The sequence below is a fragment of the Glycine max genome, chromosome 1, assembly GCF_000004515.6.
Source record: "Glycine max cultivar Williams 82 chromosome 1, Glycine_max_v4.0, whole genome shotgun sequence".
Lineage (NCBI taxonomy): Eukaryota > Viridiplantae > Streptophyta > Magnoliopsida > Fabales > Fabaceae > Glycine > Glycine max.
This window is the reverse complement of record NC_016088.4, coordinates 17,973,154-18,045,242: the sequence shown is the minus strand read 5'-3', so window position 1 is coordinate 18,045,242 and position 72,089 is coordinate 17,973,154. Positions and strand designations below refer to the sequence as shown.

General features: G+C 43.0%; 1 non-coding gene across 1 annotated transcript; it reads left to right on the top strand.

Annotated features, from left to right (window-relative positions):
- The first annotated feature begins 66,346 nt into the window (after positions 1 to 66,346).
- Positions 66,347 to 66,454, top strand: LOC112998057 (small nucleolar RNA R71). Its single transcript, XR_003263079.1, has one exon. It is a non-coding gene; the product is annotated as a small nucleolar RNA R71 (small nucleolar RNA).
- The last annotated feature ends 5,635 nt before the right edge of the window (positions 66,455 to 72,089 follow it).

Genomic DNA, 72,089 nt, shown 5'->3' with positions numbered 1-72,089 from the left:
TATGACTTCCATTTTTGAAGATCTAGATACTTTAATCATGAAAAAGGTAACATCAAAACCATTCTTTTTTATAATTTTATTTTGGTTGAAATTTTCCTTTCAATTAATTTGATTATGATGACTAACAAAATTTTATTTGTTTGTCTTGATTGATTGAAATTGTGAGTATGTGTTTATATGTTTTTTGATTGAGTTAATTTTCTTTCTCAAAGCATGAAGTTTCCTTTTAAATATTTGATAATGTCTATGATCATTATTCTTTAATACTTGTGTTGATTATTTTGATATAATTGAATATATATATATATATATATATATATATATATATATATATATATATATATATATATATATATATATATATATATTTTTATGATTATGCATGATTTTGAATGTGATATGTGAATTACTTGATTAAGGTTCTTTCATAAAGTGTTTTCAAAATTTAATGTTAAATAAGTTTGTCTTGAAAAGGTATTTTGATTTTCATTCAAATCCTTTTTCCCTTAAAAGTCATTCAGCATTTAGTTTTGGCTGAAATGCTCTCTGGTAATCAATTACAACAATAGTGTAATCGATTACAGGCAGTTAAGAAGGGTGTAATCGATTACAATGCATCCCTGCTCCTATATATTCAGATTTCAAAATCTGAAAACTGCAACTCCTCATTTTCTCGCGAAACCGTCGTTCCCAATTCTTCTTTCTACCATATCTCACTCATTTCTTGTCCAAATCACTCCCCACAAAGCCCAAACTTCATCTTTTTTCATTCTCTTTCACTTGAACCAATTGAAATTTCAAATAACTCCCTCAAATGGCGGAACCATCAAAGAAGCGAAAGGGTTCTTCGTGTCGAAGCCAACGACAATCCGAGACTCAAGAAACACAGATTCCCTCCTCCATTTCCTCTTCCTCATTGTTCTCATCAGAAGAACAACGGATACGATACACAAATCTTTTCTCTTCTCATTCCATTATTGATCCAAAATTCATTGACATGGATTTCTTTTCCAATGAGAGTTTTGAATGCATTTAGGCATTTAAGAACTCCAATCTCATTCCTTTCATGTCTTTAAAATTGCCTGTTTATTCTGAATTAGTTAAAGCTTTCTATTCTAACCTCGAAATTCAAGGAAGCACTTTGATTTCTGAGGTTTATGGGATAAAAATGGTCATTGACCAATCCCTATTCTATGACTTGACCCAATTATCTAGTGAAGGTGTACCATTTGAAGGTGCACTGAATGATGATTGGAAATTTGATTTCTCTGTACATGATGCCCGCCGGTTGGTTTGCACCAACCAAGTGGATATGATCGGAAGGCTTCTTGCCGGTTCACTGGCTTTTTAAAGCCGCATCCTTCATTAGCTCATTGTGCATATTTTGCTTCCAAGATCTTCAAACCTTGCACAGGTTTCTAAGGAAGATCTTATTGTCATGTGGGCTTTTCATACAGGCGGACAAATTGATTGGGCACACTTAGTCCGATATCGCATGCATAAGGCATTGCGATTAAATGCTCCATTGCCATATCCACACCTAGTCACTCTCTTCCTTCAACACTTTAACATCCCTCTTGATTCTGAACCCTATGTTCCAATCAAGAGATCCTTCTTAATTGGTGCCGCTGTGATTGCATCTTTTGGTTACCGTAAAGAGCATGATGGCTCTTGGGTAAAAAAGGGTGCTCAACCCATTGATGAAGAAGGAAACTTATCAGTTGGAGAAGATTCCTCTCTTCTTTAAAAGATTTTGGACAGGTTCGATGGTCTTCAAACCTTTGTTGGTGAAAGGTTTGATGCTTTGGAGTTACAAGTGGTCATGCGATTCAATGAGATGGACTCAAGGATCACCAAGGTTGAAGGAGATGTCACTTACATCCGCACATGCTTTAATCTACCACCACCACCACCACCATCGTCTTAGACTTTATTAATCTTTAGTATTATTAGTACTTTGATTTTTAGTCGTGTATTTGGCTATATTATTATGACATTTGAACATTTAGTATTTCTTTTAATATTTGCTTAGTATGACTGAACATTTATGATTTATGTTATATGACTATGTGGTTTATATTTTAGTTTTGTTTATTCATGTCTTGCTTCATGATTAGTTTAGAATCTTTTATGATTGATTTACAATGGATGCTATGTGTATGATTTTTCTAAAATCATGTATGTTTTACGCACTTTGGCTTTTTGTTGATGCCAAAGGGGGAGAGAAAACAGGGATTAAATCAAGAACTCATATAATTAAGTAATTTAATTTCAAGTGAAGCTTAAACTCAAAAACAAAGGGGGAGAATATGGACAATTAAGTGAGTGATCGACTAGGAAAAAGAATGTGTATGTGTTTCTTGATTTCAGGTTTGTCATCATCAAAAAGAGGGAGATTGTAGAAGCAAGATTCATGATGATGAATCAAGTTGATTCAAGCAGTTTTGATGATGATAAAGATGATGACAAAAAGGCCAAAGAATGATTTCAAGATTGAGTCAACAAGTTCAAGATCAAGATTCAAGAATCAGGAGAAGTTTGATTTCAAGATTCAAGAGAAGATGAATTCAAGATTCAAGAGAAGAAGTCAAGAAGACTTCACAAGGGAAGTATTGAAAAGTTTTTTCAAAAAACAAACATAGCACAATTTTTTTTTCAAAAGAGTTTTTCTCAAAATTTTCTAAGTTACCATAGTTTTTACTCTCTGGTAATTGATCACCAATGACAAAGTTTGATTTCAAAAGCTTTTAACTGAATTTGCAACGTTCCAATTGATTTTTAAATGGTGTAATCGATTACAATATATTGGTAATCGATTACCAGTGTATCTGAACATTGGAATTCAAATTCAATTGTGAAGAGTCACATCTTTTCATAAAATGCTTTGTGTAATCGATTACATGGTTTTGGTAATCGATTACTAGTGACCAGTTTTGAATAAAAATCAAGAGATGTAACTCTTCCAATGGTTTTCTCAATATTTTCTCAAGGTTATAACTCTTCCAATGGTTTTCATGACCAGACATGAAGAGTCTATAAAAGCAAGACCTTGACTTGCATTTTATGATATTTCTTATAACTTTTTAGATATACTTTTACAACCATTGAATCTCTTTGAACATATTTTTGAACTTCTTCTTCTTCTTCCTTTGCCAAAAGCTTTCTGAGTTTTCTGGTTTTCAAACCTTGTTCCTTCACAGAAAACAAAAGTGTGTTATATCTTTTCATTCTCTTCTCCCTTTGCCAAAAAGAATTCGACAAGGACTAACCGCCTGAATTCTTTTTGTGTCTCTCTTCTCCCTTTTCCAAAAGAACAAAGGACTAACCGCCTGAATTTTTTTGTGTCTTCCTCCTCCCTTTTCAAAGAATTCAAAATGACACAGTCTGAATTCTTTTGATTCTTCCCTTTCCCTTAAACAAAAGATTTCAAAGGACTAACCGCCTGAGATATCTTTTGCTTCCCCTTCACAATGTTTCAAAGGACTAACCACATGAATTCTTTTATGTCTCCCTCCTACCTTTTCAAAGAATTCAAAACGACACAGTCTGAGAATTCTTTTGATTCTTCCCATTCCCTTAAACAAAAGATTTCAAAGGACTAACCGCCTGAGATATCTTTTGTTTCCCCTTCACAAAGTTTCAAAGGACTAACCGCCTGAGAACTTTGTCTTAGCACATTGGAGCGTACATCCTTTGTGGTACAAGTAGAGGGTACATCTACATGGGTTGTTGTAACTGAGAACAAGAGAGGGTATATCTCTTGTGGATCAGTTTAAGTGGAGGGTACATCCACTTGGTTGTTCAAAGAGAACAGCGGAGGGTACATCCCTTGTGGATCTTTGCTTGTAAAGGCTTTTACAAGGTTGAAAAGAAATCTCAAGGATCGCAGGTCGCTTGGGGACTTGATGTAGGCACGGGTTGTTGCCAAACCAGTATAAATTCTTGTGTTTGTTTTCTTCCCTACACTCTTTAATTTCCGCTGTGCACTTTAATTATCGCTTTTAGTTTTGGTTAAGTTTCTATTTTTGTTCTTTACTTTCTTCAACTTTGTAGTAAAAGCATAATTGAATCTAGTAACATTAAGAAGGATACGTTTTTTTTTTAATTAGTAAAGGTTCACTAATAATTAATTCAACCCCCCCCCCTTCTTAATTATTCTGAGGCCACTTAATCCAACAAGTGGTATCAGAACAGGTATCTTGTAGAAAGTTTAACCACTTCAAGATTCGTGGCCTCTTCAAATTCTTTATTTCCTGAAGGAAATTCCATCCATAGGCCACCTATCTTTAATGGTGAGGGTTACCACTATTGGAAAACCCGTATGCAGATTTTCATTGAAGCCATAGATTTTCATTGTCGCCTATCGACCATGTTTCTGGCCCCATTACTTTTTGTTAATATAGGTAATCAGTACTCAGTATCTCAATTTTGTGTATTTAATGATCATTCCATTTCAATTTCAGGTAAAATGGGCAAGATTGGTGAATTGCAGAATTTATTGATTCGCTAAGCCATTTCACGCGTTGAGCAAGCAATCCGCTAAGCGCAACATCTGCTGGGTGAGTGCATAGAAGACTCTCGAAGAAGGATGAGTTGTACAGAAGCGTTGAGCGAGTGTCAACTTGCTAAGCGCATTGCCTGCATCCTCCAAGCTGAGCGAGAAGACCGACGCTAAGCCAAAAACCAGTTATGCATGCTAAGCTAGTGATGATCTCGCAAAGCGTGTGGCCACCGACTGGATTTCCTATTTAAGCTGAAATCTAGAATTTGGAAGAAGAGAGTTTTTTAGGTTTTTTTTTTAGTTTTTAGTTTTGGATGTGGAGAGACTCAGAGATATCTGAGCTTGATGAGGAAGCCATCTTGTGGAGCTTTGGATGAGATTTTGAGTGATTTTGAGGTTTCTAGAGGTGGAGGAGACACCCCCACTACATGTACTTCTTCAGTCTTTCATTTTCTCTTTTCATTGTTGTAAAAGAAGCTTCGCTGCTATGGAGAGCTAAATCCTCAGCTGGTTCTTCCTACGGGGTACTTCATGTAAATACTTTCATATTTATCTAATGATGTTTTATGTGTTCATTTTGCTATCAGTACTTAATTCTCGTGTGCCCTTGCCTTGATCACTCAACATTGGGAAATGGTTTGATCCTTAGAACCTGATAGGACGGGGCTAGCTTATCGCATTTTTATGAGACATCGGGGTACGGTAACTTAGTTTTTGGTATGTTATGTCTTAATGCGATTCTGGTTAAGTTTAGTCAAACAAGAGACATCTGAGGACGATGAATGATTAAGATTAGGCTAAACATGTGTGAGACATCGAGGTTTAGTAGTCCAGGAGACAACATCGAACACAAGAACATTGTTAGGTAGAGAGCATCCTGAGTAACGTCATTCCACCCAGTAGGAAGACCAACAAGTTTTCTATCTGTCTTCACACACCACTACTCATCTATACTTGCTTTTGAATAGTTTAGTTTACATACTTGTCCATACCACACACCAAACTTTTATCACAAGACGCTCATTTTCTGAATCACAGCTTTACCAAGTAAAACAAGTTCCCCAAGAGTTCAACACTTGGTATTCACTTACCATTTTATACTACTTGAGCGATCCGGTACACTTGTCGGTTGTCATACCCTAATTTCATCCGGGGACCATTGTTTTTCTGCATGCGACCTTCTTTTGACCACCTCAAAATGTTTAACACCCATCGTTGTGGAATATGTAAAGTTCCGAGATGTTTCGGGAAGAAACCGGTCAAAAACACGATAAACTGTTACACTATAATTTCATCAGAGGACTATTGTTGATCACTTCGGAAGGCTTAACACTCATCGCAGTGGAATCCATAAAGTTTCGTGAGCTTTCGGAAAGCCAAAAACATAAAAATAGGGGGTGAACTTATCAAGATAGGGTTGTAAATAGAAATTCAAACCTAGGCCCTTTTTTGAAGTTGGGTTGCTTAAGGAAGAAGCAAATGGGCGGCAAGCTCCTCCACATTTTGTTGAAAAATGGTTTCCGGGGCTTCCGTGGCTTCCGTAATGGTTCCGTAAAATTTCCGAAAACTTTGGGAAAGCATATTTCACTTAATATTGGTGAAAGGGAAAAGAAAAAAAGATGAAAATCAAATCCGAAACACTTTCGTAAGGCTTTTGTAACTTTTTCGTAAAGTATGAAAATGGGGGTGAACTTAGTAATTGGGGTGCGCTTAGAAATCTTCCTCAAGAAGCCTCTGGGCGGCAAGCACCTCCCTTTTTCCCTATAAATAGGGGAGGGGGGCTGTTTCAAAAATGTTCATGACCCCTAGGCTATGGTTTTCGGCTATTTTGGGTAAAAAACACGTTTCCGTGAAGAAGAATCGAGTCGAAGTGCTTCTGAGATATTTTCGTGAGCAAATCTGTGAAGATTTTCCTCCGTTCTTCACCGTTCTTCATCCGTTCTTCATTCATTCTTCGTTCTTCAATTGGTAAGTGTTCGAATCCGAGACTTTCAATTCATTTCTTGTTTTGTTTGCTTTCATCTTCATCTCGTTCACTTTCAATTTTATTTTCTTCCATTTTTAACGTGCTTTAACAGTTTATTCAAGTCGTTATCTCGCCTAATAAATGATAAAATGAATTTCAACTGTTCATTTGTGTTGTAATATCGTTTAATCATTGTTAAAGCATAATCTAACCGATTGTTTATGCTGTAACCTCGATTAAAAAAAAAGCAAAATAATAATAAAATAATCAAAATATCTTGAAAAAATAATAATAAAATAATCAAAATATCTTTGAATAAAATAATCAAAAAAAAATCAATCGGACGTTTTTCTTTGGAAGTTTCCTTGAATGAATTGACTAATAACCAAAGTGAAACTAAGGCTAAAATCAACTCACAAATCAAGCTTTGTCCGCAAAAGTCACTTAAAACCATTTTAAGGTCCAACGCCTCAAACGGTCCTCCTTGCTTTTATTGGTTAACATGGACCGTTCAAATGCATAAAATCAACCCATAACTTTACCGCTTTTGCAAGAACTACGTAGGTCTGATTTCCTCATCGCAATTGAGGATACGTAGGAGCAAAAGCCTCGCTTTTGTCGACCACCCCAAGAGATCGTTAATGGTCCAACGCCTTAACGTTTCTCTACTTTCAAAAACAAGAGATCGTTAATGGTCCAACGCCTTAATGTTTCTAAAACAAGAGATCGTTAATGGTCCAACACCTTAACATTTTTCTCCTTTCAAAAGAATCAAAAGATCGTTTAATGGTCCAACGCCTTAACGTTTCTAAAACAAAAGATCGTTAATGGTCCAACACCTTAACGTTTCTATCCTTTCAAAAGAATCAAAAGATCGTTTAATGGTCCATTGCCTTAAACGATTTTTTGTGCGGTTAAAATCGATCTTGCGGAAAAAGATCAAAACAACTTAACCAACGTTTAGTTCTAAAAGAACTACGTAGGTCTGATTTCCTCATTGCAATTGAGGATATGTAGGAGCAAGGGAAACACCCTTGTCGACCACAAAAAGATAAAAAATACAAAAAACATAAAAAGCATAAAAACACAAAAAGACATAAAAAAGGGGAAATAAAACATTTTGAAGTCATATTTGCACACTTGATTAAAGGTTGTCGTCCCTTGTGATGGACGCGTGGGGTGCTAATACCTTCCTCGTGTGTAAAAACAACTCCCGAACCTTTCACACTTAAAGTTCATAGACCACACCTTTTCCGGTTTTTCTGACGTTTTCCTCAAATAAACGTTGGTGGTGACTCCATGCATTTTCCTTTCTTCGAAGACGCACCCGTGAGCCCCGCGTCGCCCTGCCGCCGAAGGGTAGATTGCGATAGTTGGCGACTCCACTGGGGACTGTTTTTAGAGAGTTAAGCTTTCTAATCTCGTGCAATATCATGACTTCCTCTTTTGCCAGTTTCCTTTTATTTCTCTTACGTTATTGTATATAACTCTTTGATGCCTTTTTGTGTGTTTTTGAAATGTATGCATGAGATAGATATTTATTCATTTGATGCACACACACACCAACACTATTTGTACGCACGATGAGTTCAAAAGGGGCCCTATACCCGGGTCCATGGGAACATAAGGAGTGGAGGTGAATCTATGGTCATGCTGGGTCTCTGACTTGCTTGATAACAGTGAACCCTCATCTAGAGTTTTTCTCTTTGATAACATATTGTTGCTGGTAGTCCCTACTGTTGCAATATGTTTTGTCGAAGGGGATGATACCTCGAAAAACCATCAAGAGAGATATGACCACCTTGGGAATTATCACTAAAAGCCTTTTAGTTTCTCCCATTTAGACCCCTAAAGTACGGGCATGGAGCAAACACGCCACGTGCCTTTTAAACACTGCCATGCATATAACCTAAATGTCATGTACGCCTTTGTTGTATGATTATTTCAATATTGCCATGTTGTGTACATCCCTCGGTTGCATTTTTGTGCATCTGCATCATGTCGTCATGCTCACGTTGTATGTTCATCCCCTCATTTGTCACGAGAAGTCGGAAGGTCCGTGTCACCTTTTTAAGTGCATGCATAGGGCGCTGTGCTCCCCAAATGTTGTATTTTAAAAAGGGGAGATAATCTTCCGGTCTCTTGTGTTCGTAAAATGCATCTGTGCCATAAGCATTCCTTCATACATTCATCCATTTCACCCATGGTAGATGTCGAAGTATTGATTCGCACAGGTTTTTGTTCACTTTAGTAAAACATGGGATCAAGTCAGGCGCCTTTGCTTAAAAAGAGGTTCTATCAAGTCAAGATCAAGAACCTCGGAGTCAGCAATCTGAAAGATTTAGGACAATTTATAGGTCAACTCCAACGACAAGCCTTTCGCAGGGCCTATGGTAAGATCTGGGACCTGACTATGGCAGAGGTCTCCACGAAGGCCATTGCCTCCCTCACCCAGTATTATGACCAGCCTTTGAGATGCTTCACTTTTGGGGACTTCCAGTTAACACCCACGATAGAAGAGTTTGAAGAGATCTTGGGATGCCCTCTAGGAGGAAGGAAACCGTATCTTTTCTCAGGGTTCTATCCCTCCTTGGCTAGGATTTTCAAAGTAATCAAAAATCTCGACACAGGAATTGGACCGGGGGAAGCAAGTTGAAAATGGGGTGGTTGGAATACCAAGGAAATGTTTGGAAGAAAAGGCGAGAACCTTGGCGAGCCAAGACGAATGGGCTCCATTCATTGATGTCCTGGCACTCTTGATCTTTAGAGTGGTCCTCTTTCCAAATATGGATGAGTTGGTGGACCTGACAGTAATTGACGCTTTTCTCGCCTTTTACGACTGCAAGGAAAGCCCGGTCGTCGCTATCTTAGCCGATCTATATGACATATTCGACCGAAGATGTGAGAAGAACCATGCAAGGATTTTTTGCTGTACACCGGCCCTCTATGTATGGTTGGTCTCACACCTTTTTCGCAAAGGGGAGAGACACATTTTCCAGCTAGAAGGTCACCGCTCGTGCGCCAAGAAGAAGGAGGCAAACTGGGACCAACTCTTAGCAAGCAAAGAAAGATCGTCCGTCAATTGGTTCCCTCGATGGAAGGAAGGAATAACCGACGTTCTCATCTCATGTGGGGAATTTCCAAATGTTCCTTTGATGGGGACGAGGGGTTGCATTAATTATAATCCCGTCCTCACCATAAGACAACTTGGCTACCCCATGAGGGGGGCACCTGTTGGATCAAGTGGCCTCAGAATAATTAAGAAGGGGGGGTTGAATTAATTATTCCTAAACCTTTACTAATTAAAAATTTACTCTTCTAAGGCTTTTACTATGTTGTTAAGTGAATAAGGAGTAGAAGAGAAACTTAACCAAAAGTAAAAGCGTAAATTAAAATGCACAGCGGAAAGTAAAAGAGTAGGGAAGAAGAAGACAAACACACAAGAGTTTTTATATTGGTTCGGCAACAACCCGTGCCTACATCCAGTCCCCAAGCGTCCTGCAGTCCTTGAGATTTCTTTTCCAACCTTGTAAAAATCCTTTTACAAGCAACGATCCACAAGGGATGTACCCTCCCTTGTTCTCTTTGAACCTAGTGGATGTACCCTCCACTAGAACTGATCCACAAGAGATGTACCCTCTCTTGTTCTCACTCAAACCCAAGTAGATGTACCCTCTACTTGTACCACAAAGGATGTACCCTCCAATGTGTTAAGACAAAGATCTTAGGCAGTTAAACCTTTGATACTTTGTGAATGGGGATACAAAAGAATTCTCAGGCGGTTAGTCCTTTGAAATCTTTTGTATAAGGGAAAGGGAAGAATCAAAAGAATTCTCAGACTGTGTCGTTTTGAATTCTTTGACATGGGAGAATGGAGACACAAAAGAATTCAGGCGGTTAGTCCTTTGTTCTTTTGGAAAAGGGAGAACAGAGACACAAAAAGAATTCAGGCGGTTAGTCCTTGGCGAATTCTTTTTGGCAAAGGGAGAAGGGATGAAAAGAATGAATAACACAAGTTTTCAAGGTTTAGAAAACCTGAAAACTTTGGAAAGCTTTTTGGCACAATGAAGAAGAAGAAGTTCAAAGAGATTCAAAGATTGGAAAGGATTGTATTGTAAAGGTTGTTCAAGATAATTGAAATGCAAAACAAAGCCTTGCTTTTATAGACTCTTCATGTCTGGTCAAGAGAACCATTTAGAAGAGTTATGACTTTTAGAAAAACTTAAAACCAATTTGAAAAAGTCAAAAACCATTTGAAGAGTTACATCTTTTGATTTATTCAGAAACAATCACTGGTAATCGATTACACAAAGCTTTTTTGTGAAAGAATGTGACTCTTCACATTTGAATTTGAATTTCAACGTTCAAGCACACTGTTAATCGATTACCAAAACATTGTAATCGATTACAGGTTTTTGAAATCAATTGGAACATTGTAAATTCAGTTGAAAGCTTTTTGAAAACCATTTTGCTTACTGGTAATCGATTACAACAATCTGGTAATCGATTACCAGAGAGTAAAAACTCGTTGGTAAACATTTTTTGAGAAAAATCCATGTGCTACTCAGTTTTTGAAAAAACTTTTTCATACTTATCTTGATTAAGTCTTCTCTTGATTCTTGAATCTTGAGTCTTGAATCTTGATCTTGATTCTTGGAAGTTTGAACCTTGAATCTTGATTCTTGATTATTGAAATCAAATTTCCTCTTGAACCTTGAAGTGTTCTTAATTCAATCTTGAACATCTTGAACATCTTGAACTCATTCTTTGATTATCATGAATTGACCTTTGAGCTTTTTGTCATCACCTTTGTTATCATCAAAACTTCTTTGAATCAATCTTGATTCATCATTAAGCTTGCTTCTACAGCACCATCAGAGGAAGGCCTCACACCTTTTATTGCACGAGGTTTAAATAGCCCCAACGCAGGGGTGCTTCAGGGGGTCCGCAAGGCATGGGAATTGGTGCAAAAGAAGGACAAGGAACTTAGAGGAAGTAGCAATGGGGCCGTCGGCGGCTACCGTAGGTGGTTGAAAGCCTACACACAAGGTTTGGATTGGCTCACGAGGTTGAGAGCCAATAAAGAGGTGGAGTTTGAAGCTCTGGAGGAAGGCGAAGAGGTACAAGTCCTCAGAATGGAGCTCAGGAAAGCCCAAGCGGTCAAGGAAATGTTCAAGTCAACAGCCAGCCTTTAGGATCCAAAAAGAGAACGCCGAACTGAGAGACGTCAACATAGCCACCACCAAGGCCTTGGAGCAAGAGACCAAAAGGGCCCGCAGGGTAGAACACGGCCAGGACAAGTTCCGAGGGGCCCTGTGGGGCAGTAATAGCAAACTTAAGCTCCGAAGAGAGGAAAGGGACCAGTCCCGAGTAGAGGGCATGATTCTGAAAGACGAATTGAATACTTGCCTAAGGTAAAAAAGGAGTCAGTCTCAATGACTAAGCGAGACCGAAACAAACATGTTGGCCATCATCAGCAAATACAAAGAAGAATTGGACTTGCCACCGCCCACGAGCACAAAGTGGCGGACGAATACGCCCGAGTGTACGCGGAAAAAGGAGGCTAGCGGAAGGGTGATTGACTCATTACATCAAGAAGCAACGATGTGGATGGACCGGTTTGATCTTACGTTGAACGGGAGTCATGATCTTCCCCGATTATTGGCAAAGGCCAAAGCAATGGCAGACGCATACTCTGCCTCCAAGGAAATCCACGGGCTCCTCGGCTATTGTCAGCATATGATAGACTTGATGACCCATATAATTAGGGTCCGTTAGGAAGTTTTGTGGAAGTAATGTCTTCCAAGGTTAGTTTCATGATGCCAAGAATCAAGAGTTAAGCAAATTCCAAAGATTCAAGAATCAAGTTCTCAAGAATCAAGATTCAAGGATAATCAAGATCAAGATTCAAGAATCAAGTGAAGACTCAATCAAGATAAGTACTAAAAAAGTTTTTCAAAACATTGAGTAGCACAAGAAGTTTTCACAAAATCATTACCAAAGAGTTTTACTCTCTCGTAATCAATTACCAGAAAGTAGTAATCGATTACCAGTGTTTTAAAACATTGAGATTTCAAATTTCAAGAGTTACAACTTGTGTTTACACAATACTTGTAATCGATTACCAGAACCTCTAAATGTTTTAATTTTCAAAATTCAAAATAAAGAGTCACATCAGTTGAAGTGTAATCGATTACACCTTAACGATAATCGATTACAAGTGACTGATTTCGAAAAATAAATTTCCAAATGTCACAATTCTTCAAGTGACTTGTTTCAGAAGATTTTTTTTTGAAAGTCACAACTTTTCAAGTGACTAGTTTTTTAAAGAGTCACAATTTTTTAAGGGTGACTAGTTTTAAAGAAATTGCCAAGAGTCACAAACTTTAACTTGAGTCATCAAGAGATTATAAATATGTGACCATGGCATGAATATTTCAATCTTTCTTTTATCATCATCTTTTTTCATCTCTTTCAACACTATCAATAGATCTTTCTGATTTATTTCTCTTCATCTTTCTAATTTTTTTTGTTCAACACTTTCTCTTCCAAGAAAAGTTCTTTGTTCAAAAACTTGTTCTATTCATCTCTTTCATTCTCTTCTCCCTTTGCCAAAAGAATGAAGGACTAACCGCCTGAATTCTTTTGTGTCTCTCTTCTCCCTTTGCCAAAAGAACAAAGGACTAACCGCAAGAATTCTTCTGTGTCTCTCTTCTCCCTTACAAAAGATTCAAAGGACTAATCGCCTGAGAATTCTTTTGATTCTTCCCTTCCCCTTAAGCAAAAGATTTCAAAGGACTAACCGCCTGAGAATTCTTTGTCCTAACACATTGGAGGGTACATCCTTTGTGGTACAAGTAGAGGGTACATCTACTTGGGGATTGTTATACTGAGAACAAGAGAGGGTACATTTCTTGTGGATCAGTTCAAGTGGAGGGTACATCCACTTAATTATTCAAAGAGAACAAGGGACGGTACATCCCTTGTGGATCTTTGGCTTGTAAAGGATTTTACAAGGTTGAAAGAAATCTCAAGAACCGCAGGTTGCTTGGGAACTGGATGTAGGCACGGTTTGTGGCCGAACCAGTATAAATCTTGTGTTTGTCTTCTTCTTCCCTACACTCTTTAATTTCCGCTGTGTACGTTTAATTATCACTTTTACTTTTGGTTAAGTTTCTATTTTTGTTCTTTACTTTCTTAACATAGTAGTAAAAGCCTAATTGAATCTAGTAACATTAAGAAAGATAGATTTTTTAATTAGTCAAGACACATTCATAATTAATTCAACCCCCTTTCTTAATTATTTCGAGGCCACTTGATCCAACAAGTTTGTATTGTCACTCAGATCTTGACTAGTTATAACTTTCTGAATAAAACGAGTTTATCCCATGAGTTTACTCCAAAAACCCAGTGTGAATCAAATGCTCTAACACTTTATCTCTAGCATGCATTCATGTTTACAAATCCTCGTTACATACTCCTCACATTTTGGTCTCTTTAGGAAAGACACCATAACTAAGCGCGCATTGGTGCATCCCTATCGCACCAGATCCAAGTCTAGGACGATGGGTGACCTAGAGGAAGTACATGAACATATGAAAGCCGACATGTCGGCTTCGAAAGAACAAATGGCTTCTATAATGGAAGCCATGCTGGGAATGAAACAACTAATGGAGAGTAACGCGGCTACCACTGCCGCTGCTAGCACAGTTGTTGAGGTAGACCCTATTCACCCGACTGTAGTGCACCATCCCATTTCAAGCATTGTGGGGCGAGGAAGAATCACACCGGGGCATGTCAATGACCCCCATCTGGGTTACAACCGAAGTGCTTACCCCTACGGTTTACCACCCAACTACACACCACTGACCAAGCATGAAGACGCGGGTCACATTACTCCCCTCATCCTCAAAGGGCAGCCTCCTCGACACCCTGAGAAGGTCCATGAGGACCCTGAAGAACGTGCTCAGGGGGACGTCGACTCCTACTTCCCGTTTCCTGTTGAGGGGCCGACACCCTACGCACTGCCTCAAACCCACCCAACACAGCAAATGCTTCTGAATGGGGGAGGGCCGCCCCTGGTGGCGGAAGGAAAGGAGAAACTCGATCTCATCGAAGAGAGGTTGAGGGCTATTGAAGGATTCGGCGATTATCCTTTCACAAACATGACTGACCTATGCCTAGTACCGGACGTCGTCATCCCTCCGAAGTTCAAGGTACTTGACTTTGATAGGTACAAGGGGACAACGTGTACTAAGAATCACTTAAAAACGTACTTTTGGAAAATGGGTGCATATTCCAGGGACGAGAAATTATTGATGCACTTCTTTCAATATAGTTTGGCTAGGGCAACAGTCATCTGGTACACTAACCTAGAAGCTTCCCGCATCCGCACTTGGAAGGATCTGATTACTGCCTTCCTGAGGCAGTACCAGTACAACTCTGACATGGCTCCAGACCGAACCCAGCTGCAAAACATGGGTAAGTGAGAACACTAGTCTTTCAAAGAATACACGCAGTGTTGGAGAGACCTAGCAGCACAAGTAGCCCCTCCCATGGTCGAGAGAAAGATGGTTACAATGATGGTGGATACCTTGCCGGTATTCTACCACGAGAAATTAGTGGGCTACATGCCCTCCAACTTTGCGGACTTGGTATTCGCCAAAGAAAGGATCGAGGTGGGCTTGAAGAGAGGAAAGTTCAATTACGTCTCCCCCACAGGTACCAGCGGTAGGAGGACCAAAACAGCTGGGCAAAGAGGAAGAAGGGAGATGCCCATGCCGTCACTTCAACGCCTGCGTGGGCCAAGCCGCCGCAAATCTCCCATGGTACCCACCAATATGCGCAACATCACCCGAGCTTCTCGACTCGCACCGTGGACTCTTCCAACTCAGCGCTCGCACAACCAAGGGCTCCCATGCCTATCCAGAGTGGGCCCCCCAGGTTCCGGCTCCAACCCCGCCTCGACCGGCCGATAATGCCCACCTTGGCGTCGACTCCAACACGGCGAGGAACTTTCCGCCAAGGCCGGCTCAGGAATTCGCCCCAATCCCAATGAAGTACGGGGACCTCTTGCCATCCCTCATTGCCAACCAAATGGTCGTGGTGTCTCCCGGAAGGATCTTCCAGCCTCCATTCCCGAAGTGGTATAACCTTAGCGCAACCTGCACATACCATGAGGGAACCCCGGGCCACTCAACCGAACAGTGCATGGCCCTCAAGCGCAAGGTCCAAATTTTGATAGAAGTTGGATGGTTGACATTTCAAGAGGATGGGCCCAATGTAAAGACAAACCCACTTGCCAATCATGGAGGGGGAGCTGTTAATGCCATCAAGGCGAGTAGGTCGCGGGCCCAAACCTTTGAAGGACGTAATGACCTCCAGAAGGTTTATCTATGAAGCCCTACAAAAGGCGGGCGTGATTCCCCGCGGTGGGCACAAGAAGGATTCCTGTTTGATGCATCCTGGCATGCTGCACAACATGGAAGCGTGCTCGGTGGTAAGGGACCTATTGCAACAAATGATAGACCAAGTGCGGCTTGAAGTCAATAGTGAGGGAGAAGAGGAACAACATATATGCATGCAATCCGCAGATAGGGAAGGTCCTAAAAAGCCTAAACCCTTGGTGATACACTTCACCAGGGACAAGGCTCCCCAAAGGCCCTGACAGCCCTCGGCGATATCAAGCGTTAGACCTATTCCTTTCCCTTAGAAGAATAGTCGCGCAGTCCCGTGGAAGTATGCCCCTCCGGACGACGAGAAGGAGGAAGCTACCAACATCGGCTCACCATCAGCCAAAATAAACAACATCACCGGTTTGAGCGGTGTAACCCGTAGCGGTTGCGTATTCACACCCCCCCCCCCCCATCTGCCAACATAGCCCACGAACGCTAAAGGGAAAGCAAAAGCGATCGAAGAATCGAACATCAAAGTGATCCCTACACCGGACGAGGATGTTCCGACAGGGAGGTTTACCGAGGGAAGAAAGGGCCTCGGCAAGAAGGAGGTATCATTGGAGGAGGCTAGTGAGTTCCTTCGCATTATCCAACAAAGCGAATTCAAAATCATTGAACAACTCGACAAAACCCCGGCCAGGGTCTCCCTTCTGGAATTGCTCATGAGCTCTGAGCTTCACCGAGCATTGTTGGTGAAAGTTTTGAATAAAGCTCACGTAGCCCAAGACATCTCTGTAGAAGGCTTTGAGGGGATTGTCAATAACATTACAGCCAACAACTACCTCACCTTCGTGGAGGAGGAAATCTCCATTGAGGGGAGAGGACATAATAGGGCTTTACATGTGTTGGTCAAATGCATGGAACACATTATGGCCAAAGTACTCATCGACAACGGCTCAAGCCTGAATGTGATGGCCAAAGTACGCTTAAACGATGGAGATCCGATGACGAGTCCCGTGAAGGTGCTGATACCGGGGACCCAGTCGTCAATTTCGAACAAGAAACGAGTCAGACGGAGGATGAAGAAGACGAAGACATAGGACTTCCCCCAGAGCTAGAGAGGATAATTGCTCAGGAGGATCGAGAGATGAGGCAGCATCAAGAAGAGACGGAGCTTGTAGACTTAGGTGCCGGCAGTGAAAGGAAGGAAGTGAAAGTAGGCACAGGTATGACCCCCTTATCTGTGAGGAATTAGTGGCCTTGCTAAGGGACTACCAAGACGTCTTTGCTTGGTCGTACCAAGACATGCCTGGTTTAAGTCACGACATCGTGCATCATAGATTGCCTTTGAACTCTGGTTATTCTCCAGTAAAGCAAAAGCTAAGGAGAATGAAACCCGAGATGTCGCTGAAGATCAAGGAGGAGGTGAAAAAGCAATTCGACGCCGGTTTCTTGGCGGTGGCTCAATACCCCGAGTGGGTGGCCAACATTGTGCCGATCCCTAAGAAAGATGGGAAGGTACAAATGTCTGTGGACTATCGGGACCTGAATCAGGCCAGTCCCAAAGATAATTTTCCTCTGCCACACATCGATGTCCTCGTGGACAACACCGCCAATTTCGCTTTGTTTTCCTTCATGGACAGTTTCTCAGGCTACAATCAAATAAAGATGGCGCCAGAGGATATGGAAAAGATCACGTTCGTTACCCTATGAGGAACGTTCTACTATAAGGTGATGTCCTTTGGGCTCAAGAACGCCGGGGTAACCTATCAACGGGCTATGGTGGCTTTGTTCCATGACATGATGCACCGAGAAATCGAAGTCTACGTAGAAGACATGATTTCGAAGTCCAAAACTGAGGAGGAACACCTCGTCAACTTGTGGAGGTTGTTCGAGAGGCTTAGGAGGTATCAATTGAGGTTAAACCCCGCTAAGTGCACCTTCGGGGTCAAGTCGGGAAAGTTGTTGGGTTTCATCGTAATTCAGAAGGGAATAGAGGTGGACCCCAAAAAGTAAAAGCCATCCTTGAGATGCCGGAACCTCGTATCGAGAAGCAGGTCCGAGGTTTCCTGGGGGGTTTAAACTACATTGCCAGATTCATATCACAGCTCACAGCTACCTGTGAGCCGCTTTTCAAACTCTTACGCAAGAACCAGTCCATCCATTGGGACAAGGACTGTCAAGAGGCATTTGAAAAGATGAAACAGCGCCTCATGAACCCTCCCGTACTTATGTCGCAGGTGCCCGGGAGACGTCTCATCCTGTACATGACAGTTTTGGACGTGTCGATAGAGTGCATGCTGGGGCAACATGATGAGTCGAGAAAAGGAGAGCGAGCCGTCTACTACTTAAGTAAGAAGTTCACGGCCTATGAGATGAACTACTCCTTGCTGGAAAATACATGTTACGCTTTGGTTTAGGCGTCCCACCAACTAAGACAGTACATGCTGAGCCATACCACCTGGCTAGTATCCAAGATGGACCCGGTCAAGTACATCTTTGAGAAGCCCGCTCTCACAGGGCAAATCGCTTGGTGGCAGGTTTTGCTATCCGAGTTCAACATAGTCTACATAACCCAAAAAGTGATAAAGGGAAGCGCCTTGGCGGACTATTTGGCTCAGCAGCCTCTCAATGATTATCAACCCATGCATCCCGAGTTCCCAGATGAGGACATCATGGACTTATTTTAAGAGAAGCTAGAAATGGACAGGGAAAAGTGGATCGTGTGGTTCGATGGAGCATCTAACAGTCTGGGCCATGGCGTTGGGGTGGCATTGGTCTCTCCAGACAATCAATGCATACCTTTCACTGCCAGACTTGGTTTCGACTGCACCAATAACATGGTTGAATATGAAGCATGTCCCCTGGGTGTCCAGGCAGCAATTGACTTCAACATCAAACTGCTCAAGGTGTACGGAGACTCGGCGCTGGTGATTCACCAGCTAAGAGGAGAGTGGGAAACTAGGGCTCACAAGCTAATACCCTACCAGACCTACATCAAGGATGTCATACCCTAATTTCGTCCAGGGACCATTTGTTTGGTGACATGCAACCTTCGCTTGACTGCTTCGGGGTACTTAACACCCATCGTTAGGCAATCTGTAAAGTTCCGCGACATGCCGAAAGTCGAAAGGAAGCATTGTTGCGCAATCTGTAAAGTTTCGCGACATGCCGGAAGTCGAAAGGAAGCATTGTTGCGCAATCCGTAAAGTTCAGTAACATTCCAAAAGTCAAAGAGGGGATGGTTGCGTAATCCGTAAAGTTTCGCGACATTACAGAAAGAAAACAAGTATCGTTACGTAATTCGTAAAGTTCCGTAATGTTATGGAAAAAGAATTAGCAAAAAAGCAAAAGGGGGTGTATTTAGTAAAAAGTGGTGTGCAAATAACAACTAGGCCCACTTGAACCTTCCAGGGTGTTCCAACAGAAGGCGGTGCCTTCTGGTGGAAGCAACCCAGCTCGCCTGGGCGAGTTGGGCGACAACCAACTCCCTCTTTTTCCCTATTTCCTATAAATAGGGGAAAGAGGGCATAGTAAATTCATTCAACCCTCCTGGTATTTAGGATTCACTTGATATTAGTGAGAAAAAAATTTTTTGTGAAGAAACTCCAAGCCGAGGCGCTTCCGTAACGCTTCCGAGACGTTTCCGTGAGTGATTTCGTGAAGATTTTCCACCGTTCCTCATCGTTCTTCATCGTTCTTCATTCGTTCTTTGTCGTTCTTCGGTTTTCAACCGGTAAGTTCCCGAAATCGAACCTTTCAATTCGTTCTATGTATCCTTAGTGGTCCCCACTTGTTTCACGTACTTTTATTTTTATTTTGTTTGCTTTCCGTACCCCCTTTTGACGTGCTTTAACCATTTTCACCTAATCAATAATAAAATGAATTTCCACCGATCATTTGAGTTGTAATATCGTTTAATCTTTGTTAGAATAAAATCCAACCGGTCTTCGTCGTTCTTCGTTCGTTCTTTGTCGTTCTTCGGTCTTCAACCGGTAAGTTCCCGAAATCGAACCTTTCAATTCGTTCTATGTATCCTTAGTGGTCCCCACTTGTTTCACGTACTTTTATTTTTATTTTGTTTGCTTTCCGTACCCCCTTTTGACGTGCTTTAACCATTCTCGCCTAATCAATAATAAAATGAATTTCCACCGATCATTTGAGTTGTAATATCGTTTAATCTCTGTTAGAATAATATCCAACCGGTCTTTCACGCCGTAACCACGTGTAAAACCAAAAGAGGAAAAATAATAATAAAATAATCAAAATATTTTTGAATAAAATAATAAAAAAAATCAATCCGACGCTTTTCTTTGGGATTTTTTCTTAATTGAATTGACAAATAACCAAAGTGAAACTAAGGCTAAAGTCCACTCACAAATCAAGCTTTGTCCATAAAAATCACCTAAAAACCATTTTGAGGTCCAATGCCTTAAATGGTCATCTTTGCTTTTATTGGTTAAATGTGGACTTTCGAAAGCCTAAAATCCACACATAACTTTGTCATTTCTTTCAAAAAACCAAGAGATCATTAATGCTCCAATGCCTTAATGTTTTCTCTCCTTTCAAAAAAGAGTCAAAAGATCGTTTAAATGGTCCAACGCCTTAAACGACTTTTTGTTTGGTCACAATATATCTTGCAAAAAAGAAAAAAACAACTTAACCAACGTTTAGTTCTCAAAGAACTACGTAGGTCTGATTTCCTTACCACAATTGAGGTTCGTGCGTAAATACAACTCCCGAACCTTTCACACTTAAAGTTCGTAGACCATGTCTTTTCCGGTTTTTCCGACGTTTTCCTCGAATAAACGTTGGTGGTGACTCCGCGCATTTTCCTTTCTTGGAAGACGCACTCGTGAGTCTCGCGTCGCCCTCACACCGAATGGTAGGTTGCGACAGTTGGCGACTCCATTGGGGAGTGTTTTTAGAGAGTTAGGCCAATCAATGAGTGTGCTTTCCTTACCATGACTTCTCCTTTGTTCTTTTTTTTTATCTTTTTCCTTATGTTCTTGTATATATAAACTCTTTGATGCTTTTAGTGTGTTTTTAAAATGTATGCAAGAGATAGATATTTATTCATTTGATGCACACAAACACCAACATTATTTGCACACACGGTGAGTTGAAAAGGGGGCCCTATACCCAGGTCCATGGGAACATAAGGAGTGGAGGTGAATCTGGGGTCATGCTAGGTCTCCGACTTTCTTGATAACAGTGAACCCTCATCTAGAGTTTTTCTCTTTGATAACATATTGTTGCTGGTAGTCCCTACTGTTGGACCTTGTGGCCTCAATAATCTTAAGAGGGATAGGCTTAGAATGCAGAAGAAGCAACAACAATCAATTTAACAATGTTCTTTAAACATGCAAGGCACAATTGATTGCAACAAAATAAATAAGATAAGGGAAGAGAGAATGCAAACACAATTTTATACTGGTTCGGGCACTTCCCATGCCTACGTCCAGTACTCAAGCAACCCACTTATTCTTGAGATTTCCACTATCTTTGTAAAATCCTTTACAAAGTCTGAACCACATAGGGACAACCCATCCCTTGTGTTCAGATGCTTTACAACAAGAGACTCACTATCTCTTAGCCAATCTCATTGAATAAGAAGAATGGAAGAAGAAATCTCTCTTCAAGAGAAGAATATTACAATGAAGATCATGTTAGAATCCATATAGATTTTGCAAGTGTTTGGTCAAGGATTTCTTTTGAGAGAGCGTTTGACAATGAAGTTCTTTTGGAATCTCTCTCATTGTCTTTTGAGAGGATAAGACATTTTTGTCAAGTAAAACTCTCATAAAACTCGTGCCCAAGTCACCTATTTATAGGCCTTTGATGGCCATTCACAAATCCAATGAAAAGATGTGACTATTGGCAGATTTTCTGAAAATTCTCCACTCGTAATCGATTACAATGTTTGTGTAATCGATTACACAGTTATAATTTGAAGGATCATGACTTTCAAATTTGAATTTTAGGAGTTTCGTTGCTGGTAATCGATTACAGACATATGGTAATCGATTACATGTTGAAAATTCAAATTCAAAACCTTTTTCAACAACTATTTCTCAACCCTGTCTTCTGGTAATCGATTACACTTCCTGGTAATCGATTACCAGAGCCTTGCATGTCTTGAAAGCACTTTGTTTTAAGGCAAGGCTTGGTCTTTAGTGAATCTTGAAACAAGGCTTTGTTTGTTAAAGCAATCTTGAATTATTCTTGAAGCAAATGCTTATCCTTTGAAGTAGCCTTGTTAGATTCTTCTTTGACATCATCAAAATCATGTATACATACATTCACACCTACTGCCGCAATATGTTCTTCGAAGGGGATGATACCTCTAGAAACCATCAAGAAAGATGTGACCACCTTGGGAATTATCACTAAAAAACCTTTTAGTTCCTCCCGTGTAGCTGCCTAACATAAGGGCACGAAGCAAACATGCTGCGTGCCATTTTAAACACTGCCATGCATGCAGTCCTAAATGTCATGTACGCCTTTGCTTATGATTATTTGTGGATATTGTCGTACTATGTGCATCCCCGTGTTATGCCTTTTTTCGCATCTGCATCATGCACGGATTGCGTCTTGATCCCCTCACTTTGTCAAACCGATGGAGGGTTCGTGTCGCCTTCTTAAATGCATACGTCGGGCGCCATGCTGCCCAAATGTTGTATCTAAGAAGGGGACAATTTCCCGAGCTCCCATATTCATAAAATGCATCTGTGTCATATGCATTTCTTCATGCATTCATCCATTCCATCCATGATAGATGTCGGAGTCAGGATTCGCACAGGGTTTAGTTTCACTTTAGTAAAACATGGGATCGAGTCAGGCGCCTTCGCTTAGAAGGGGGTTCTATCAAGTCAAGGTCAAGAGCCTAGGAGTCACCAGTCTAAAAGAGTTAGGGCAGTTGATGGGTCAGCTCCAACTACAAGCCTTTCGCAAAGCTTACGGTAAAATCTAGGACCTAGCCATGGCAGAGGTCCCCACAGAGGCCATTGCCTCCCTCGTCCAATATTATGACCAGCCGTTGAGGTGCTTCACCTTTGGGGACTTCTAGTTATCACCCATGCTGGAAGAGTTTGAAGAGATCCTGGGATGCCTTCTAGGGGGAAGGAAACCATACCTCTTCGCAGGATTCTATCCATCTTTAGCTAGAATTTCTAAGATAGTCCAAATCTCGGCGCAGGAATTAGACCATAGAAAGCAAGTCGAAAATGGGGTGGTTGGAGTACCGAGGAAATGTTTGGAAGCAAAAGCAAGAATCTTGGCAGGTAAAGGCGAACGGGCCCCGTTCATAGACATCCTCGCACTTTTGATCTTCGGAGGAGTCCTCTTTCCAAATGTGGATGGGTTGGTGGACCTAGCGGCGATCGATGCTTTTCTCGCTTTTCGTGACCGCAAGGAAAGCCTGGTTGTCACTATCCTAGCCTATTTATATGACACCTTCGACCGAAGATGTGAAAAGAGCAGTACAAGGATTGTTTGCTATACTCTGGCCCTCTACATATGGTTGGTTTTGCACCTTTTCCGCCAAGAGGTGAGACATGCTTGCCTGCTAGAAAGCCACCGTTCATGCACAGATAAAAAAGAGGCAAGTTGGGACCGACTCTTAGCAAGCAAAGAAGGAGTGTCTGTCAACTGGTTCCCCCGATGGAAAGAAGGAAGAACCGGGGTTCTTATTTCGTTCAGAGGATTTCCAAATGTTCCCTTTATGGGGACAAGGGGTTGCATTAATTACAATCTCGTCCTTGCTATAAGACAACTTGGCTACCCTATGAGAGGGGCACCACTAGAGGAAGAGCTCGCGCCTATTATTGCATGAGGTTTCAATAGCACCAACGCGGAGGCACTTCAGAAGGTCCGCAAGGCATGGGAGATGGTGCAAAAGAAGAACAAGGAACTCAGAGGCAGTAACAACGGGGCCATCGGCGGCCACCGTAGGTGGTTAAAAGCCCACATGCATGGTCTGGACTGGCTCCCAAGTTTGAGAACCACTAAGGGGGTGGAAGTTGAAGCTCCGAAGGAGGACGAAGAGATGTAGGCCCTCAGGGCAGAACTTGAGAAAGCCCAAACAGTCAAAGAAAAGTTCAAATCAGCAGCTCTTAAGATCTGAAAGGAGAATGCCGAACTGAGAGACATAAATATAGCCACCACAAAGGCCTTGGAACAAGAGACCAAAAGGGCCCATAGGGAAGAACATGGCCGGAACAAATTCCGAGGGGCTCTGTGGGGCAGTAACAGCGAGCTTAAGCTTCAGAGAGAGGAAAGGGACCAATCACGAGTACACAGTTTGATCTTGAAGGATGAGTTGAAGATTTTCCTAAGGTCCAAGAGAAGCTTGTCTCAGAGGTTATGCGAAACCGAGACCAACATGCTAGCCATCATCAGCAAGTACCAAGAAGAATTAAATCTAGCCATGGCCCACGAGCACAAAGTGGCGCACGAGTATGCCTGAGTGTACGCGGAAAATGAGGCTAGAGGGAGGGTGATTGACTCGTTACATTAAGAGGCAACAATGTGGATGGATCGATTTGCTCTTACTTTGAACGGGAGTCAAGAACTTCCCCAATTGCTGGCCAAGGCCAAAGCAATGGCGGACGCCTACTCCGCCTCCGAGGAGATCCATGGACTTCTCAGCTATTTTCAGCATATGATAGACTTAATGGCCCATATAATTTGGAACCTCTAGGAAGTTTGTATTGTCACTCAGATCTTGACTATTTATAACTTTCTGAATAAAAAGTTTATCCCACGTTTTTACTCCAATATCAGTGCGATTCAAATCAATCCCACATTTTATCTCTACATGCATTCATTTTTTTATGTACTCCTCACGTTTGGTTTTTTAGGAAAGACGTCACATCTAAACGCGCCCCAAGGCATCCCTATCGCACCAGATCCAAATCTAGGACAATGGGTGACAAATAGGAAGTACAGGAACAGATGGAAGTCGACATGTCGGCTTTGAAAGAGCAAATGGCTTCCATGATGGATGTCATACTATGAATGAGGCAACTAATGGAGAATAACGTGGCCACCGCTGCCGCTGTTAGTTCGGCAGCCGAAGCAGACCCAACTCTCCCAGCTACCGCGCAGCACCCTATCCCAAACGTGGTAGGACGAGAAAAAAGCACTCTGGGGCACATCAGCAAGCCCCATCTGGGATACAACCGAGTGGATTACCCTTATGGATTACCACCTAATTACAAACCACCAGTCATACGTGATGACGCAAGTCATGTCCCTCCCCCCATCCTTGAAGGTGAGCCTCCTCGACAGTCGGACAAGGTCCACGAGGATCGTTGAGGGCATGCCCAAGGAGACATTGATTCCTACTCCCCATTCCCTGCCGAGGGGCCGGCACCCAACGCACTACCTCAGCCCAACCTCATGGGAGAACCTCGAAACTCCCCAGCACAGCCAATATTTTTGTCCACAGGAGGGCTACGCACGGCAGCAGAAGAAAAGAGGAAACTCGATCTCATCGAAGAGAGATTGAGGGCTGTTGAAGGCTTTGGCGACTATCCGTTTGCGGACATGACTGATCTTTGCTTAGTACCGAACATCGTCATCCCCCCGAAATTCAAGGTACCTGATTTCGATAGGTACAAAGGGACAACTTGTCCAAAGAACCATCTCAAAATGTATTGTCGCAAGATGGGGGCACATTCCAGGGATGAGAAGTTGTTGATGCACTTCTTCCAAGATAGCTTGGCTGGGGCCACGATCATCTGGTACACCAATCTAGAAGCTTCCCGCATCCGTACTTGGAAGGATCTGATTACCGCCTTCCTCAAGCAGTATTAGTACAACTCTGATATGGCTCCCGACCGGACTCAGCTGCAAAACATGGTTAAAAGGGAAAGCGAGTCCCTTAAAGAGTACGCTCAGGGTTGGAGGGACCTAGCAGCACAAGTAGCCCCTCCCATGGTTGAAAGGGAAATGATTACCATGATGGTAGACACCTTGTCGGTGTTTTACTATGAGAAATTAGTGGGCTACATGCCCTCCAGCTTCGCAGACTTGGTATTCGTCGGGGAGAGGATCGAAGTGGGCTTGAAGAGAGGGAAGTTCAATTACATCTCCTCCACAGGTACCATCGCTAGGAGGAACGGAGCAATTGGGGCAAAGAGAAAGGAAGGAGATACTCGAGCTGTCACTTCAACGCTCGCATGGATCAAGCCGCTGCAGATCTCCCACGGCACCCATCAGTATGTGCAACATCACTCGAGCTTCTCAGCTCACGCCGGGGACTCCTCCAACTCAGCGCCTGTACAATCTAGGACGCCCACGCCCATCCAGAGGGAGGTCCCTCATGCTCCGGCTCCAATCCCGACTCGCCCGGTCGGCAATGCCCACTTTGGTGCCAGTTCCAACGCGATAAGGGATTTTCCCCCGAGGCCAACTCCAGAATTCACCCCGATCCCAATGACGTACGAAGACCTCTTGCCATCCCTCGTCCCCAACCAGATGGTTGTGATATCTCCCGGAAGGATCCACCAGCCTCCTTTCCCAAAGTGGTACAACCCTGAGGCAACCTGCGCATACCATAGGGGAATCTCGGGCCACTCAATCGAACGGTGCATGGCCTTCAAACACCAGGTCCAAAGTTTGATAGAAGTCGAATGGCTAACGTTTCAAGAGGACCGACCTAACATAAAGACAAACGCGCTTGCCAATCATGGAGGGGGAGCGGTTAATGTCGTCGAGTCGGGTAGGCCGCGCGGGTTCAAACGTTTGAAGGACATAACGACCCCCAGAAGGTTTATCTACGAGGCCCTACAAAAGGAGGGCATAATTCCCCGCGGCAGGCACGAGAAAGATTCCTATTTGATGCATCTCGGCACGTCACATAACATGGAAGCATGTTTAGCAGTAGGAGACCTGTTGCAACAATTGATAGATCTGGGCCGACTGGAAGTCAGCGATGAGGGGAGTGAAGTGCATCACATATGCATGCAGTCCGCAGATGAGGAAGGTCTTAGAAGGCCTAAGCCTTTGGTAATACATTTCTCCTGAGACGCAGCTCCCCTAACGCCCCGATACCCCTCGGTGGTTAGACCTATTCCATTTCCATACAAAAACAGCCACGCAGTTCGGTGGAGGTATGCGCCTCCAAGCAAAAGGAAGGAAGAAGCTACCGACACAGCCCGCAAATGCTAAAGGAAAGGCGAAGATAGCGGAAGGACAAAATGTCAAAGTGATCCCCGCTCCAGACGAGGATGTTCCAATGAAAGGTCTTTCTGAGAGAAGGGATGGCTACGACAAGAAAGAAGTATCGCTCGAGGAGGCAGGAGAGTTCCTCTGCATTATTCAACAAAGCGAGTTCAAGGTCATTGAGCAGCTCAACAAAACCCCGACTAGAGTCTCTCTTTTGGAATTGTTCATGAGCTTTGAGCCTCATCGAGCTTTGCTAGTAAAAGTCTTGAATGAAGCCCATGTAGCCCAAGACATCTCCGTAGAAGGCTTTGGGGGACTCGTCAATAACATCACCGCCAACAACTACCTCACCTTCGCTGAAGAGGAAATCCCTGCCGAGGGGAGAGGGCATAACAAGGCTTTGCATGTGTCAGTCAAATGCATGGACCACGTCATGGCCAAGGTACTCATCAATAACGGCTCTAGTTTGAACGTAATGCCCAAAAGCACGTTGGATAAATTGTTGTTTAACGCTTCCCATCTAAGGCCAAGTTCCATGGTGGTTCGTGCCTTCGACGGCAGCCGCCGAGAGTTAAGGGGAGAGATCGACCTCCCTGTACAGATAGGGCCTCATACCTGCTAGGTTACGTTCCAAGTGATGGATATTAACCCGGCTTACAGCTGTCTTTTGGGGCGCCCGTGGATCCACTCAGTGGGAGTCGTTCCCTCTACACTCCACCAAAAACTGAAGTTCGTAGTGGAAGGGCATTTGGTCATTGTATCGGGGGAGGAAGACGTCTTGGTAAGTTTCCCTTCTTCTATGCCATATGTGGAAGTCGCTGAGGAGTCACTGGAAACGGCCTTCCAATCTTTTGAGGTAGTTATCATTGCCTCCGTAGATTCCCTCTCTAGGCAGCCTTGCCTATCCGATATGGCAATGATGGTGGCCCGAGTGATGTTGGAGTATGGCTATGAGCCCGAAATAGGTTTGGGTAAGAACAACGGCGGCAGAACCAGCCTGGTAAGCACCAGAGGAAACCATGGGAAGTTTGAGTTAGGCTATAAACCTATGCAAGCTGACATAAGGAAAAGTGTCTCGGAAAGGAAGAACAGAGGCCAAGGCTCGCTGTTGGGGCAACAAGCCGATGGGGCCCCGCCCTGCCACATCAGTAGAAGCTTTATAAGTGCGGGTCTAAGACATGAAGGCCAAGTCGCCGTGATATGCGAGGATGACTCCCCGAGGAGGTCGGATTTGGTAGGGCCATGTCCTCCTGGTTTCCGACTAGGAAATTGGCGAGTGGAGGAGCGCCCAGACGTTTACACGACGAGCATAATGTAACCCTTTGTAGCTCTAAAACTCTACGGTTGGGCCTAGGCTTTAGAGTTTCCTTTTGTTAAGGCATTATGTCTTTTGTTCTTGAGTTTATAATATAAAGACTTTCTTCATCTGTTCCTGTGCCTCCATCCATTCTCATTCATTTGCATGTTTATTTCTTTACGCTTAAAACACCAGATCTGACGACGAGTCCCTCGAAGGTACTAATACCCAGGACTCGGCCGTCGATTTCGAGCAAGAAGCGGGACAGATGGAGAGTGAAGAGGACGAGGATGTGGGACTTCCCCCAGAGCTGGAGAGGATAATTGCTCAGGAAGACCGAGAGATGAGGCCTCATCAAGAAGAGACAAAACTAGTAGACTTAGGAACCGGTAGTGAGAAAAAGAAAGTAAAGGTAGGCACAGGTTTGACCGCACCCATCCGTGAAGAATTAATGGCCCAGCTAAAAAACTACCAAGACATCTTTGCCTGGTCATACCAAGATATGCCCGGTTTGAGTTCTGACATCGTACAACACAAATTACCTCTAAATCATGAGTGTTCCCCGGTAAAGTAAAAGCTGAGGAGGATGAAGCCTGAGACATCCTTGAAAATAAAAGAAGAGGTAAAGAAACAATTTGACGCTGGTTTTTTGGCTGTCGCTCGGTACCCGGAGTGGGTTGCCAACATTGTACCAGTCCCTAAGAAGGATAGGAAAGTACGAATGTGCATGGATTATCGGGACCTGAATCGAGCCAGTCCCAAGGACAATATCTCTCTGTCGCACATCGATATCCTCGTGGATAATACGACCAATTTCGTCTGTTTTCCTTCATGGATGGGTTCTCCGGCTACAATCAGATAAAAATGGTGTCAAAGGATATGGAAAAGACTACCTTCGTCACCCTGTGGGGGACATTCTGTTATAAAGTGATGTCCTTACGCCGAGGCAACCTATCAACGGGCTATGGTGGCTTTGTTCCATGACATGATGCACCGAGAAATTGAGGTCTATGTGGACGACATGATCACCAAGTCTAAAACCGAGGAGGAACACCTTGTCAACTTGCGGAAGTTGTTCGAAAGGCTTAGGAAGTATCGATTGAGGTTGAACCCCGCTAAGTGCACCTTCGGGGTCAAGTCAGGGAAATTACTGGGTTTCATCGTAAGCCAGAAAGGGATAGATGTGGACCCCGAAAAGGTGAAAGCCATCCTTGAAATGCCATAACCGCGTACCGAGAAGCAGGTCCGAGGTTTCCTAGGGCATTTGAACTACATTGCCAGATTCATATCACAGCTCACCGCTATTTGTGAGTCGTTGTTCAAGCTCTTACGCAAGAACCAATCCATTCGCTGGAATGAGGACTGTCAAGAGGCGTTTGGCAGGATCAAATAGTGCCTCATGAATCCTCCTGTGCTTATGCCGCCGGTGCCCAGAAGACCTCTCATCTTGTATATGACGATTTTGGACGAGTCAATGGGGTGTATGCTAGGGCAACATGACAAGTCCGAGAAAAGGAGCGCATCGTTTACTACTTGAGTAAAAAGTTCACGGCCTATGAGATGAACTACTCCCTGCTGGAAAGAACGTGTTGTGCTTTAGTCTGGGCATCCCACCATTTAAGACAATACATGTTGAGCCATACCACCTGGCTGATATCCAAAATGGACCCGGTCAAGTACATCTTTGAGAAGCCTGCTCTGACGGGGCGGATTGCCCGGTGGCAGGTTTTGCTATCTGAGTTTGATATAGTCTATGTCACCCAAAAGGCTATAAAGGGAAGCGCCTTGGCAAATTATTTGGCTCAGCAGCCTCTTAACGACTATCAACCCATGCATCCCGAGTTCCCGGGTGAGGACATGATGGCCGTGTTCAAGGAAAAACTAGACGAGGACAAGGACAAGTGGATCGTGTGGTTTGATGGAGCCTCAAACGTTCTAGGCCATGGCGTTGGGGCAGCATTGGTCTCTCCGGACAATCAATGTGTGCCTTTCATAGCCAGACTGGTGTTCGACTGCACCAATAACATGGCTGAATATGAAGCATGCACTCTAGGCGTCCAGGTAGCAATTGACTTCAACATCAAGCTACTCAAGGTGTACGGAGACTCAGTGCTGGTGATTCATCAGTTGAGAGGAGAATGGGAAACTAGAGATCACAAGCTGATACCCTACCAGGCCTATATCAAGGAATTGGCTGGTTTCTTTGACGAGATCTCCTTCCATCACGTTCCCCGAGAGGAAAATCAAATGGCGGATGTGCTTGCCACTTTAGCGTCCATGTTCCAGCTGACACCGCACGGAGACTTACCGTACATTGATTTCAGGTGCCGTGGCAGACCCGCACATTGTTGTCTAGTGGAAGAAGAGCAGGATGGTAAGGAATGGTTACCGAACCTCAGTACGCACATCAACCGGGGCAACACCATTCTCGTTGGTATATGGAATGGAGGTTGTGCTACCATTTGAGGTGGAAGTCCCGTCATTGAGAATCTTGGCGGAGTCCGGATTAAAGGAATCGGAGTGGGCCCAAGCACGTTTCGATCAGCTCAATCTCATAGAAGACAAGTGGTTGGCCACCACGAGCCACGGGTGTTTATATCAGAAGTGAGTGAAGAACGCTTTTGACAAGAAGGTACGCTCGCGCAGGTTCAGCGAAAGGGACTTGGTGCTGAAGAAAGTCTCCCCAACTCTAAAAGACAATAGAGGAAAGTGGGCCCCAAACTACGAAGGGCCTTTCGTTGTAAAAAGGGCTTTCTCCGGAGGGGCCTTGGTGCTAGCCAACATGGATGATGAGAAGTTACCTTCATCCGTGAAATCCGACGTTGTCAAGTGATACTACGCTTAAGATCTGGGGCAATGGAGGAAATCGCTGCATTTTTTATTTTTGTATGTTCTTCTTGGTTTCCCCTAGGGGCAATTGAGGTTCCGATCCTCGCTTTGTGCTTTAAAAGATGTGTAGTATTTGATAACCCGAGCCTTTTCGCTCAATCCATGGGATGCCCCAAGCGCTTAATTGAAACTGAACCCAACAAGCTTTTGCTAGAAGATTATTGCATTTTGAAAATGCTCATGCATACGCATACACATGCATATTTGTTATCTATGACAGGAGCAGGATCGTTTTAGGCAATAGTCAAATACCGGAGCCAAATCCAAAGACAGAGACGAATCGAGGTATGCGGTAACGCGACCACGATTTGCTGCACAATGTCATTGCCTGCTTTCAGGTACTTAGGGATGGGCACGAGTGGAGGCTAGGCCCATGATCAACGGATCGTCGTCCCACGTCCAGCTCTGGACAAGCAAGAAGCGCTACTGGGAAGCAGCCTACTATCCTTTAAATTCCTATTTATTATTGCTGATGTTTCTTTAAGGTGATGGTCGGATGCCTAATTTACCCTAGGGGGTTCGAGTAAGCGAACGCCGACCCATAGAGAGGGCGTACCTTTGTTTTAAAAAAATGCAGGGTTAACTCACTTGGGCGAGCTGAGCTTGCCTGGGTGAGCACCCCCTGCACGAAATGATTTAAAAAGAGAGGGGGAGTGCAGTTTTCACCCAAGCAACTTCTCCCCCTCACTTAAGAACACTTCACTCACGGGATTGCTAGCTTTTTCTGACCCTAGGCCACCATTGTGTATTTTTTGCTTCCATTTTAGTGTTCTCGCCACACCATACAAGAAATGGCTCCGAAGAAACTCTCCACGAAGAGGTCTAGAAGAGACGCCACAGGCGAAGGATCCAGTGCCGCCCCAGAGTTTGATAGTCATCGTTTCCGGAGTGTCAAGCACCAACAATGCTTCAAGGACATCAGGTGATGGTCGTTCCACAGGGAAAGGCGTGTCCAGCTCAGTGAGGATGAGTATACGAACCTTCAGGAGGAGATAGCTCGCAGACGTTGGACACCGCTAGTGACTCCCATGGCCAAGTTTGACCCTGAGATAGTCCTAGAGTTCTATGCTAATGCTTGGCCCACGGAGGAGAGAGTTCGGGACATGCGTTCGTGGGTAAGGGGTGATGCAATCCTATCCCGCAAGGGTATTGGATAGAAGACTCCAAGTAGATTGGGCCAGAGATGAAAGAGAAGGCCCTAGGGTTCTTATGAGTCTTAGGGTAGATTTTGGGCCCATGGGCTATGTACGAGGCCACTTATCTTTGTAAATATTAGATTAAGGTTTCATTATTTTTGGGCCTTGTATTTAGGGCTCCATAATGTAGGTAGGGTACCTTAGAAATATAGGATTTTTCAGCCCTTGTATTTTATGTCACTTAGACTAGTTTTTGTATTAGGGGTAGTTTTGTAATTTCACATGCACTAAGTGAATATTTGATGTGTGTGGTTGGAAATAAATTTAATTGAATTGGTAGAATCCCAATCCTATTAAATTTTAGAAGGGGAGGTGAGCATTTGCTTACTACACCCCATTGCCACATCATATAGTCACACTTTGTGCATGTCCTTCATGCTTTACATGCCTCATGACACCTAAGCACACTTAGTGGAGAATCTTGGAATTGATCATGGATTAGTGGGCTGAACCATAACTGAAATTCACTAATAATAATTAGTGAAATTTTGGCTCTAAAGTTTGGCTCCACAAATTCAATTTCAAATTCAAGTGAAATTTGAATTGAAATTCAAATTTCCCTCCAATTTTTGTGACACTTAGGCTATAAATAGAGGTCATGTGTGTGAATTTTTTTCAACTTTGATCATTTGAATATTAAACTTCAGATTTCAAAGCTCATTTGGAGCACAAAATTTGGTGCTCTTCTCTCCCTCTCCCTTCATTCATCTCCTTCTTCCTCCAAGCTCTTATCCATGGCCTCCTATGGTGGTGAGCTTCTTCTAGACTCATCTTCTCCTTGAAGTGGCATCTCCTCTCTCTCTTCCTTCTCCATTCTGCTTCCATTCATCTTCCAAGAAGCAAAGGAATCCATTGATGAAGAAGATCCTAGGCCTACAAGCTCCAATGGAGCTTACATAATGTGGTATCAAGAGCATCTTCATCTAGGTGATGTTTTTTTGCTTCCTCTATCTTTTTCTTCGGTGAATTCTCTTTAATTCCTTGTTCTTCATCTTATTCTCATTGTATATTCTCCATTGTCTTGTGGTTTGGTGCTGTTTAGAGTAGATTCAAAAAAAATAAACCGATTAAATCTTAGATCTACACTTGTTTTTGCATTTCTATGGTTCAAATTTTGTAGATCTACTCTTGAATCTTGTTTTTGTGTTTATTTTAGGTTCTATCATTTTTCTTTCATAATATTCTTGTGCTGAACCTTAGATCTAAATTTTCTTCCAAAATATTGATTAAAAAAAACACAAAAATCTAAGTGTAAATCACTTAATCCATGTTGTCTTAGAGTCATGTTTAGTCATAGTAATTGTCACATTATGTTCTAAGTTTGTGTTGAATTTTATTTTGTTGATTGAATTCTAGGTACATTTGTTCATGTATTCTTGTCATTCTTATCCTATCTTTTCAATTTTGAGTCTAATTCATGCATGTTATTTAGTTCATAACATGTTCTTAATCAATTCCTAGAAGTAGTCTTGTTCTTGAACTTTTTTTTTGTTTTCTAAGTTTCCTACATGATGCCTATGATGAAGTTGAGTTGTGGTGCTGAGTTGTGGCTGGATTTGTTAATCAAAATAAATCTTAAGCTCTCTTGAATTGTAACTATCCAAGTCTTAAGCAACATAAACACTTCTCTTGATTTCTAGGTTGAAATCGCTGGTGCTGGCAGCTTGAACATATGAACTTGTATAAATTACTGGGAATTGGTCACTACGTTTTTTGAGCTGAAAGTTTTACTAAATTTTCTAGACATCTGGAAAAAAATTATAAAAAGAGAATCAAGCGATTTGGATTAAAGGAAAAAATAAGAAAAATCGCAAAAGTTGGCAGAAAAATCAGTGTCCGGGAAAAAAAAAAGTGAAAGGAAAGTGTGCTTGTTGTTTTGGCTCAAAATTTGCTCTATAATTGGTGCCTATTTTATACCAATCCTAGTTCTGAAATTTCAATTGAAAATTATTGTGAAAACAAGTGCCAAAACTAGAGGTTTCTTGAGTCTTTTTTTTTAGTTTTTCTACTCTACTCTAGAGCCATTCTAGGTTTCTCTTTGAGTCCTAGCTTGCTTTTTTTGTGCTTTTCATTGCTATAATTGTTGAATAATCCTTAGAAATTTGTCTTGTTAAAACTCTATTGGTTTAGCTTTCATTTCATTTTTTTTTTGTCTTTGGTTATTGCTTGTCTCTTTGTTTCCTTGCTTATGAGTTGCCATTTAGGGAATTGGAAAGGAGTATTGGTGCCATATCTTAAAGAATTTGAGTAAAGAAGCAAGGGGCCAACCACCTTAAGAGCTATTGGACTAAGAAACACTGCAAATTGAGTGAAACACCAAAGAGAGAATAGCCACCACAATTGAGGACTTTTTTTGTAATTTTGTAATTGGCAATTTTCTTTGCTTTTAAATTTTGTAACAAAAAGGCCTTTCATTGGAAGTAAGTTGGGAGCCTCCAATAGGTCACGCTACTTCCATTTGTGTGTAATAATTTTAGGCAATTTTCCCTTAGGATAGTGAGTGTTTTGTTGGGAACCTTAAATGAGGTCATCCAAACACTCTTAGGATCCGCCTAGTTTGCATTTCTTGCACTTTAATTTCTTGCTTACTTTCATAGCTTATTTCCTTTACCCTCCATTGTCAAACCACCTAGATAGCTTTCCTTTCACCAATTAGTTTTTACCTTATCTTTCACACCTCTTTTAGTGTTTATTTTGGCTAGTTTCAACCATAGTTTCTTTTACCTTTTTTTTTTCATACCCCCAACAAGAAAGAACCATAACTTAGGAACCAACACGAGTCTTCATTCTTCATCTAGTGTTAATGGTGAGGGTTCTACTCCTAAGGACCCCTTCTATAAGATACTAGATGAGTTAAGATCCCTTAAGTTGTGGAAAGAAAAACAAGAGAGAAAAGAAAAAGGTAAAAAAAGAGTGGAAGAAATAAGTCAAGATGAAAGAGAGAAATTAAGAGAGGAAGAAAGAAGAAAAATAATGAAAGAAATGAAAAGAGAAAAACATGCCTCCTTTAGTAGTCATGACTCTTACAAGAGTTTAAGTGAAGAACTTAGTGACTATTATAGAGGACGCCATAGTTCACATACTAAACATCACTCCCAAAGAAGAGAAAATGAAAGAAAGCCTGAAGAGGCTAACATTAACCTCCCATACTTCCATGGGAAAGACAATGTTGAGGCTTACTTAGATTGGGAAATAAGGGTAGAGCAAAAACTTAAAAGAAAGTTTACTTTAAAATCTTATGGCTCTCATTCTTATTCGAAGAAAGACCAAGGTCTAGGCATCTTAGAGGCAGCACCTTCTAAGCCCAATGATGATAAGGGGAAGAAAATAGAAAAGCAACCCCCTAAGGCTAGTATGCAAGAAAAGACTAGCTCTATGGGTCAGTGGATTCCCTTTGACGCAGATGCCTTCAGCCAGTTCCGGGGCGACCCGCTAGTTTTGGAGGAAGGCCAGCAGTGTGAGTTCAACCAGAGGCGGAACCGGGCTGATGATTTTGATGAGGAAGCCATCGCCCAGCTATTGTGCATACCAGGGCAGGATTTCGCCCGGACCGCTGCAGGGAGGCGGGTGCGGATCATGCGCACCAGCATGACCACTTTGACACAAACATGGATGACACTGCTGCTCAGCAATGTCTTGCCTAGCGATCACAACTCCGACCTCCCTCTACCTAAGTGCTAGTTGGTGTATGTCATCCTGACACGGATGAGCGTCCATGTGGCCCAGGTGATTGCTGACGCCATTTTTTTTTTGTAGCGCCTACCAGACACCCTCTAGACCCAGATAAGTCCAACAGGGCCCTGGGGTTTTCGATGTTGATCATGGGCCTCTGCCAGTCTTACGAAGTTCCCGTCACCCCCAGTAAATTAATCCGACCGTCGATCACCTGAGCCTTCATCGAGAAGTACTACACGCCTAGGCAGGCGCAGGGTGATGCACATCAGGCTGGAGACGCACCGCCACCACCTCGGCAGGCCAATCCAGTTGGGTCACTAGGTGTGGAGCGTTATCTACAGCATTTGGTTCGCCAACAGGCGGCCAACCACCGTGGGCAGGTGCAGATACATGAGTGTCTCTACCGGTTCAGCCTCAATCAGCAGGAGCAGAGTTCCGCCTCTTTTGTATGACCTACTCCGGAGCAGTTTGGGGTTGAGGTCGCATGGCCCGGAGACTGGCCCGATGCCCAGGCAGGGGAGGAGCCTACAGGATCCCCCAGTGAGACAGATGAATCCCATATGGATGAAGATATGACTGACTTGCTCGGTTTCTTGGGAGGGAGCGGAGCCACGTGACCAAGGTCACTGCACTTTTGTTATTAACATTACTGCTTTCGGTTATTGTTTATGTTGTTATTAACATTACTGGTTTTAGTTACTGTTTTTGTTTCTGCTAGAATTTCGTCACTATTTTTATTGCGACTTACCATTGCTTGTTTTTTCCGTTTACCTTGTGGTTAGACGTGAGTAGGCAGTATGCACCCTCATCCACATGACCTTTTCAAAAAAAAGAGGAGAGAGAAAAAAGAAATAAACAAATGATAATAACTTAATAAAAAAGAAAAAAGAAGAAAAAAGAGAGAAAAAGAAAAATAAGTTGTCTAGCTAAAAAGTCAACATGCTTTTGAAAAGAAATAACTTCCAGCTTTTCTTTGAAAAAAATTCACTGATCATGTCCGGTTTTTGAAAAAAAATGTGTATACACCTGAAGGATGAATGCTGTGAAAATTTTCCCGAATGCCCAAAATGGACTCGGATGAATGCATGAAATGATAAAAGAACATATTTTGGAAACACTGGGTTGACTTAAATAGTGAAAATGAATCCTGAGCCTTAGTGTCACATGACCATAAACCTTGATGCTTGAGTGTCCACATGGGTGCATGCATGACCAGTTTTGCATAAAATTTCCTAATCATCATTGTTGCTTGTGTATCATGGAAATAATGTGGGACATCCCCTTTATCCACAAACCGCTGGCCAAACCCTGACATATACCATGTCCAGCCGTTCTACAAGCCTTGAGCCAGAATCCCAACTTACCATAAACCTTGACCAAGGGTGAGAATGTCAATCCTTGCCCTCGGAAGAAAAAAAAGAAGGAAAATTCTCGATCAAAGAGTGAGAGAAAGCAAAGAAGAAAGAAAATTCCCAATCAAAAGAGGGGGAGAAAGCAAAAAAATAAAAGAAAGAAAATTCCCGATCAAACATCGGAAGAAAAAGAAATGTGCAGAAAGGTCTTTCGACCAGACAATATCTGAACAATACAGAATTGTCACCAAGTAAACAAGAAAAGAAAGGAAACCACGACCTAAAGTGGTCCTCTCCCTTTGATTGCCAACCAAAATCTTATGCGTCAGTGACTTGTTCGTCTCACACTAAACAAAAACAGAAAAGGAAAAGGCCAAAAAACACTCAAAGCCAAATTTCCCACCAAAAAACCCCCATTCCCAAGAAGAAGTCCCATTGATCCATGATCACACATATAATCTTTGATTTGATAGGAAATGATTTGCAAAATCAAGTCATGACATATCTATGGTTCGGAATTAGGATGAAACACTTACTTGTGTGAGGTTGATACACTTTGAGTGATTTTCTTCTATTTTTGTTGGACCCAGGGTTTCCTCTAAATGGTCGTTTAGAAACGAAACGCTAACATCCAAAATCTCATTTATGGTTATGAGAAAATTTCATCAGCATACTCTCCTTCCCCAATAGACACATTGTTCTTCATAAAAAAAAAATAACATATGTTGCTCTGATCAGTTGGAAGTTTTGTTTCTTTACTAAAGCATGTTCGCATTTTAGTGAAAAAAATACCGAGACTATTTTAGTCTAACAGTTATCAAGAACTACGTAGGTTTGAGTTCCTCATCACAAATTGAGGATACGTAGGAGCAAGAGCCTCGCTTTTGTCGGCCGCCCACAATTTCTGTTACACTGACTCTGAAGTCAGGTGATGTGCGAAGATTTACGTCGTCTACCGTGCACCATCAATCTCTGTCAATACTAACCCATGAAGTTAGGGGGCAAGTGGAAATACCCAAGTGGTTATCCATATAAACTTTCTTTTGCTATCCATCAGACCCAGAGCACGATAGCACGCAGAGACTAACGTCGTCTTCTGCACCCTTTGTCAATCGCAGTCTGAGCCCGTTGACACGCAGAGACTTATATCGTCTTCTGCACCCTTTGTCAATAGCGGTCCGAGCCCGTTGACACGCAGAGACTAACGTTGTCTTCTACACCCTTTGTCAATTGTGGTCCGAGCCCGTTGACACGCAGAGACTAACGTCGTCTTCTGCACCCTTTGTCAATCGCTATCCGAGCCCGTTGATATGCGGAGACTTACATCGTCTACCACGCACCATCGATCTCAGTCAATACTAACCTGTGAAGTTAGGGGACAGGCAGAAATGCCCAAGTGGTTATCCATATATACATTCTTTCACTATCCGTCAGACCCAGAGCACGATAGCATGCAGAGACTAACATCATCTTCTGCACCTTTTGTCATCCTGACCCATGAAGTCAGGTGACGTGCGGGGTTACCTTATGGTTACTTGCACCTTTCATCAACCAGGGGCAAACGAGCCCGTTGACGTGAAGATACTGATATCGTCTTCTGCACCTTTTGCCATCTAGGGACAGCGAGTTAGGTGGCAGGCAGAGATACCTTATGGTCATCCGCGCCTTTCGTCCACCGAGGGGAACGGATTTGACGGTATCAGGATGATGTTAGTCGTTCGGTGCTGATCATTTTCAAAATTTTTGCAGGTTTTACTCTCGTTGTCCAGAAACATTCAAGCCCAACGACGCGCAAGATTCTTCTCTGCTGGGCAGGGACGATCGAGTGCAATGGCAAAGGGAATTGTCGTGGTTGTCCAACTTTGTCATTTTTGAGACACTGAAGTTTGTTGGCGCTTCTGATGCCTTTTCTTTTCTTTCTGAATGACAGGTTCTGCTGGCGGGGATATTGGCCGGCTGAATGATGTTCCGCTCAAACGAAATTAGTGTATTATCTTTACTTCGCTTTTATCTCCAATAAAAGATAAGTAAAGAGGGACAACTGCATACCCTAATTTCGTCCAAGGACCATTTGTTTGGTGGCATGCAACCTTCGCTTGACTGCTTTGGGGTACTTAACACCCATCGTTAGGCAATCCATGAAGTTCTGCGACATGCCAGAAGTCGAAAGGAAGCATTATTGCACAATCCGTAAAGTTCCGTAACATTCCAGAAGTCAAAGAGGGGATGGTTGCGTAATCCGTAAAGTTTTGCGACATTACGGAAAGAAAACAAGTATCGTTACGTAATTCATAAAGTTCCGCAATGTTACGGAAAAAAGAATCAGCAAAAAAAGCAAAAGGGGTGTATTTAGTAAAAAGGGGTGTGCAAATAGCAACGAGGCCCATTTGGACCTTCCAGGGTGTTCCAACAGAAGGCACTGCCTTCTGGTGGAAGCAACCCAGCTCGATTGGGCGAGCTAGGTGGCAACCACCTCCCTCTTTTCCCCTATAAATATGGGAAAGAAGGCAGAGTAAATTCGTTCAACCCTCCTGGTACTTAGGATTCACTTGAAATTAGTGAGAAAAATTGTTTCCGTGAAGAAAATCCAAGCCAAGGCACTTCCGTAACGCTTCCGAGACGTTTCCGTGAGCGATTTCGTGAAGATTTTCCACTGTTCTTCATCGTTCTTCGTTCATTCTTCGTCGTTCTTCTGTCTTCAACCGGTAAGTTCCTGAAATCGAACCTTTCAATTCCTTTTATGTACCCTTAGTGGTCCCCACTTGTTTCGCGTACTTTTATTTTTATTTCGTTTGTTTTCCGTACCCACTTTTGACGTGCTTTAACCATTTTATTTAAGCCATTTTCTCGCCTAATCAATAATAAAATGAATTTCCACCGATCGTTTGTGTTGTAATATCATTTAATCTCTATTAGAATAAAATCCAACCGGTCTTTCACGTCCTAACTACGTTTAAAACCAAAAGAGGCAAAATAATAATAAAATAATCAAAATATCTTTTAATAAAATAATAATAAAAAAATCAATCGGACGCTTTTCCTTGGGATTTTTTCTTAATTGAATTGACTAATAACCAAAGTGAAACTAAGGCTAAAATCAACTCACAAATCAAGCATTGTCCATAAAAATCACCTAAAAACCATTTTGAGGTCCAACGCTTTAAATGGTCCTCTTTGCTTTTATTGGTTAAACGTGGACTTTCGAAAGCCTAAAATCCACACATAACTTTGTCATTTTTTTCAAAAAACCAAGAGATCATTAATGGTCCAATTCCTTAATGTTTTCTCTCCTTTCAAAAGAGTCAAAAGATCGTTTAAATGGTCCAACGCCTTAAACAACTTTTTGTTTGGTCACAATATATCTTGCAAAAAAGATAAAAACAACTTAACCAATGTTTAGTTCTCGAAGAACTATGTAGGTCTGATTTCCTTACCACAATTGAGGAATACGTAGGAGAAAGGGAAACACCCTTGTCGACCACAAAAAGATAAAAAAATATAAAAAGCATAAAAAGACATAAAAAGCGTAAAAGAGAAAATAACATAAATCCATGTCATGTTTGCACACTCGATTAATGGTTGTCGTCCCTTGTGACGAACGCGTGGGGTGCTAATACCTTCATCGTGCGTAGATACAACTCCCAAACCTTTCACACTTAAAGTTCGTAGACCACGTCTTTTTCGGTTTTTTTGACGTTTTCCTCTAATAAACGTTGGTGGCGACTCCGCGCATTTTCCTTTCTTGGAAGACTCACCCGTGAGTAGCCCATGGATTTTTCTCAAAACTTGTTTACCAAAGAGTTTTTACTCTCTGGTAATCGATTACCAGATTGTTGTAATCAATTACCAGTAGCAAAATGTTTTTGAAAAAGTTTTCAACTGAATTTACAACGTTCCAATTGATTTCAAAAAGTTGTAATCCATTACAATGTTTTGGTAATCGATTACCAGTGTGCTTGAACGTTGAAATTCAAATTCAAATGTGAAGAGTCACATTCTTTCACAAAAAGGCTTTGTGTAATCGATTACACTGATTTGGTAATCGATTACCAGTGTTAGTTTCTGAACAAATCAAAAGATGCAACTCTTCAAATGGTTTTTGACTTTTCAAATTGGTTTTAAGTTTTTCTAAAAGTCATAACTCTTCTAATGGTTCTCTTGACCAGACATGAAGAGTCTATAAAAGCAAGGCTTTGATTTGCATTTCTAGAATCTTGAACAACATTTACAATACAATCCTTTACAATCTTTGAATCTCTTTGAACTTCTTCTTCTTCTTCTTCTTCTTTGTGCCAAAAAGCTTTCCAAAGTTTTCTGGTTTTCTGATGCAATCCTACCCCGCAAGGGCATTGGATAGAAGACTCCAAGTAGATTGGGCCAGAGATCCAAGGGAAGGCCCTAGGGTTCTCATGAGCCTTAGGGTAGATTTTGAGCCCATAGGCTAAGTATAAGCCCGCTTATCTTTGTAAATATTAGAATAGGTTTTTCCTTCGTTTAGGCCTTGTATTTTGGCCATTCTAGTAGTATAGGGTTTTAGCCTTGTATTTCGAGGCATTTTGAGTAGTCTTTGTTGTAGGGATTTTTTTGTATTTTGTCATGGGGGTGAGCTTAGCTATTATAGGGGGTGTGTAGCTAAGCTCTAGCTTCTCATCTTAAGGAAGTGAACTTAGCTATTAGAGAGGTATGTGTAGCTAAGCTCTAGCTTCTTTAGGAATCTTCTTAAGGAAGCTTCTCAAGGAAGTGAGCTTAGTTATGAGACGGGTGTGTGTAGCTAAGCTCTAGCTTCTCAAGGAAGTTTTCTCAAAGAAGCTTCTCAAGGAAGTTTTCTCAAGAAAGCTTCTCAAGGAAGCTACCTAGTCTATAAATAGAAGTATGTGTAACACTTGTTGTAACTTTGATGAATGAGAGTCTTGTGAGACACAAATCAAAGTTCAACTTCTCTCCCTTTTTCTTCCTTCAATTTCGTGCTCCCCCCTCTCTCTTTCTCTCCCTCTTTCTTTTCCTCCATTGAAGCATCCTCTCCAAGCTTCTTATTCAAGGCTCATCTTGGTGGTGAAGCTCCTTCTTCCATGGCTTATTCCCTAGTGGATGGCGCCTCCTCTCACCTCTTCTCCTTTGTCTTCCGCTGCATCTCCATGGTGGAAAATCACCATTAAAGGACCTCATTGAAGCTCAAAGATCCAGCCTCCATAGAATCCCCACAAGCAAGCTTCCATCAAGTGGTATCAGAGCACAAGAGCTTCAAGTAGGTGCTCCCTAAACCTCCATTAATTTTTTGCTTTACCTTCTCTTCTATTGTTGTTTCTTCATTTTTCTCCATGTATCTCCTCACATGTTTTGTGCTAAATGTTTTTAACATGATTCTTTAGAGTTTCCACTGACTAAACTTGCTATAGAAGCTAGATTTGATTTTCTATTGTTCAAATTTCTTGTTCTTGTTCTTGCACCATAAATTGTGTTGAGTTTAGGTTCCTTTGAGATTTGTCTTGTTATTTTTTGTGGCTGAAACCTAAACCATAAAATTCTTACAAAAATATTAAAGTAGAAGAAAACCTTAAAAATCTAGAGTGACTTGTTCACCTATTGTAGTTTTGTCATAGAAGTCATGTCTAGTCATGAAACTTGTCACATAAGATTTCTTATGTTGTGCTGAATTTTATTTTCTTGTTTCTTTGTCTAACTCATTTGTTCATGAGTGTATGAAATTCTTTTAGCCTATTATTTGATTTGAGTCAAATCTTTCATGTTAATTAGTCCTTAACATGTTCATGCAAAATTCTTAGAGAGTCTTTGATTGTGAACCTTTTCTTGAACTTTTAGGTTTCCTTATGATTGTGTCTATTGTGAATTTGAGTTTTGGTGATTGAATTGCTGGCTGAAATATTGATCCTAAGTGAATATTGAACTCCTAAAACTATGGTAAACAATCCTAGTGAGTTCAACATACATAGGAAGGTTGAAAGTAAGCCCAAGGCAATCAATATACGATGCTTAAAAAAAATCGCTGGTGCTGGCAGCTTGGACATACAAACTTGTAAAGATTACTGAGAATTGGTTACTTCGAATTTTGAGCTGAAATTTTTATTGAATTTTCTAGACACCTGGAAAAAAGTTATAAAAAAAAAGAACCAAGTGATTTGGATAAAAGGAAAAAATACTAAAAATCACACAAGTTGGCAGAAAAATCAGTATCCAGGAAAAAAAAGTGAAAGGGAAGTGTGCTTGTTCTTTTGCCTCAAAATTTATTCTATAATTGGTGCCTATGTTATACCAATCTTAGTTCCAAAATTTCAATTGAAAATTACTGTGAAAACAAGTGCCAAAGCTAGAGGTTTTTTGAACCTTTTTTTATAGTTTTTTTACTCTACTCTAGAGCCATTCTAAGTTTCTCTTTGAGCCCTAGCTTGCTTCTATGTTCTTTTCATTGCTTTAATTATTGAGTAATTCTTGAAAAATTGTCTTGTTAAAACTCCATTGGTTTAGCTTTCATATCATTTTTTTTGTCTTTGGTTATTGCTTGTCTCTTTGTTTCCTTGTTTGTGGGTTGCCATATAGGGAATTGGAAGGAGGATTGATGTCTTCCCTTGAAGAATTTGAGTCAAGAAGAAAGGGGCCAACCACCTTAAGAGCTATTGGACTAAGAAGCACTCCAAATTGAGTGAATCACCAAAGAGAGAACAACCACCAAAATTGAGGACAGTTTTGTAATTTTGTAATTTGCAAATTACTTACCTTCATTGCTTTCAAGTTTTGTAACAAAAAGGCCTTTCATTGGAAGTGTGTTGGGAGCCTCCAATAGGTTACCAAACTTCCATTTGTGTGTAATAATTTTAGGCAATTTTTCCTTAGGATAGTGAGTGTTTTGTTGGGAACCTTGAATGTGGTCATCCAAACACTCTTAGGATTCGCCTTGTTTACATTTCTTGCTTACTTTCATAGCTTATTTCCTTTACCTTCCATTGTCAAACCGCCTAGATAGCTTTCCTTTTACCAATTAGTTTTTTTCCCTTATCTTTCACACCTCTTTTAGTGTTTATTTTGGCTAGTTTCAACCATAGTTTCTTTTACCTTTTGTTTTCAAACCTCCATCAAGAAAGAACCACAACTTAGGAACCAACATGAGTCATTATTCATCTAGTGTTAATGGCGAGGGTACTAGTCATAAAGACCCTTTATCTAGAATCTTAGATGAGTTGAGTTCCCTCAAGTTATGGAAAGAAAAACAAGAGAGAAAAGAAAAAGGAAAAAAAAGAGTGGAAGAAATAAGTCAAGATGAAAGAAAGAAAATAAGAGAGGAAGAAAGAAGAAAAATAATGAAAGAAATGAAAAGAGAAAAATATGCCTCCTATAGTAGTCATAACTCTTGCAAGAGCCTAAGTGAAGAACTTCGTGACTATTACGAAGGAAGGCATAGGTCACATCTTGGACCTCACTCCCATAGAAGAGAAAAGGAAAGAAAGCCTCAAGAGGCTAACATTAACCTCCCATACTTCCATGGGAAGGACAATGTAGAGGCTAACTTAGTTTGGGAAATAAGGGTAGAGCAACAACTTAAAAAGAAGTCTACATCAAAATCTTATGGCTCTCACTCTTATCCAAAGAAAGACCAAGGTCGAGGCATCTGTCGCAATCTACCCTTCGGCGGGAGGGCAACGCGTGACTCGCGGGATGCGTGTTCCATGAAAGGAATACGCGCGGAGTCGCCACCAACGTTTATTTGAGGAAAACGTCGGAAAAACCGGAAAAGACGCGATCTACGAACTTTTAAGTGAAAGGTTCGGGAGTTGTATTTACGCACGGGGAAGGTATTAGCACCCCACACGTCCGTCCCAAGGAACGGCAGCCTTTAATCGAATGTGCAAACATGACTTTGATTTTTTATGTTCCCTTTTTATGTCTTTATATCCTTTATACCCTTTTTATGTTTTTTCTCTTTTTGTGGTCGACAAGGGTGTTTCCCTTTGCTCCTACGTATTCCTCAGTTGCGATGAGGAAATCAGACCTACGTAGTTCTTTTTTATCAAGTGATTCTTTTTTACTTTAAAAGGGGATCATTTTAAGGCGTTGGACCTTGAGAATTATCCATTTTACTTAGTAAGAAATTGAAATGACAAACTTCAAAAACCTATTTTTATGGACGAGCTTGACTAGGCGAGTTGATTTTTTAGCCTTAGTTTCACTTTAGTTATTAGTCAATTCAATTAAGAATGAGAAATCCCAAAGAGAAAACGTCCGATTGATTTTCCGCTTTATTTTACTAAAAGACGTTTTTTTTTTATTATTATATTATTATTTTACCTCTTTTTTTTTTATTTCCAACGTGGTCACGGCACGACCGAACGGTCGGAATTCATTTTAACCGAAGTTAACGGATAATACAATTCAAACGATCGGTGGAAATTTATTTTATTTTTAGGTTAAGCGAGAAATGACTTAAATAAAATGGCTTAAGCACGTCAAAAGGGGGTATAAAAAGTAAATGAAACGAGAATAAAAATACACGAAACACAATGTGGACCACCACGGGTACATAGAATGAATCGAAAAGCTTGGTTCGAGGTACTTACCCGTTGAAGATCGAAGAACGATGAAGAACGAATGAAGAACGTCGAAGAACGGTCGAAACCTTCGCGAAATTCCTTATGGAAACGTTACGGAAACATTTTCGAAGCGCCTCGGCTTAGATTTTCTTCACGGAAACAATTTTTCCAAGCAAATTCGAAAGAGAGAGAAGTGCCTAAGGGGCTGAACCCTTTTTCACTTCACTTCTCCCCCTATTTATAGAAAATTGGGGGAGAAGCTTGCCACCCAGCTCGCCCAGGCGAGCAGGGTTGCTTCCTCCAGAAGCAACAGCCTTCTGGAGGAATCTTCTGGAGGGCCCAAGTGGGCCTGGTTGCTATTTGCACCCCCATTTTTACTAAGTACACCCCCCTGCCTTTTTTTGGTGATTCTTTTTTCATAAAGTTACGGAAACTTACGAATTTCGTAACGATACTTGTTTTCTTTCCATAATGTTATGGAACCTTGTGGATTACATAATCATCCCCTTTTTGACTTACGGAATGTTACGGAACCTCACTAATTGTGCAACGATGCTTCCATTTGATTTCCAGTGTGTCACGTAACCTTACGGATTGTGCATCAATATTTTCTTTTGTTTTCTGGCACGTCCCGGAATTTCACAAATTGCCCAATGATGGGTGCCAAGCACCTTACAAGGACCAAACAAAGGTCGCATGTCATCAAGCAAAGGTCCCCGGACGAAATTAGGGTATGACAGTTGCCCATCTTTACTTGTCTTTTATTGGAGATAAAAGGAAAGTAAAGATAAGACACTAATTTCGTTCCTCTCGGTTGACGAGAGTCGCGGGTGACCATAAAATTTCCGCATGCAAATGACTCGTTGTTCTCGGGGGAACAAAAGGTGCAGAAGACGATGTCAGTCTCTGCCTGCTATCAAGCGTTCTGTCTTACAGATAGCAAAAGAATGTTTATACGGATAACCACTCGAGTATTTCCGCCCGTCAGCGTGACTCAAAAGTTAGTATGACAGATCTTGTAAGTGCGGAAGATGATGTAAATCTCCGCGTGTCAACGGGCTTGTCGGCCGCGATTGACGAAGGGTGCAGAATGACCATAATTTGTCTCTACGTGCCATCGGACACAACTGTGTCTGAATGGAAAAAAGGTGTGCGGAATGACCATAATTTGTCTCCGCATGTCATCGGGCCCGCCGCCTCTGGATGACAAAAGGGTGCAGAATGACCATAATTTGTCTCTGCGTGCCATCGGACACGACTGTGTCTGAATGGCAAAGGGGTGCGGAATGACCATAATTTGTCTCCGCATGTCATCAGGCCCACCGCCTCTGAATGACAAAAGGGTGCAGAATGACCATAATTTGTCTCTGCGTGCCATCGGACACGACTGTGTCTGAATGGCAAAGGGGTGCGGAATGACCATAATTTGTCTCCGCATGTCATCGGGCCCGCCGCCTCTGGATGACAAAAGGGTGCAGAATGAACATAATTTGTCTCTACGTGCCATCGGACACGACTGTGTCTGAATGGCAAAGGGGTGCGGAATGACCATAATTTGTCTCCGCATGCCATCGGGCCCGCCGCCTCTGGATGACAAAAGGGTGCAAAACGACCATAATTTGTCTCTGTGTGCCATCGGACACGACTATGTCTGAATGGCAAAGGGGTGCGGAATGACCATAATTTGTCTCCGCATGTCATCGGGCCCGCCGCCTCTGGATGTCAAAAGGGTGCAGAATGACCATAATTTTTCTCTGCGTGCCATTGGACACGACTGTGTCTGAATGGCAAAGGGGTGCGGAATGACCATAATTTGTCTCCGCATGTCATCGGGCCCGCCGCCTCTGGATGACAAAAGGGTGCAGAATGACCATAATTTGTCTCTGCGTGCCATCGGACACGACTGTGTCTGAATGGCAAAGGGGTGCGGAATGACCATAATTTGTCTCCACATGTCATCGGGCCCGCCGCCTCTGGATGACAAAAGGGTGCAGAATGACCATAATTTGTCTCTGCGTGCCATCGGACACGACTGTGTCTGAATGGCAAAGGGGTGCGGAATGACCATAATTTGTCTCCGCATGTCACATGACCTCAGGGTCAGTATGACAGAGATTGTGGGGCGGCCGACAAAAGCAAGGCTCTTGCTCCTATGTATCCTCCAATGAGGAACTCAGACCTACGTAGTTCTAGATAACTTGTGAGACTTGAAAAAGTCTCCACTGGAAGATGCTGACATCTCCGGAAAGGGCGCAGATGACCACATTGGCCTCTGCTCCTTAATCGCACTTGGGGTCACTGAATGACGAAGCGTGGATAACCGCAAGGTGTCTCCGCAGGCTACTAGCTCTTGGGTCATGGTAACAGAAAGCGGTGTGGTCGACAAAAGCGAGGCTTTTGCTCCTACGTATCCTCCAATGAGGAACTCAGACCTACGTAGTTCTTGATAACTTGTGAGACTAGAAATAGTCTCAGTGTTTTCTTCGCTAAAAATGCGAACGTGCTTTAGTAAAGAGATAAAACTTCCAACTAATCAGATCAACATATGCTTTTCGGACAAAAAAAACAATGTGTCTATCGGGGAAGGAGAATCTGCTGATGAAATTTTCTCATAACCACAAATGAGATTCTGGATGTTTAGCATTTCGTTTCTAAATGACCATTTAGAGGAAACACTGGGTTCGACAAAAATAGAAGAAATCCACTCAAAGTGTATCAATCTCGCACAGGTAAGTGTTTCATCCTAATTCCGAACCATAGATATGTCATGACTTGATTTTACAAATCATTTCCTATCAAATCAAAGATTACATGTGTGATCATGGATCAATAGGACTTCCCTTGGAAACGGGTTCTTTTGGTGGGTTTTTCGGCTTTTGATTTTTGGCTTTTTCCTTTTATGTTTCTGTTTTGCGCGAGGCGAACAAGTCACCGACGCACAGGATTTTGGTTGGTAATCAAAGGGAGAAGACCACTTTAGGTCATGGTTTCCTTTTCTTTCTTTTGTTCATTTGGTGACAATTCTGTACTGTTCAGATATTGTCTGGTCCAAAGACCTCTCTGCACATTTCTTCTAGTTTCTTTGATCAGGAACTTTCTTTCCCTCCTTTTTTACTTTCTCCCATTCTTTGGTTGGGAATTTTCTTTCTTTTCTTTTTTCTTTCTCCCACTCTTTGATTGGGAATTTCCTTTCCTCTTTTTTCTTTCTCTTTGATTGGAAATTTCCTTTCCTTCTTTTTTGCTTCCGAGGGTAAGGATTGACATTCTCACCCTGGGTCAAGGTTTATGGTGAGTTAGGATTTTGGCTCAAGGCTTGTTGAATGGCTAGACATGATACATGTCAGGGTTTAGTTTGGTTCAAGGATAAAAAGGGATGCCCCACATTATTTCCATGACACAAATGCAAAAATGATGATTTGGAAGCTTTATGCAAAACTGGTCATGCATGCACCTATGCGGACACTCAAGTGTCAAATTTTTATGGTCATGTGATGCTAGGGCTCAGGATTCATTTCCTCTATTTTAAATCAACCCAATGTTTCCAAAATATGTTCTTTTATCAATTTGTGCATTCATCCGAGTCCATTTTGGGTACCTGGGAAAAGTTTACAGCATTCACCTTTTAGGTGTACACACATTTTTTTTCAAAAACTAGCTATGATCAGTGAATTTTTTCAAAGAAAAGCTGGAAGTTATCTCTTTTCAAAAGCATGTTGGTTTTTCAGCTAGACAACTTATTTTTCTTATTCTTTTTCCTCTCTTTTTCCTTACTTGCTCTCTTTTTCCCTTACTTGCTTATTTCTCGTTGTTTTTTTTTGTTTGTTTTATTATTATTATTATTATTTTTTTGGACGGTGTTCCTAAACGAAGAACTCTACACGATTCCAGAATTTCAAACATCATTGATAGTAATGATATAAACACTAACGCAACAATCCAAACAAAAAATGTATGCGCTGTACAAATGACAATCGAAACAACAAAAACAAACATTAGTCTCTCAAGTCAAAACATAACATATAAATGATAAAAGAAATACGAAAGAAAACATGAATCTGGGGATCTCCCAGTCATGTAGCTCCACTCCTTCCCAAGAAGTCAAGCAAATCGGCCATCTCCTCGTCCTCGTGGGCCTCCTCTCCATCGCCGGGAACTTCCGGGGGTGCCTCTCCTGCTTGGACCTCAGGCCAATCCCCGGGCCATGCGACCTCTGCCCTGAACTGGTCTGGAGTAGGGCATGAAAAAGAAGCGAAGCCCTGGCTCTGCATGCTGAGGCTCATCTGGTACAGACAATCATGGGTTTGTACATGTGCCCGGTGGTTGGCCGCCTGCTGGCGAACCAAATGCCGTAAATACTGCTCCATGCAAATGACCTAGCCGGGCCAGCCTGATGAGGTGGTGGTGGTGCGCCCGCGGCCTGTGGAGCATCCCCCTGAGCCTGTCTCTGGGTGCAGTACTTCTCAATAAAAGCCCGGGTGATGGGCGGCCGAATCACCTTGGTAGGTGCCACGGGGACTCCGAACGACTGGCAGAGTCCTGTGATCAGTGCGGGAAATCCCAGGGCCCTGTTGGACTTATCTGGATCCAACGGGTGCCTGGTAGGCGCCATACCTGCAAAAATATAGATGGCATCAGCGATTAACTGAGCCACATGGATGCTCATCCGCGTCAGGATGGCGTACACCAGCTGACACTTCGGCAGGGGGAGGTCGGAATTATGATCGGTGGGCAGGATGTTGCTAAGCAGCAAAGTCATCCATATCTGAGTCAGGGTGGTCATATTGGTGCGCATGATCCGCACCCGTCTTCCGGCAGCAGTCCGGGCAAAATCTTGCCCCGGTATACATAGCAACTGGGCAATGGCCTCCTCATCGAACCCATCAGACCGGTTCCTCCTCTAGCCATACTCTCACTCCTGGCCCTCTTCCAGCACTAACGGATATCCCAGGAGCTGGCCGATAGCATCTGCATCAAACGGGATCCACTGACCCCTCACCCAGGACCTCATGTCACGCACGCCCTCCTCTGTTGGCCAAGCATTGGCATAAAATTCGAGGACTATTTCTGGATCGAACTTGGCCATGGGGGTAACTAGTGATGCCCACCGCCGGCGACCTATTTCTTCCTGGAAATCGGTATACTCATCGTCCTTGAGCTGGACGCGTCGCTCCCGGAGAAATGACCATCCCTTGATGGCCTCGAAGCGCTGCTGGTGTACCGCGCTCCTAAAGCGGTGACTGTCATACTCAGGAGCGGAACTAGTTCCTTCGGCCGCCTTATCCTTCCTGGATCTCTTTGAGGCAAGTTTTCTCGGGGCCATTTCCTGCGAAGGCAAACATTTGGAAAGTTAGTTTTACCAAGAAATGCTACTCTTAAAACAAAAATGGCGTACAAACTCCTCCAATAAACACAAACATCAATGTAAATTTAGAGCAAACTCATGCACATACTTCCTTACGAGCATTCACTCGCACAAGATATTCTTCTAACTAAGAAAAATGCACCCATGCACAATCAAGGCACCTTCGTTACCTAGATTATTTATATGTACTTCCAAGGTGTATTTGCTACCTACATCACATGCACTTCCTTGGCTAAATTTACATACATGCATACTCAAAGCATCTTGGCTACCAAAAATTGCACACGTGCACATTCTGGTATTTCTAATACCTATGCATATACAAATTTTGTGATGAATCTTGGCTATCTACACAATAAGGTGCTACATTTCATGCTTTTTTCAAGTGTTTTTGCTACCTAAAGCCGCATGCAAATTCAAGTATATTTTCTTTTGCTGACTAAAATTGCATTCAAATTAAAAAGTATCTCTGTAAGGTATCTTCTTTACATAAAATGCAACATATATATTTTTTGAGACATTTTGACTACCAAAAATTACATGTACATACATCCAAGTATTTTGCTACCACGCCCCAAAGTGTAAATTGCCAAAGGTATTTTGCTACCTATTCTAAACCTACACATTTATGATGAGCAAAATTCTTAAACATCTAGGCGTGGGGAAATTATTGTAGCGTGGTTCATAGTTGATTGCTGGCCAAAAAGGGTAACTTTACCCAATATGCACCCCCTCTTGTGTTCTTTTGCATAAAAACTTTGGTTCCTAGGCCTAGGATATATGTGGGGCAATTACTCTAGCCCTTTCGGAAATGAATGCATGTCCCAAAAAATAGAAAATATGTGCAAACCAAAATGCCCCATGGGTTGTTTCCCTACGAAAACCACGCGCTAATGCCATTGAGGCATTTCACCGAACACTTGGTGGGCACGCGTTTAGGCATTAATAGCAAGAGAACGGGGACAATGTGGCATGTCCCATTGCTTCAAAACGCATTATAGGCCTAGGGCCATCTCATACAAACCCCCAATTTAACCCAATCAAGCAAGAAAACAAACCAAAATTGCCCCACATATTTGAGCACATTCCCACAATTTAGAGCACCAAAAGGAGATCAAAATACACCAATGAAAAGCTAGAAAGCTTAAGGATGGAATAAAAGCGCAAAACGGAATCGAAGAATGCGAAAAGTAGAGATCCTAGGGGTGCAAACTCATTAATTCCGTGGGTATGGCTTTTGAAAGGGGGGAAAAGAAGTTTTTGAATGCAAAAACGTCCCCCCTTTCGTCACTTTTATATTTTGGTGCAGGGGTTGCTCGCCCAGGCGAGCTAACCTGCACTTTTTTTTTTTTTTTTTGAGAGAAACATTAACCATGTCCCCTCCTTCCTTATGGGTTAGCGTTTTGCCTAACTTGAACTTACTTAAGTTAGAATTAGGCGTTGATTAATTATTTTTAAAACAAACAAATAGTAAAAGAAAATTGCGAATACAAAGGATACGGGGCTGTCTTGCAGCGACGTTCTCTGCTTGTTTAGCGTAGAGAAGGGGCGACGATCAGTCGGTCGTGACCCCATCCCCAGTTGTATCCGTTCCTAAGTACCTGCAGGTAATAAACAACCAGGTATGGCCAATCCTGACCGCGTCGTTGTCTTACCTTGCTTGGTTTCTGCTGTTCATGTTTTGTCCCCACCCCAGAAGGTAGCTCAAGATGATCCTGCCCCTGTTTTACCACAACAATATGCATGCGTATGCGTATGCATGAATGTTTTCAAATGCAGCAAATTTTAGTGAAAGTTGGTTTAGGTTCAATTTTAATTAAGCGCTTGGGGCATCCCATGAACTGAGCGGAAGGGCTTAGGTGATCACAAATTAACGCAAGGTTTGAAACCAACGTGAGGACTAAAGCCTCGAATCCACGTTCATTTCTTTGAAAAATTGTAACGAGAGATACAGTAGATGGGGAATCCCTGGGGGAAATCCAAAAAACACATAAAGATAAAGAACATGCAGCGACATCCTTAATTGCCCCAAATTCTAACCATAATATGGCTTGACGACATCAGAATTCACGGGTGAAGGTAGCTCTTCGCCATCCATGTTGGTAAGCACCAGGGCTCCTCCGGAAAAAGCCCTCTTCACAACAAAAGGCCCTTCGTAGTTTGGGGCCCATTTTCCTCGATTGTCCTTGACAGCATGGGACATTTTCTTTAACACAAGGTCTCCCTCATGGAACTTGCGCAAGCGTACCTTCTTGTCGAATGCATTCTTCATTCATTGCTGGTACAAGCGCCCATGACTCATGGCCGTTAAGCGCTTACCCTCAATGAGGTTGAGCTGGTCATAGCGCGTTTGAGCCCACTCTGATTCCTTTAATCCGGATTCTGCCAAGATCCTTAATGACGGGACTTCTACCTCAAACGGTAGCACAACCTCCATCCCATATACTAATGAGAACGGCGTTGCCCCAGTTGATGTTCGTACTGAAGTTCGGTAACCGTGTAATGCGAATGGGAGCATCTCGTGCCAATCTCTGTACGACACGGTCATCTTTTGGATAATATTTTTGATATTTTTATTGGCCGCTTCCACGGCTCCATTCATCTTTGGCCGGTAGGGCGTGGAATTGTGATGCTGGATTTTAAACTCCTCGCACATTTCCACCATCATCTTGTTATTCAGGTTGGTGCCGTTGTCCCTGATAATCTTCCTTGGCAAACCATATCGGCAGATGATTTCTTTCTTAATGAACCTGACCACCACACCCCTCGTGACATTGGTGTAGGAGGCCGCCTCGACCCACTTGGTAAAATAATCTATCGCTACGAGGATGAAGCGATGACCATTCGAGGCCTTGGGCTCAATGGCCCCGATGACATCTATCCCCCACATGGAGAAAGGCCAAGGGGCGGACATGACATTCAGAGGATGCGGTGGAGCGTTGACATTATCTGCGAACGCTTGACATTTGAGGCATTTCCTCACATGGACACAACAATCACTTTCCATGGTAAGCCAGTAATAACCTGCTCTTAGGATCTTCCTAGCCATAGCATGTCCGTTGGCGTGCATTCCAAACGAGCCCTCATGGACTTCCTCAATCATGTGATTTGCCTCCCTGGCATCCACACACCGTAGGAGTGTCATGTCGTGATTTCTCTTATACAGTATACTTCCACTCATGAAGAAACCGGCTGCCAACCTTCTCAATGTCCTCTTATCATTGTCGGCAATCTCTGGCGGGTATTCTTTGCTTACGACATATCGCTTGATGTCGAAATACCAAGGCTTTCCGTCCCGTTCCTCTTCTACTTGGCAACAATGCGCGGGTTTGCCACGACACCAAAATTCAATGTAGGGTAGATCCCCATGCGGTGTTAGAACATAGATGCCAAAGTAGCAAGCGCATCCGCCATTTGATTTTCCTCATGGGGAACATGATGGAAGGAGATCTCATCAAAAGTCTTAGCCAATTCCTTGATATAGGCTTTGTAGGGTATCAGCTTGGGATCTCTAGTTTCCCATTCCCCTCTCAGCTGATGGATTACCAACGCTGAGTCGCCGTACACCTTGAGTAGTTTGACATTGGAGTCAATTGCTGCCTGGATGGCTAGGGCACATGCTTCATATTCGGCCATGTTGTTGGTGCAGTCGAATCCTAGCCTGGCTGTGAAAGGTACACATTGATTGTCCGGAGAGACCAATAATGCTCCAACGCCATGGCCTAGAATGTTTGACGCTCCGTCAAACCATACGGTCCATTTGTCCCGATCTTCGTCCAATTTTTCCTCAAACAAGGCCATGATGTCCTCATCCGGGAATTCAGGATGCATGGGCTGATAGTCGTCAAGAGGCTGTTGAGCCAAATAATCTGCTAAGGCGCTTCCTTTTATCGCCTTTTGGGTGACGTAAATTATATCAAACTCGGATAGCAGGACTTGCCACCGGGCGATTCGTCCCGTGAGAGCTGGCTTTTCAAAGATGTACTTAACCGGGTCTATCTTGGATATCAACCAGGTAGTATGGCTCAGCATGTACTGCCTTAGGCGATGGGATGCCCATACTAAAGCACAACACGCTCTTTCGTGCAAGGAGTAATTCATTTCACAGGTCGTGAACTTCTTACTTAGGTAGTAAACAGCGCGCTCTTTCTTTCCAGATTCGTCATGTTGCCCCAACATACACCCCATCGACTCGTCTAAGATTGTCATGTACAAGATGAGAGGCCTTCCAGGTACCGGTGGCATAAGCATGGGAGGATTCATAAGGCACTTCTTGATCCTTCCAAAAGCTTCTTGGCAATCCTCATTCCAGCGATCAGTTTGGTTTTTGCGTAAGAGTTTGAACAACGGCTCACAAATGGCGGTGAGCTGCGATATGAATCTGGCAATATAATTCAAGCGTCCCAGGAAGCCCCGGACTTGCCTCTCAGTACGGGGTTCTGGCATCTCAAGGATGGCCTTCACCTTTTCGGGGTCTACCTCTATTCCTTTCTAGCTCACGATGAAACCAAGCAATTTCCCTGATTTGACCCCAAAGGTACACTTGGCGGGGTTCAACCTTAATTGATATTTCTTAAGCCTTTCGAACAACTTTCGCAGGTTGACAAGGTGTTCTTCCTCGGATTTAGATTTAGCAATTATGTCATCCACGTAGACCTCGATCTCTTGATGCATCATATCATGGAACAAAGCTACCATGGCCCGTTGATAAGTTGCCCCGGCATTCTTGAGTCCAAAGGACATCACCTTGTAACAGAACGTCCCCCACAGGGTGACGAAGGTAGTCTTTTCCATATCCTCTGGCGCCATCTTTATCTGTTTGTAACCGGAGAAACCGTCCATGAAGGAAAATAAAGCGAAATTGGTCGTGTTATCCACGAGGATATCGATGTGTGGCAAAGGAAAATTGTCCTTGGGACTGGCCCGATTCAGGTCCCGATAATCCACACACATTCGTACTTTCCCATCTTTCTTAGGGACCGGCACAATGTTGGCAACCCATTCTGGATACCGAGCGACGGCCAAAAAACCAGCGTCAAATTGCTTCTTCACTTCTTCTTTTATCTTCAAGGATGTTTCGGGCTTCATCCTTCTCAGTTTCTGCTTTACCGGGGAACACTCGGGATTTAGAGGTAATCGATGCTGTACAATGTCAGAACTCAAACCGGGCATATCTTGGTATGACCAAGCAAAGATGTCTTGGTAGTCTTTTAGCAGGATTATTAATTCTTCACGGATAGGTGCGGTAATACCTGTGCCTATCTTTACTTCCCTTTTTCCAGTGCCAATTCCCAAGTCTACTAGTTCTGATTCTTCTTGATGAGGCCCCATTTCTTGGTCCTCATGGGCAACCATCCTTTCTAATTCTGGGGGAAGTCCCACATCCTCGTTCCCTTCATCTTCCGTTTGATTCGTTTCTTGCTCGAAGTTGATAAGCGAGTCCCAGGTATTAGTACCTTCGGGGGACTCGTCATCGGATCTGCCGTTTCAGAAATAAAGAAGTAAAGATGCAAATGAATGAGAATGGGTAGAGACGTAGGAACAGATGAAGAAAGATCCTTGTATTATAAATTCAAAAACGAAAGACACAAAGCCTTAACAAAAGGAAAAACTCTAAAGCCTAGGCCCAACTATAGAGCTTTTAAAACCGTAAAGGTTTACATTATGCTCGTTGCGTAAATGCCGGGGCGTTCCTCCACTCGCCAATTTCCCAGTTGGAAATCAGGAGGGCATGGTCGTACCAAATCCAATGTACTCGGAACATCATCTTCGTATATCGCGACCACTTGACCTTCGTCTCCCAGACCCGCGCTTATAAAGCTTCTACTTATGTGGCAGGGCGGGTTTCCTTCACTTTCTTGTCTCAACCGCGAGCTTTGACCACCGCTCTTCCTTCCCGCGATGCTTCTCTTTATATCTGCCTGAGTGGGCTTATAGCCTAAACCATACTTCCCACGATTTCCTTTGGCATTTATCAGGCTAGTTATGCCGCCGTTGTCTTTGCCTAAACCCATTCCGGGTTCGTAACCGTTCCCCAACATAACTCGGCCCATCATTACTGCTGCATCGGACAGGCAAGCTTGCCCAGAGAAGGAGTCCACGGAGGAAATGCTTACCACCTCAAAAGACTGGAAAGCGGTTTCTAATGATTCCTCTGCGGCTTCCACATAAGGCATAGAGGATGGGCAGCTCACCAAGATGTCTTCCTCGCCTGATACGATGACCAGATACCCTTCCACTACGAATTTCAACTTTTGGTGGACTGTTGAGGGAACAACTCCTACTGAGTGGATCCATGGGCGCCCCAACAGACAGCTGTAGGGAGGGTTAATATCCATTATTTGGAAAGTAACTTGACAGGTGTGAGGGCCTATCTGTACTGGGAGATCGATCTCTCCCCTAACCTCTCGGCGGGTGCCGTCGAAGGCACGAACCACCATTGAACTCGGTTTTAAGTGGGAGGCATTGAATGGTAATTTCTCCAAAGTGCTCTTAGGCATCACGTTTAAACTGGAACCATTATCGATGAGCACTTTGGCTATGATATGGTCCATACACTTGACTGATACGTGCAAAGCTTTATTATGCCCTCTCCCCTCGGCGGGGATTTCTTCTTCGGCGAAGGCGAGATAGTTGTTGGCAGTGATATTATTGACCAGCCCTCCGAAACCTTCTACCGAGATGTCTTGGGCCACGTGGGCCTCGTTCAGAACTTTTACTAGCAGAGCCCGATGAGGCTCGGAACTCATGAGTAACTCCAACAGCGAGACCCTGGCCGGAGTTTTGTTGAGCTATTCGATAACCTTGAATTCGCTCTGCTGAATTATACGGAGGAACTCGCTGGCTTCCTCTAGCGACACCTTCTTTTTACCATCCTTTTTCTCCGGAAGGCCTTTTGCCGGAATATCTTTATTCGAAGCGTGGGGTGCTTCGCCATCTTGTTCCTCCACCACTTTCCCTTTTCCCTTGACGTTCGCGGGTTGGACTGGTAGGTCCGAAGGCGCGAACACACGACCGCTACGGGTCACACCACTCAGTCCTGTGATATTTGTTACTTTAGCCGACAACGAGCTGACGTCAGTGGCTTCTTCTTCCTTCTCCCTCGGAGGTGTATATCTCCATGGGACTGCGTGGCTATTTTGGTATGGGAAAGGAACAGGTTTAGCTGCTAAGGAGTGTCCGGGCTTTTGCGAAGCCGCGCCCTTGGTGAAGTATATCACCAAGGGTTTTGGCCTCGCAACACCGCTCTCATCCGTGGACTGCATGCATATATGCTGCTCTTCTCTTCCTTCACTGCCAACTTCCAGTCGACCTTGATCTATCATTTGCTGTAACAATTCCTCTACTCCCAAACACGTTTCCATGTCATGCAGCTCGCCAGAATGCAGTAAACAGGAATCCTCCTTATGCCCACTATGAGGAATCACACCTCCCTTTTGTAGGGCCTCAAAGATAAACCTCCTAGGGGTTGCCACATCCTTTAAAGGTTTAGACCAGCGCGGCCTATCGGACTCAACGGCGTTAACCGCTCCCCCTCTATGATTGGCGAGCGGGTTGGTTCTCACATTGGGTCGATCCTCTTGGAAAGTCAGCCATCCAGCATCTATCAAATGTTGGACCTTGTATTTAAGGGCCAAGCATTTTTCAATGGAATGCCCCGGGACACCCCCATGGTACTTGCAAGTTGCATTAGGGTCATACCACTTTGGGAAAGGGGGTTGGAGGACCTTTCCGGGAGTTACCACGGCCAAATGGTTGGCGATGAGGGACGGCAAGAGGTCTTCGTATGTCATTGGGAGTGGGGTGAATTCTTGAAATGGCCTCGGAGGGAAGTTCCTTGTTGCGTTGGAATTACCGGCCGGGCGAGTTGTGTTCGGAGTTGGAACTTGGGGAGCTTCCCTTTGGGTGGGTGCCTTAGGCTGCACAGGTGCTGAACTAGAGGCGTTCCCGGTATGAGCCGAGAAGCTCGGGTGATGTTGCGCATACTGATGGGTACCATGAGGTGTCGGCGGGGGCTTGACCCATGCGGGCGTTGAAGAGACGACATGGGCATCTCCTTCCTTCCTTTTTGCCCCCGTTGTCTCGATTCTTTTGGCATTCGTACTTGTGGAGGAAACGTAATCGAACTTTCCTCTTTTCAACCCTACCTCGATTCTTTCCCCGGCGAACACTAGGTCCGCGAAGCTAGACGGCATGTAACCTACTAGCTTCTCATAGTAGAACACTGGCAGAGTGTCTACCATCATGGTGATCATCTCTCTCTCAACCATGGGAGGAGCTACTTGTGCCGCCAGGTCTCTCCACCGCTGTGCATATTCTTTAAAGGTTTCACCCTCTTTCTTGAACATATTCTGCAGCTGAGTGCGATCGGGAGCCATATCAGAATTATACTGGTATTGCCTTAGGAAGGCAGTAATCAGATCCTTCCAAGTACGGATACGGGAAGCTTCCAAATTAGTGTACCAAACTACCGCGGCTCCGGCCAAGCTATCTTGAAAAAAGTGTATTAATAGCTTTTCATCCTTAGAGTGTGCGCCCATCTTGCGACAGTACATCTTGAGATGGTTTTTGGGACAAGTCGTCCCTTTATACTTGTCGAAGTCCGACACTTTGAACTTCGAGGGAATAACAACATCGGGTACCAAGCAAAGATCCGTCATGTCTGCGAACGGATAGTCCCCAAATCCTTCCACGGCTCTCAATCTTTCCTCGAGGAGATCGAGCTTCCTCCTTTCTTCAGTTGCCGGGGGCGGTCCTTCCGTGGACAAAACTATTGGTTGTGTTGCGATGTTGGGTTGAGGCAACGTGCTGGGTGTCGGCCCTTCGGGGATCGGGGGATAGAACTCGACATCCCTTCGAGCATAGTCTTGAGGGTCTTTGTGGACCTCGTCGGGCTGCTGAGGAGGGTCTCTTTCAAGGACGGGAGAAGCAATATGGCCCGCATCATCTTGCAAGACGGGTGGTGAGTAGTTGGGCGGCAATCCATAAGGGTAAGCCGCTCGGTTGTATCCCAGGTGAGGCTTGCCATCGTGCCCCAGTGTGTCCCTTCCCCGTCCTACTATGTTTGAGGGAGGATGGTGCGCAGTTGCCAAGAGAGTTGGGTCTGCTTCGGCAGCCGAACTGACAGCGGCAGCGGTGGCCGCGTTTTTCTCCATGAGCTGCCTCATTCCTAACATGGCCTCCATCATGGAGGCCATCTGTTCTTTCATAGCCGACATGCCGGCTTTCATCTGTTCCTGTGTCTCCTGATCACCCATCGTTCTAGATTTGGATCTGGTGCGATAGGGATGCCTTGTGGCGCGTTTAGTTATGGTGTTTTTCCCTAAAAAACCAAACGTGAGGAGTGGGTAAAGAAAGAAAGAATGCATGCTAGAGATAAAATGCAGGAGTGATTTGATTCGCACAAGCTTTTTGGAGTAGAAACATGGGACCAACTCATTTTATTTCAAAAAGTTGTATCTAGTCAAGGTCTGAGAGACCATACAAGTTTCCTAGCGATTTCTAATTATGTGGGCCATTAAGTCTATCATATGCTGACAATAGCCGAGAAGCCCATGAATTTCTTCGGGGGCGGAGTAGGTGTCCTCCATCGCCTTGGCCTTGGCTAACAATCGGGGAAGTTCTTGACTCCCGTTCAAGGTAAGAGCAAACCGATCCATCCACATGGTTGCCTCTTGGTGTAAAGAGTCGATCACCCTTCCTCTAGCCTCTTTTTCCGCGTATATTTGGGCATACTCGTCCGTGACCCTATGCTCGTGGGCCGTGGCTAGACCTAACTCTTCTTGGTACTTGGCGATGATAGCTAGCATGTTGGTCTCCGTCTCGCATAAACGCTGAGACAAGCTTCTTTTGGACCTTGAACAGGCAACTAACTCCTCTTTCAAAACTATGCTATGTGCTCGTGACTGGTCCCTCTCTTCCCTTCGCAGCTTGAGTTCATTGTTGCTACCCCACAGAGCTCCGCGAAATTTGTTCCGGCCATACTCTTCCTTGCGAGCCCTCTTGGTCTCTTGTTCAAGGGCTCTTTCGGTAGTTGCATTCTCTTCCCGTAATCCGGCACACTCCTTCCGGATGTGTGTAGCGGCCAACTTGAACTTCTCCTTGGCAAGTTTCGCCTTTCCTAACTCGCTTTTGAGAGCTTGGACTTCTTCGTCCTCTTCCGGTGCTTCAAAACTCTCTTCGCTGACGATTTTTAACTTGGCGAGCCAATCTAAACCTCGTATATGAACTTTCAGCCATTCCTGGTAACCACCAATGATGCCATTACGAATGCCCCTAAGTTCTTGATCTTTCCTTAACGGGGTTTCCCATGCCTTATGGATTCTTTGTATAGCCTTGAAATTTTGTGCACCGAAATCCCTCACAAGGAAAGGAGACATGCTTTCTTCCATCGGTGCTCCCCTCATGGGGTACCCTAGTTGTCTTATAGCGAGCGCGGGATTGTAGTTAATACAACCCCTCGTTCCTATCAGCGGAATGTTTGGGTACCCTCCACATGAGAAAAGGACTCCCTCCTTTCCTTCCTTCCATCGGGGGAACCAATTGATTGTTCTACCTCCTATCCCAGCCAAAAGCTGGTCCCAATCTATTCTCCTCTTTTCAGTACACGAGCGATGGCTCTGGAGCGGACATGGATGCCTTGTGTCTTGCTGGAATAAGTGTGAAACCAACCAAACACAGAGGGCGGGCAAGCAACACATGATCCGTGCGCTACTCTTTTCGCACCTTCGGTTAAATGTGTCAAATAAATCTGCCAAGACAGCCACCACCGGACTTTCCTTGCTATGGTGGTATGCAAGGAAAGCGTCGATTGCTGCTAGGTCCACCAAACCATCTACGTTTGGAAAGAGGACAAACCCAAAAATTAGCAAAGCTAACACATCCATAAACGGGACCCAATCTCCTTGATTGGCCATACCCCTCACCTTGTCTTCTAGGTACCTCCGTGGTAGGCCCGCTATGCCGTTCCGAGTCTGTTTTATGCGGTCCAAACCTCTTGCTGAATCCTTGACCACAGTTGCAATTCTGCTCAAAGAGGGGAGACACCTGGAGGAAAGGTATGGTTTTCTTCCCCCGAGAGGACATCCTAGAATTTCCTCAAATTCTCCAATGGTTGGTACCAATTGGAAGTCTCCGAACGTGAAGCATCTCAAAGGCTGGTCGTAGTATTGGGTGAGTGATGCAATGGCTTCTATGGATATCTCTGCTATGGTCAACTCTAAGATCTTTCCGTAAATCTTGCGGAAGGCTTGCATTTGGAGAAGTTCCATCAACCGCCCTAATTCCTTGATGCTGGTGGTATCTAGGCTTTTAACCTTGACTTGGTAAAACCTCTTGCCGGTTTGATTTGTCCCCATGCTTACTAAAGTGAGACAAAAAGCTGGTGCAAATCAAAACTCCGATATCTCATGGGTGGAATGGATGAATGCATGAAGGAATGCATATGACACTGCTGTAATTTAAGAATGCGGGTGCCTGGGACATTGTCTCCTTTTTAGACACAACGTCTAGGGGTAGCAAAGTGCCCCAACGTATGTATTTAAAACGGTGACCCGGTCCCTCCATTGATTTGTCTATAGAGGGGATCAAGACAGAACCCCTATGCGATGCATATGCAAAAGGCGCAATAGCATGACAATATTCACTGAACATAAGCAAAAGGGTATATGATATTTATGCATGGCAGTGTGAAAAATGGCACGCAGCGTGTTTGCTCCGTGCCCCTATTTAAGGGACCTATAAGGGAGAGAAGTTAACGGATAATACAATTCAAACGATCGGTGGAAATTTATTTTATTTTTAGGTTAAGCGAGAAATGACTTAAATAAAATGGCTTAAGCACGTCAAAAGGGGGTATAAAAAGTAAATGAAACGAGAATAAAAATACACGAAACACAATGTGGACCACCACGGGTACATAGAATGAATCGAAAAGCTTGGTTCGAGGTACTTACCCGTTGAAGATCGAAGAACGATGAAGAACGAATGAAGAACGTCGAAGAACGGTCGAAACCTTCGCGAAATTCCTTACGAAAACGTTACGGAAACGTTTCGGAAGCGCCTCGGCTTAGATTTTCTTCACGGAAACAATTTTTCCAAGCAAATTCGAAAGAGAGAGAAGTGCCTAAGGGGCTGAACCCTTTTTCACTTCACTTCTCCCCCTATTTATAGAAAATTGGGGGAGAAGCTTGCCACCCAGCTCGCCCAGGCGATCTCAGCTCGCCCAGGCGAGCAGGGTTGCTTCCTCCAGAAGCAACAGCCTTCTGGAGGAATCTTCTGGAGGGCCCAAGTGGGCCTGGTTGCTATTTGCACCCCCATTTTTACTAAGTACACCCCCTGCCTTTTTTTGGTGATTCTTTTTTCGTAAAGTTACGGAAACTTACGAATTTCGTAATGATACTTGTTTTCTTTCCGTAATGTTACGGAACCTTGTGGATTACATAATCATCCCCTTTTTGACTTACGGAATGTTATGGAACCTCACTAATTGTGCAACGATGCTTCCCATTTGATTTTCGGTGTGTCACGGAACCTTACGGATTGTGCATCAATATTTTCTTTTGTTTTCCGGAACGTCCTGGAATTTCACAAATTGCCCAATGATGGGTGCCAAGCACCTTACAAGGACCAAACAAAGGTCGCATGTCATCAAGCAAAGGTCCCCGGACGAAATTAGGGTATGACAGCATCTTAGGGGTGACACCTTCTAAGCCCAAAGATGATAAGGGGAAGACAATAGAAAAGCGAGTCCCTAAGGTTAGTATGCATGAGAAAACTAGCTCTATAAAGTGCTTTAAATGTCTTGGAAGAGGATACATTACTTCTCAATGCCCCTGTGCAAAAACCATGATTATGAGGGGCCAAGACATTTATAGTAGCCAAGTTAAGGCTACTACTTCACCTTCCTCTAGTGAAAGTGAAAAAGCAAAAGGGGAAGAATCTAGTGAAGAAATCTACCCCCGAGAAGAAGGACAACCATTAGTGGTTAAAGAGAAGTGTAAGGAGGTAAGTGTCTCCTCCAAGAGGTTAGCTAAGAAGGAAACTCATTTTACAATTAAGACAAACATTAAAGAAACTTTCCCTCTTAGACAACCTCCACATTTTCTCTTTTGTAAAAAGACACTTGCTAGCATTGCCACACCTCTTGGGCTTGAGTTTATTCCTCAAGTAAAGAAGTTGTTGGATGAGGGTTTGGTTCGCAAGAGCTTAAATCCTTGTGCTTTGTTGGTGCCCAAAATAGGTATTATTAGGCACCAAGTCCCTAAAATAGGTGGTATGATGAATGTTTTGAGTGGTGCAACCCTCTTTTATAAAATCACTCGTGCACCTAACATCTTCATGGTGTGTGTACATAGGGACCCATTTGGTAGGATTGTTCTTATATTTAGTTTCAATACAAACTTAGGTACTCATATGAGACACCTTAGGTTTGTCATACTTTTTGGTAGGAATAATCAATATGAAAATACAGAAAAATGTATGTTTTATTGCGTTACTTTTCTTAATTTTTCAAATAGTGATCAAGGGGTTCCCATGAACACTTCTATTAGCTAAATGAATTACCACATCAGTTGACTGCAAGGGACCTAGAGATAGAGAATTAAAAATAGACAGAGGCATAACACTAACAGAAGCTCCTAAATCTAGCATGGCATTCTCGAACTTACTATTCCCTATAATACAAGGTATGCTGAATGTACCTGGATCTTTACATTTTTCAGGAATTTGGGGAATAGATTTACCAATCAATGCGGAGACATTTCTGCCCATGCTAATTCGTTCACTTCCTTTAAGCTTCCTCTTATTAGTGCACAGCTCCTTCGAGAATTTGGCATATTTTGGAATTTGCTTTATTGCATCCAGCAGAGGTATGTTTACCTCTACTTTTCTGAATGTCTCCAAGATCTCTTTCTCTGCCTCTTCCATTTTTTTGTTGGAAACTGCTCTTGGAGGGAATGGAAGAGGAGGGATGTGCTGCTTCTGCAAATCAGAATTACCAGTGGAAGATTCACCTGCACAGAAATTGTTAGGTAAATTTTTGTCATCACCTTTTTCTGGAGTAGAGTGAAGTTTGGTAGGTTCACTTGCAGATGAGGAAGGTGCTACGGGTTGAGGTCCTTGACACTGCTTTCCCGACCTCAATGAAATGACACTGACATTTTTGGGATTTTGGACAGCTTGGGAAGGCAGCTTGTCAGAATTCTGGGACTGTTGTTGATTCAATTGTGTAGCCAATTGTCCCATCTGATTGGTTAAGCTCTGAATGGAGGCTCTGGTCTCTTGTTGAAACTGCATGTTCTGCATAGTCATTTTCCTCACAAGTTCTTCAAGGGAAGGTTGTGGAGGAGCCTCAACTGTTGGTTGTTTCTGGGGCTGTTGCTGTTGTTGGATTGGTGGAGGAATGTATGGTCTGCTTGGGACAACAACATTTTGGAAGGAAGGAGCAGGCTGCTGTTGTTGTTGCTGAGGGCTAGACCATCGGAGATTAGGGTGATTCCTCCATCCAGGGTTGTATCTATAGCTGGAGAGGTCATAATTGTTCTGCTGTGGTTGATTTTGCTGCTGAGGTTGAGGAGGTCTATTGTAAATATTTGCAGCATAAGCTTCGGGCTGCTCAATTGCTCCAGGTTGCTGCATGGAAGGGAAAAGGTCTATATGGTGGTCAGCAGAGGAGCACAAACCACAGACCCTTGCAACAGGTACAGATTTTTGGTTCAAGGCTAGATGGGTTACCAAGTTAACCTATGCATCCAGTTTGCCTTCAAGCTTCTTAGTTTCAGATGATGCAGCTGAGTTTGTAGCTACCTCATGCACTCCTCTAATGACTATAGCATCATTTCTGGCGCTAAACTGTTGGGAGTTGGAAGCCATCTTCTCAATTAAATTTCTGGCTTCAGCAGGAGTCATGTCTCCAAGGGCTCCACCACTGGCAGCATCTATCATACTTCTCTCCATATTACTGAGTCCTTCATAAAAATATTGGAGAAGCAGCTGCTCTGAAATCTGATGGTGAGGGCAACTGGCACATAGTTTTTTTAAATCTCTCCCAGTATTCATACAGGCTCTCTCCACTGAGTTTTCTAATACCTGAGATATCCTTCCTGATGGTTGTGGTCCTGGAAGCAGGGAAAATTTTTTCTAAGAATACTCTCTTCAGCTCATCCCAGCTCGTGATGGACCTTAGAGCAAGGTAATACAGCCAGTCCTTTGCCACTCCCTCTAAAGAATGAGGGAAAGCCTTCAGAAATATGTGGTCCTCTTGGACATCTGGGGGTTTTCATGGTGGAGCAGACAATATGAAATTCCTTCAAATGTTTGTGCAGGTCTTCACCTGCAAGGCCATGAAACTTTGGAAGCAAATGAATCAATCCAGTTTTAAGAACATATGGGACATCCTCATCAGGGTATTGGATGTACAAGCTTTCGTAGGTGAAATCAGGTGCAGCCATTTCCCTTAGAGTCCTCTCACGAGGTGGAGGTTGTGCCATGTTCTCAGAATGTTCAAAATTAGAATGCTCAGAATCAAAATGCTCAAAATTATAATGCTCAAAATCAGGATGTTCAAAATCACCAATAACATAATGCATAGATTCACCAGTAATGGAATGCTCAGGATGATCAAAAGGTATAAAATGATGCCTAACTAATCTATGAAATGTCCTATCTATCTCAGGATCAAAGGGTTGTAAGTCAGATGGATTGCCTCTAGTCATACACTACATTCAGCATGCACAACTAGTTGCCTTGTCATGTAAATAAAGCTGCAGGTTTGAACTACAGCTACCCTCAAATGATATCCAAATGACTTGAAATTTTGTGAGCAACCTTATAAAATGATGAGAAGATAGCACAAAAAAATTTCAGGCAAAAATTCAAAGTCTAACTATGGAAGCTAAAAATGGTAGGTTAAGAAAAATAAGTGAATAAAACTTGAAAAATAAAAAACTTTTGACAAAATCACTATTTTTGGACGATGGAGACCTCAGCCAGCCTATGGTAGGCTTCCACGGCGTAGGAAATTTTTTTCTACCCCAAATACATATATAATAATTGCGATTCTAATAACTGGAGCAAAAGTTATGGCTGTTTGAAGTTTCAACAAACACAATGATGCAATCCTATCTCGCAAGGGCATTGGGTAGAAGACTCCAAGTAGATTGGGCTAGAGATCCAAGGGATGGCCCTAGGGTTCTCTTGAGCCTTAGGGTAGATTTCGAGCCCATGGGCTAAGTATAAGCCCGCTTATCTTTGTAAATATTAGAATAGGTTTTTCCTTCGTTTGGGCCTTGTATTTTGGCCATTCTAGTAGTATAGGGTTTTAGCCTTGTATTTCGGGGCATTTTGAGTAGTCTTTGTAGTAAGGACTTTTTTTTTGTATTTTCATGTTTTTTGTCATGGGGGTGAGCTTAGTTATTATAGGGGGTGTGTAGCTAAGTTCTAGCTTCTCATCTCAAGGAGGTGAGCTTAGCTATTAGAGAGGTATGTGTAGCTAAGCTCTAGCTTCTTTAGGAATCTTCTTAAGGAAGCTTCTCAAGGAGGTGAGCTTAGTTATGAGAGGGGTGTGTGTAGCTAAGCTCTAGCTTCTCAAGGAAGTTTTCTCAAAGAAGCTTCTCAAGGAAGTTTTCTCAAGAAAGCTTCTCAAGGAAGCTACCTAGTCTATAAATAGAAGCATGTGTAACACTTGTTGTAACTTTGATGAATGAGAGTCTTGTGAGACACAACTCAAAGTTCAACTTCTCTCCCTTTTTCTTCCTTCAATTTCGTGCTCCCCCTCCCTCTTTCTCTCCCTCTTTCTTTTCCTCCATTGAAGCATCCTCTCCAAGCTTCTTATCCAAGGCTCATCTTGGTGGTGAAGCTCCTTCTTCCATGGCTTATTCCTTAATGGATGGCGCCTCCTCTCACCTCCTTTCCTTTGTCTTCCGCTGCATCTCCATGGTGGAAAATCACCATTAAAGGACCCCATTGAAGCTCAAAGATCCAGCCTCCATAGAAGCCCCACAAGCAAGCTTCCATCAAGCGGGTTGCACCACTCAAAACATTCATCATACCACCTATTTTAGGGACTTGGTTCCTAATAATACCTATTTTGGGCACCAACAAAGCACAAGGATTTAAGCTCTTGCGAACCAAACCCTCATCCAACAACTTCTTTACTTGAGGAATAAACTCAAGCCCAAGAGGTGTGGCAATGCTAGCAAGTGCCTTTTTACAAAAGAGAAAATGTGGAGGTTGTCTAAGAGGGAAAGTTTCTTTAATGTTTGTCTTTATTGTAAAATGAGTTTCCTTCTTAGCTAAACTCTTGGAGGAGACACTTACCTCCTTACACTTCTCTTTAACCACTAATGGTTGTCCTTCTTTTTGGGGGTAGATTTCTTCACTAGATTCTTCCCCTTTTGCTTTTTCACTTTCACTAGAGGAAGGTGAAGTAGTAGCCTCATCTTGGCTACTATAAATGTCTTGGCCTCTCATAATCATGGTTTTTGTGGTGGGGCATTGAGAAGTAATGTGTCCTCTTCCAAGACATTTAAAGCACTTTATAGAGCTAGTTTTCTCTTGCATACTAGCCTTAGGGGCTTGCTTTTCTATTGTCTTCCCCTTATCATCTTTGGGCTTAGAAGGTGTCACCCCTAAGATGCCTTGACCTTGGTCTTTCTTTGGATAAGAGTGAGAGCCATAAGATTTTGAAGTAGACTTCTTTTTAAGTTGTTGCTCTACCCTTATTTCCCAATCTAAGTTAGCCTCTACATTGTCCTTCCCATGGAAGTATGAGAGTTTAATGTTAGCCTCTTGAGGCTTTCTTTCCTTTTCTCTTCTATGGGAGTGAGGTCTAAGATGTGACCTATGCCTTCCTTCGTAATAGTCACGAAGTTCTTCACTTAGGCTTTTGCAAGAGTTATGACTACTGTCGCAACCTACCCTTCGGCGGGAGGGCGACGCGAGACTCGCGGGATGCGTGTTCCACGAAAGGAATACGCGCGGAGTCGCCACCAACGTTTATTTGAGGAAAACGTCGGAAAAACCGGAAAAGACGCGATCTACGAACTTTTAAGTGAAAGGTTCGGGAGTTGTATTTACGCGCGGGGAAGGTATTAGCACCCCACACGTCCGTCACAAGGGACGACAGCCTTTAATCGAATGTGCAAACATGACTTTGATTTTTATGTTCCCTTTTATATTCTTATATCCTTTATACCCTTTTTATATTTTTTTTCTTTTTTGTGGTCGACAAGGGTGTTGCCCTTTGCTCCTACGTATTCCTCAATTTGGGATGAGAAAATCAGACCTACGTAGTTCTTTTGGAACAAAGTGTTTGGTTAAGTTGTTTTTGTCTTTTTTGCAAAATATGTTTTTATTGAACAAAAGGTCATTTAAGGTGTTGGACCATTAAACGGTCTTTTGATTTTGAAAGGGGAGAAACGTTAAGGCATTGGACCATTAACGATCTCTTGTTTTTGAAAGGAGAGAAACGTTAAGGCATTGGACCATTAACGATCTCTTGTTTTTGAAAGGAGAGAAACGTTAAGGCATTGGACCATTAACGATCTCTTGGGGTGGTCGACAAAAGCGGGGCTTTTGCTCCTACGTATCCTCAATGAGGAACTCAGACCTACGTAGTTCTTTCTTATCAAGTGATGCCTTTTTTACTTAAGTGGTGATCATTTTAAGGCGTTGGACCTTAAAAATGATCCATTTTACTTAGTGAGGAATTGAAATGACGAACTTCAAAAGCCTATTTTTGTGGACGAGCTTGACTAGGCGAGTTGATTTTAGCCTTAGTTTCACTTTAGTTATTAATCAATTCGGTTAAGAATGAGAAATCCCAAAGAGAAAACGTCCGATTGATTTTCCGCTTTATTTTACTAAAAGATGTTTTTTTGATTATTATATTATTCTTTACCTCTTTTTTTGATTTCCAACGTGGTTACGGCACGACCGAACGGTCGGAATTGATTTTAACCGAAGTTAACGGATAATATAATTCAAACGTTCGGTGGAAATTTATTTTATTTTTAAGTTAAGCGAGAAATGACTTAAGTAAAATGGCTTAAGCACGTCAACAGGGGGTATAAAAAGTAAACAAAACGAGAGTAAAAATGCACGAAACGCAATGTGGACCATTAACGAGCAGGGTTGCTTCCTCCAGAAGCAACCGCCTTCTGGAGGAATCTTCTGGAGGGCCCAAATGGGCCTGGGTGCTATTTGCACCCCCATTTTTACTAAGTACACCCCCCTCTGTTGTTTTTTGGTAATTCTTTTTTCGTAAAGTTACGGAAACTTACGAATTTCGTAACGATACTTGCTTTCTTTCCGTAATGTTACGGAACCTTGCGGATTACATAATCATCCCCTTTTTGACTTACGGAATGTTACGGAACCTCACTTAATTATGCAACGATGCTTCCATTTGATTTCCGATGTGTCACGGAAACTTACGGATTGTGCATCAACATTTTTTTGGTTTTTCGGCATGTCCTGGAATTTCATAAATTGCCTAATGATGGGTGCCAAGCACCTCACAAGGACCAAAGAATGGTCGCATGTCATCAAGCAAAGGTCCCCGGACGAAATTAGGGTATGACAGTTGCCCCTCTTTACTTGTCTTTTATTGGAGATAAAAGAAAAGTAAAGATAAGACACTAATTTCGTCCCTCTCGATTTGACGAGAGTCGCGGGTGACCATAAAATCTCCACATGCAAATGACTTGTTGTTCCCAGAATTTCACAAATTGCCTAATGACGGGTGCCAAGCACCTCACAAGGACCAAAGAATGGTCGCATGTCATCAAGCAAAGGTCCCCGAAAATCAGTGTATGACACTAATTTCGCTCCTCTCGGTTGACGAGAGTCGCGGGCGACCATGAAATTTCCGCATGTAAATGACTTTGTTGTTCCCGGAGAAACAAAAGGTGCAGAAGACTGTGTCAGCCCCTGCATGCTATCAAGCGTTCTGTCTTACAGATAGCAAAAGAATGGGTGCGAATAACCATAAGGCATCTCCGCGTATCATGGGTGCAGAATGACCAAACTTGGTCTCTGCTTGTCATCGGGCCCGCCGCCTCTGGATGACAAAAGGGTGCGAATAACCATAAGGTATCTCCGCGTATCATGGGTGCAGAATGACCAAACTTGGTCTCTGCTTGTCATCGGGCCCGCCGCCTCTGGATGACAAAAGGGTGCGGATAACCGTAAGGTATCTCCGCGTATCATGGGTGCAGAATGACCAAACCTGGTCTCTGCGTGCCATCGGACACGACTGTGTCTGAATGGCAAAGGGGTGCGGATAACCGTAAGGTATCTCCGCGTATCATGGGTGCAGAATGACCAAACTTGGTCTCTGCTTGTCATCGGGCCCGCCGCCTCTGGATGACAAAAGGGGTGCGAATAACCATAAGGTATCTCCGCGTATCATGGGTGCAGAATGACCAAACTTGGTCTCTGCGTGCCATCGGACACGACTGTGTCTGAATGGCAAAGGGGTGCGGATAACCGTAAGGTATCTCCGCGGGCTACCAGCTCTTGAGTCATGGCAACAAAAGGCGGTGTGGTCGACAAAAGCGAGGCTCTTGCTCCTACGTATCCTCCAATGAGGAATTCAGACCTACGTAGTTCTGGATAACTTGTGAGACTTGGAAAGTCTCCATCGGAAAATGCTGACATCTCCGGAAAGGGCGCAGATGACCATATTGGTCTCTGCTCGTGAATCACACTTGGGGTCACTGAATGACGAGGTGCGGATAACCGTA